General features: G+C 40.0%; 1 protein-coding gene and 1 long non-coding RNA gene across 3 annotated transcripts; one reads left to right on the top strand and one right to left on the bottom strand.

Moving 5' to 3' along the window:
• The first annotated feature begins 14,574 nt into the window (after positions 1-14,574).
• Positions 14,575-50,434, top strand: INO80C (INO80 complex subunit C). 2 transcript variants are annotated; one of them, XM_067569950.1, is made up of 5 exons: positions 14,575-15,093; positions 37,192-37,302; positions 40,925-41,036; positions 42,886-42,953; positions 47,532-50,434. In XM_067569950.1, exons 1-5 carry the CDS (start codon positions 14,884-14,886, stop codon positions 47,661-47,663), a joined length of 633 nt encoding a protein of 210 aa, XP_067426051.1. In that variant the 5' UTR covers positions 14,575-14,883; the 3' UTR covers positions 47,664-50,434. The 2 variants fall into 2 exon arrangements, with proteins under 2 accessions (XP_067426051.1, XP_067426052.1); XM_067569951.1 differs by lacking the exon at positions 47,532-50,434 and adding an exon at positions 43,114-43,246.
• LOC137167700 (uncharacterized) lies at positions 28,075-32,659 on the bottom strand. Its single transcript, XR_010924170.1, has 2 exons — positions 32,516-32,659; positions 28,075-29,254 (listed from the first exon to the last, which is right to left on the bottom strand). It is a non-coding gene; the product is annotated as an uncharacterized lncRNA (long non-coding RNA).
• Positions 50,435-72,089: the final 21,655 nt, after the last annotated feature.

The following is a 72,089-nucleotide window of genomic DNA, read 5'->3' as shown; positions in this document are numbered from 1 at the left end:
ACACTCACCATGCTTATTTCTACTTTCAAAGCAGTGTACTGTGGGTTCCTATCCCACAGTGCAACTAGCCATGGAGGCTGTTGGGACGAGTGTCATCGTCCCATGATGCAACGCTGCTTCCCTCTCCCTTCTTCCCCTAAACAAACAGGAAAAATGTTTTCATGCCATTTTTTTACTCCGCGCACTTGCCATTGCTGCGGAGACATGGAACCAGCTCAACTCTGCACTATTATTGTGAGCGTCACAAATACATCGCGGCTTTTCATTGAGTATTTTCGAAGTAGAGCAAAAAGCCGAAGCACAGGCAACAGCGATGCCACCGAGACTGCACTTCTACAAGCCATTGAGCAGAACAAGTCACGATTGCTGCAGGCTGTAACATATCATTTGCAGTCCATGGACTGCAGGTTCTTGTGCAGGGAAACAAGCACAGACTGGTGGAACTGCATCGTTATGCAGCTGTGGGATGATGATCAGTGGGTGCAAAACTTTCGTATGCGAAAGGCAACTTTCCTCGAACTGTACTCAAAGCTGGCCCCGTCCCTGAAGCACGTGAATACTTGCTTGAGACAAGCTGTGATGGTGGAAAAGAGAGTCGCTATTGCTCTGTGGAAGCTGGCAACCCCCGACTGTTACCGCTCGGTTGGGAATCAATTCGGAGTTGGTAAATCTACAGTGGACACTGCCGTGATTCAAGTATGCAGGGCCATCAATAGACTTCTGCTACGAAGGATAGTGACTGTTAAATGTGCAGGACACAGTGGACGAGTTTGCCACAATGGGGTTCCCGAACTGCGGGGGGGGGGGGGGGGGGGGGGGGGGAGGGCAACTGATGGGACACACTTCCTTAACTTAGCGCCTGCCCACCTAGCAACCGAGTACATAAACTGCAAGGGGTACGTTTCCATGGTCCTGCAGGGCCTTGTGGATCACAGGGGTCGTTTCACCGACATCTATGTGGGGTGGTCTGGGAAGGTGCATGATGTGCGTGTATTTCGTAATTCGGGGCTGTTCTCTAGTATGCAGGTGGGCACTTTTTTCCCCCGACCAAAAAATTCACATCGGGGGTGTGGAAATGCCCATAGTGATCCTGGGGGATCCTCCTTACCCCTTGGTTAATGAAGCCGTACACTGGGCACCTTGACAGCAACAAGGAGTGTTTTAATAACAGGTTAAGCAGTTGCAGAATGGTTGTAGAATGTGCCTTTGGAGGCGTCTCCTCACTAGGCTGGACATGAGTGAAAAGAACCTCCCTTCGGTAACATCTGCGTGCTGTGTTCTTCATGTGTGTAAAGCAAAGGGTGAAAGGTTCCCCCAGGGTTGGGCTGTGGAGGCAGAAAGACTGGCCGCCAATTATGAGCAGCCAGATGCCAGCACTACGCTGAGAGCTAACCACGGAGCGCTTTGCATTAGGGAAGCTTTGAAAACCAGGTTCTGCAATGAGATGCAGGACTGATTTCTGTTCCTGTATGTTGTTTGCCTTTGATCAACAACCTCCCCTCCCCCATCGACATCTGTACCCTCCAAATCCCTCCAGAACAAGATATGATTTAATAAAAAAACGTGTTGAAATGATGCAAACTTTTATTTATGAACATTCAAGTCATGAGGGAAGGGGGGGAGTGTTCATTCACTGTCTCAAGGGGTAGAGTGGTAGCTTGCTGGCAAGCTGTCAGCATGCCTGCCGCTGCTCTCTGCTCGCCTCCACCGGGGTGGAAGAGAGCACATGCTGCAGCCTGGCCAATCTCCTCCGAGACCTCTTGGGGGAGGGGGAGGGCAGCAAAGCCCTCGGTTGTGGAGCATTATGGAGGGGCTGCAGCTGGACTCTGTCCTGCCTCCGCTCCTCCTGAAGTTCCACAAGCCATTGCAGCATGTCTGCCTCCCGCATGATTCGCAGTATCTCCTGCATGGTACTGCCATCGTGCTCCTGCATTTCTCTGCGAATCTCCCTGTCCATGTCCATATTCTGGGACAAGGTCAGCTGCCACTCACTGAGCTCGGTCTCTGCGGCCGCTGAGGCATTCGTGAGCTCGCCAAACATGTCATCTCTTGGGGTTTTTTTTCCTCTTTCTAATCTGCGATAGTCTTTCCGCAGCATTTCTTGAGGATGGGGCCATGGCCAAAGTGTCTACAGAATGAAAAAAAATTCACAAGGTAGCCATTGTTAGCAGAGTGAAGAAAATGATACAACTGCTACAATGTAGACAATACTCCCCATGCAGTTCACAGGGCAAACACAGACTTTCATTCCATTCCTGACGTCCCAGAGGGGTCTGCTCACTGTGCCCTTACACAGGGGATCTGCGGACAGCGGGAGGATGGTGGGGGTATATATAGTCTCTGCTTAAACCAAATAAAAGTAATCAATGTGACTTGGTAGGACACTACAATGGGGAATACAAAGGTACAGGGCATCTGCTGTATACTATAGTATAGCTCTGGTATTTTAAACATGCGCCGTCTTTCCATGAGCAATATCAGTCTCCTGAGGGTCACGCATGAGGAAAGAGAAGATTATGCTGCACGCAGAGGGGTACCAGCTGTGTTCCGCCATCATGCAGGCTCCCTTGATTGCAGCGTGGTACAGCAAAGTATCCTACCGTGGAAGGAGGAATAGGCAGCCCTCCCCAGAAATCTTTTGCAAAGATTACCTACATGAAATGTTCCGTGAGATATCAACTGATGATTATCGGAGCATATCTCATCACAGAAATAAATGTTCCCTGGGTAACCCCCCAATACAGTCACCAAAACGCCTGAAATCCCCTTCCTGCCCCCCACCAACGTAAAAGGACAGAACTGCTAAGAAAAAAAAAACCTCACCAGATGTGCCTGCCCCGGGATCATTAGTGCTGTCCTGTGTGCTGCTGGACTGCTCTGTGGTCAGGAATATGTCCTGACTTTCAGGGTGAACGGACACCCCGCTCTCATGCACCCTGCTCTCCTCCGCTTCCTCCTCGTCCACGGAGTCCTCATCATTGTCCATGGACTGTGACCTAGCGGAGGTATTGATGCTGCGGGGCACCACCGAGAATTGCATTCACCTCATCGTAGAAGCAGCATGTTTTGGGCGAGGAGCCAGAACGGCTGTTAGCTTCCCTGGCTTTCTGATATGACTGACGCAGCTCCTTGATCTTCACGCGGAACTGCTGCGCATCCCTCGTGTCCCTTCTCCAGCATGTCCTGCGATATCTTCCCATAAATGTCCCGATTCCTTTTGCTGGTTCTGAGCTGATCCAGAACAGACTCCTCACCCCACAGACCAATGAGATCTAAGACCTCTGGTCGACTCCATGCTGGAGCACGTTTGGGCTTTGCAGTAGCCATGAGGAGTACTCTCTCCACACTGGCAGCACAGGAAATGAACATTCAAATTTTCCCAGGGCTTGAGGAGAGGGGACATTTCCTGGTAGCGTGACCACAGTACAGCACAGCGCGAATGCCCAGAGCGGTCACAAGGGGGCATTGTGGGATACCTCCTGGAGGCCAATAAAGTGGATTTAAGTGAAGTTATGTCTACACTGACACTAAATCGAATTAATAAATTCAAATTAGGCGCTACGCCACTTGCAGAGGTGGTCTTATTAAGTCGACTTTTGCCGTGACTTAAGCTGACTTAACAATAGTGCCAGTAGAGACGCAGGTGTTCAGAGATCGACATAAGTGACTTTACGTCAACGTCCGTCACCAGTGTAGACCAGGCCAAAGATTCTAGAGACCATACTCGCAATGGCAGAAGTGAAGTGGAACAAGATAACTCGGATACTTGAGTAGTAACCCAAAGACTAATCAGAAGGGACTTCTTGGGAATCACCCACCGGAAATGAATAACTAAACAGTAACTATGTTTTTATACAGACAAGAGTATGACATTTACTGCAATGGGGTGATCATTAATAACTGTGTTCTGTATCTTAAAACCTACAGGAAATCAAGGATGGTAAGAGGGGTGTGGGGGAAGGATTTCAAGATTGGAGGAGATTGGAGAAAACAGACAGGAGAAGGGAAGGAGCATTTAGGGTTTCTGTGTAAGACCTCCCCATAACTCAAATGACGAGATGACAATCTAGCCCTTAGGGCAAGAGTTAAGATCCCATAGATGGAGAAGCAGTTGAAATGCTTATGGGCAGAGCGCAGAGGTTTAGAGTTCAGCAAAGCACGGTTGTTTGGAACCGATTTTACATGTTATGATGGTACTTCATATGTGAACTTAGGGTAAGGAGAATACAGAAGAGGGGAGGAAACTGGGGAAGTAGGGGTGAATTAACACAAGAAGTAGGTAGGGAAGTTTACAAACAGAAACCAAGCCAAATTCAGGCACATATAGTGAATGCAACATAATTAGAAACAAGAAAGACATTGGTAACAGAAGAGTTCATGTCATCATACAGCTAAAGAATCACAATAATCTGAGGTTTCTCAATAAGCTAAATAGTTATTGTCAATGTATCTTCCTTTTAAAATAATATATTTGAATGTCAAAGGGCTAAATAATGTCATCAAAAGGAAAAAAAGCCCTGGTAGAATTTTAAAAAACCCAACCACTCCCAGACTATTATACTTCAAGAAACTCATTTTCAGGAGGGGCAAATTATGGGCACGAAAGGTAACTGGTTTCAAAAGACATATTTTGCCTCAGCTAAAGGAAAGAGACGTGGGCATGTACATTTTCAGATTAAAGATCGATTTCAGGATAAGGAGGGACGATTTAAATTGCATGTACATTTTCAGATTAAAGATCGATTTCAGGATAAGGAGGGACGATTTAAATTGCTGAAAGGCACATTTCTGGTTTATTAATAAAAGTAAGCTCAGTGTATTCTTGCAACCCAAAGCAAAGAAAAACTTTAAGGACTTTTTTAAAACACTGCACCATTTTGGGGAAAGGGAAATTATACATGGAGGAGACTTCAGCACACCAGCTCCTTACTGGAACAGATCTGATTAAAAAACAAAAACATGGGGGATAAGAAAGCTGGCACAGCATTGACTTCCTGTACCAACAATTCAATCTTTCAGATTGTTGGAGAACTGCACGCGGGGAAAGAGATTACACATTTTAGTCACACCCTCATCAGTTATATACTAGAATAAATTTAATGTTAATCTCTAAATCTTTAATGAAGCAGACAAGATCTGCTGAAATTGGCAACATCAGATCATGCACCAGTGGAAATAATATTTGAAGACTGGGTTGGGTCCCAAAAATCATTTTATTGGAAAATGAACTGCTTGATTCTCCAAGACAAAGATCCAGTCATAGCAGTTAAAGAGGACACTGTTCAATACCTCCAAATAAATTATATTGACAATATAAAAAGAGGCCTTCTCTGGGAGGCAGGAAGAGCAGTAGTTAGAGGTCAGTTGATAATTAAAGCCTCTCAATTGAAAAAAGAAAGCGCTCAATAAATAACAGGACTAGAACAGGAGACAAAAGACTAACAAGACATTCATAAAAACACAGGTTCAGAAAAAACATATCAACAATTAACTAATATTAGAGGGAAGTTGAACATGTTGATGACAGATGCCACTGGAAAAAGCCCTTAGGTATACATAGCAAAAGTTTTATGAAAAAGGAAATAAAAGTGATAAGCTGCTGGCTCAAAAGCTTAAAGGGATTCAAGAGCAACATATTATTCCAACAATTAAGAACAATGAGCAAAAGATAGTTACTAACTCTAATGAAATATGTGCTACTTTTGCTGCTTTTTATAAAAAATCTCTATACCACACATATACTGTGAGCTCTGAAGTTATTCAAAAATATCTAGAAACAGATAAGCAAACCAAAGATAAGCAAAACTAAAAGAAACTTTAGAGAAAAATCACAGAAGTAGAAATCATAGAGGCAATAGCAAGTATGAAAAGTGGTTTTACAAGTTATTCAAGAAGGTATTAGTAGGTCCCTTGAGAGGTACCTTCAGTGCCATTCTGTTACGGGAGGTACTTTCACAATCTATGAAAGAAGCTACTACCATGGTTGTTCTCCCTAAAGATGGAAAAGACCTTACCTTATTCAGTTCCTGTAGGCCCATATACCTGTTGAATTATGACAAAAATTTTAGCAAAATTACTAGCTAGCCGATTATAGTCTGTGCTCTCAGCTTCTATAAATCCAGATCAAACTGGATCCATAAAGGACAGACAAATGTCAAACAATATTCAGAGTGTACTTGGACTCATCCATAATGCCAGATCAAAAAAAGATCCATTTCTGATGTTATCACTAGAGACAGGGAAATCCTTTGACACTATAGAGTAGATCTTTCTCTTTCAAGTCCCGTTCCACATGGACTTAGCTGCTAGTTCCTTAAATGGATAAATGCTCTTTACACCAGCCCAAAAGCAGCTATGCAAGTTAATGGGGTTAAATGTACCCTTTTTGAATTACACAGAGGGACGGACCAGGCCGGAATGTCTATTTAATTCCTTTACACTGGCTATGGAGCCTTTTGCACAGAGGATAAGAAACAATGGATCCATCCCAGGACTACAACTTGCATGAACACATCTGAAAATAGCATTATATGCAGATGGTGTAATATTATTTTTAGCTATACCAAATATTTCTCTAAAATTAGATTCTAAAGAAATCCAGGGCTCTGGGAAAGCATTTGGACTTACAGTAAATTATAACAAACCTGAAATGTTAGCTATAAATTTGCCAGACGCCAAAAAGTCACTCTTCCAGAAAACATCTGAGTCCAAATGGGCAACAAATTCTGTAAGATACCTGGGAATTCAAACCTCAAACAACCTAGCAGAGCTCTCTCACTTAAATCTCAAACCACCACTTCAGCAAATGAAAAAAAGACCTGGAGTGCTGTGGAAGTGTGCATTTCTTGGTTGGGCAGAATAGCCACAGACAAAATGAATATCCTGCCAAGCATATCTTTCTTATTTCAAAATCTTTCTGTTATTATCCCAGATAAAACCCTAGCAGGAATAGAGGATGTTGATAGAATTTATATGGAGTAAGAAAAGACCAAGAATGAGAGCGCCCATTGACCAGGGGGGACTAGCTGTTCCAAATAGTCTATGGTACTCTCAAGACAGCCAATTCAAAGCAGTAGTGGGTTGAGAGTGCTCTAACCCAGCCAAACACTGGGTCTTTATTGAACAAGAAAATTGCAGCACTGTAAAACATCACTAGGCTGCTATGGATTAATAAAAAATCATGCCCGCCAGAAATTTTCACACATACTTTAGCAAAGCCTACTCTTTGGGTTTGGGATAGAACCGGAGATCAGATAAGTTCTTTTCCCTCACCAATGACACCCATTATACCCAAAACATGAACCCAAAGAGAGCATCAAAGATTGGGAGAGCCATGGAATACACACGGTTGGCCAACTATTTAATAAAGAATCTTTTCTAACTTATTTAGAGATAAAAACTAATTTTACTGGTACCACTCTTCCCTGGTACTAGTACTTTCAATTCAAACGTTATGTTTCTCAACTTTCTAGAAAATCTGTTTTATACAGAAAACTAACTTTAATAGAAGTGTTGGCTTCTGGTCAATTAGAAAACAAAAAAATTACTAATTTATATCAATCTTTTCAGACAACTTTCCTAAACAAAAAGTGTACATAAATGACGTGCTGGGAAAATGATATGGATAGACAAATTACCCCAAAAGAATGGGGTTTAATCTGGAAAAAAGGACCAGCAACCTCAAGCGTGTAGCACAATAAAAGAAAATTTCTTTAAGATACTGTTTCTATGATACCTCACACCAATCAGGTTAAAAAATAGAGACAGGATGGGGATGTTGGAGAAATTGTGGTGAAAGAGTTTATGCACACATGGTTGACATATTCAGTCAGTAGATAGTTCTGTGATGCATTCCATAACCAAATATCACCGATTTTGGATATTTATTACCAAATAATCTTGTGGTAATCCTCCTAGGGCTTCCTAGTGGAAAGGGTCACACAAAAGGAAATGAAGACTTAATGTCCCATCAGCTAGTAGCAGCTTGGCTATTGGTAGCCTCTCACTGAAAAAAAGAAAAAAAGCCCACCCATTGAGGAATGGATCAAAAAATTATGGAAAGTTGTGGTTGGCAGAGGACAGATAGATACTTAGATGTTTGATTACCTTTTATTCAGTACTTTGTCTAAGTGCATTTACATGCAAAAAAAAAAAAAAAAAAAAAAAAAAAAAAAAAAAAGCACACTTTTTTTTTTTTTTTTTAAACTTTTTTTAAATAACATTTGATAGACATACCTGGCCTGTTGAACGTGTATACAGAGATTCCACTCAATTTAATAAAATCACTAGAAATTACACAGATATTGAATGCTCACTCTGTAATACAATAACACCCTCTTAAATAGAAAGATCTGATGACTATATTCCTGTATAATATTTCTTTACACAAAAGCTAACTGTTGTGATGATTGTTTTGTTTCTAATATTTACATGGCAAGGATTTGTAAACTTGTTGAAACTTCCCAAATAAAGTTAAAGATAAAATGAAATAAAAATAAAAAGTTCCTACTCTTCCATGAGACAAAGTTAAGGTAGTTATGTTGTGATGAGATTAGCTTTTCTTTAAATTTAATGAGAATAGTGTTTATATTGTGAAAGAATTGTGTTCTTTGCTATTCACTTCCTTGTGTTAAAGTGCTTGGTTTTTTTTATGGTTTTACTTTGCTCTCACTTTGCAAATTTAGTTCGTGTTTTAAACAAAGTTTATAATTCTGTCATTGTGAAATAAAGGCAAGAGGACTATATATATATATAACTGACTCATTGTATGGATCACTAAACCTTAAAGAGATTTTTGGCAACATTAACTTGTTTAAAATTCTACACTAATTGCAATAGAGACACCACAATCATAATGTGGAACCAATTGGGAAAGTTGTGTAATGATAGCAGAACCTGTGTAACAAATAAAGCTGGGTGAACTACACACAATGAACAATTTATTCAGTAAATATTCTTAGTTCATTACTTTCTTCCTTATTCAGATTTATTTAGAAACTGGTTTATATGAACATATTTCAGTGTATGGATTGCTTGCAAAGTATTCATGATCACTTCAAGAATTTGATGTTCATAATTCGCACAGTGCAATGGGTTAGCTACTTCCCCCCCCTTTTTTTTTTTTGCTCACAAACCCACAAAGTTTTCACGATGGCTATGTAAATATGTCCAACAGGAAGATTCTGGCAAATTAATAGCACAACACTTCTATTTTTCTACAAAAACTTTTCCAACTAAATATTTCTTCGTATGAATGTTTGCACAAACAAGTTCATGGTTATGAAGATGCAGATAAAAAGTCTAGATGGGGGAAAACAGAAAATCTTAGCAACTCTCAGCTTATGAGGAAAGTTAAAATGATCATATAGACTTTCCATATTAAATCAACTAGTAAATAATTAAAATAGGGTTCCACTATGGCAATGGCAGGTAGTAGCTGCATCCTACATGGTATGTATTTGACACACATGACGTTTAAGATGACATTTTATTCTTCACTTTGTTTTAAAGCAAGTGTGAAACTCAATTTCTTTTTAACAGATTTTAATTTTGTAAATGTATTTTTAAATGTACTTTTTGTTTACATGGTATTTTGGTGAAACTTGCTGGGCATACCGTCCATATGATTTCTACAATCAGAAGGCAACTGTTACAGAACATTTTCAGTAACGGTATCGATATAGAGGAAATATGGCTAAACAATCCTAGTTGGAAAAGTAAAGTTACAATTTTAGTAGATTACTAAAAGTAATTCAACTAACTACTACAGAATATCTACACGGAACAAGCTTTTTAAATTCCCTTAGTCAATTTTGATGTGCCAAAGTTATCAAATTTCAAATACATTCAAAATAGGACAGACTACCATGAAAATGGTACAAAAAGCATTTCTAGAGAACTTATTTTCTATGCTATTTATTCTAAGAGTCTAAAGATGGAGTTTTCAAAGCTTACAACATGAAGGTTGTATTGAAGAGTAGATATTATGTGGATGTACTTTTGTAATATTAAAGGCATTTCAGTAGTCTATAATCCAAAGTTCAAATACCTATTTTAAAAGTACTTGTCACTATATTTAAACAAAGGTACTATAGTGACTGCAGCCTGCAGCAAACAAATTGCAGGAGTTTGCACTGCAGGCTCTGCAAAGTAATCAGAGCCACTAAGTATTTTTAAGGAAAGAGGTACAAAATACCACCAGATCTCACAAGCTGCCCTGCAGGAATCCAATGCTTTTTAGCTGAGAATGCTGTAAAGCTAAGAACTCAAATCTTTTCTCTTCTTGCAGAGCCCATATAAAAATGTGGTGAATACTGTAGTCTAACCAGACACATATCTTAAAAAGAGAATGTTTAGAGCTTTATGTCTTGCACCTTCCTCTTAAGAAACACAACAGTATAGCCTATGTCAACATGTTATCAGGGATTGACAAATTAATAACAATTAGTTGTCTGATGCCAGCTCCAGCAAACTGTAGATGTAAAATAACTATACATATATATATATATATATATATATATATATATATATATATACACACACACACACACACAGTTACGATTTATAGGCATTCCTATGGTATTCATCACTTTATATTTTGAGCACTTCATCAAGTGAATTAGTCCAACAAAATCCCCTCTGAGATAGGGAAGTGTTATCCCCGTTTAACAGATATGAAAACAAAAACGGAAAGCCTTCCAGTTCAAGCACCCCCTCTTGGCCACTCACCAGACTGCTGTGGGGGGATCCAGCTTCTGGATCCAGTCTGTTTTACCCGCCAGTCTGAACAAAGCCCATACACTATTTCTACCTTACAACCTATATAGGCATACTCTTGAGGTGCAGACTCTCTGTCTAGCACCCTTTGCTGAGAGCTGCAACCATACAGCCCACTGGTCAACCCTAGAACCAGTGGTGACCCCTCAAACTCTCCCCAGAGTTTAAATACCCCCCTCTGCCAGAACTCCAGCCAAGTGAGTATTCTGGGCTCAGTTTACCTCTGCGGCACATAATAGTTGTAATAAATGGAATGCACGGACACTTTTGCACAGGATTCTAGCACTGTTGCTCTTAACTTAATCACACAAGAAATACACCATATAAAATAATAAACCAAACATGCACTTTCCACAACTCAGTTTCCTCATCACTCTAGAGCCATTCAGGGACCTTCTGCTGAAGTGCATGAATTGCGTTCTGAAACATGGATCCTTCTCTGAGGTTGGCCAGTCCATCCCCATCCCCTCTTCTGCCCACAACTTCCTGCATGGCTCTCTGTCTTCCCCAGAAGTCTTTTTTTAACTCCCATTTTGTCATTGCCCTTGTCCAGTTTGAGAATTTTCCACTCTTTTCACTTCCCCCCTCCCTGCAGAAGACTTGAAGGACATTTCTTCTCCAAGCTCCAGCCAATCCATTGTCTTCAGGTATTTCCACCTGAATAGGTGGTCACTGTGTTCTAACACCCCACCATTGTGCCTGGTCTGCAGGGATGTGACTTGCCAGAAACGGTAGGATACAGACCTGGAAGCAGTCCATGACACAGCAATTTTCAGAGTTGCAACATCATAATATTAACTAGAGTTCATAAGCTGTACAGACACGTTCCTCAAATCATCACAGTTATAAAGCCAGAAACAGAACTAGATCTCCTGAATACCTGTCCATTACCTTAACTACAAAACTTTTGTGGCAAATTTGAAAAGACAGAACAGTAATAAATATGTTGAAAGATTGTAACTGAGGTCTTGTCTAAAGACAAAACTCGCACCAATTTAACTAAAATCATTTAAAAAAATTAACTTAAATTGGTACAAATTCCTCTGTGGTCACATTACATCAGTTTACACCTGATTTATCAATTTAACTTAAGTCAGTAATTGATACCAAAAAGCTTCCTAACTGCTCAAAAGCACCACTGAATGTTGCAACACCAGCCCATCAGGAAGAGTGTGCTCTGAATTTTAAATACCAGCTCCTAAACAAATTGCCTTCTACTGGACAGAGATGATCTGCCATTGCCAAAACAGCAGCTAAGGCAGTGTTTCCCAACCAGTGTGCCGCCAGGCCTGAGTAGGTGTGCCATGGAATTTTTTGAAGAACTACTTGAAGAGTTCTCAATTGGCTCATAAATATTCATGAGTTCATATGGAGACTATATGGTATTGTGCCTCAAAATAATGAACGGTATCCAGGTGTGCCATGGCAGAGAAAAGGTTGGACACAACTGAGCTAAGGCACTGCCTCCTCTCTTGATGGTGGCACAAATAAAGATCCAACAGAAGACTTCCTCCAGCAGAGGAGCAACAGCCCATGGGATACAGAATTATGTGGGGCTATTTCTTTTCTGCCCTAAAGAGAGGTTGCATATAGAACTGTCTTCACATGCTCCTTGTAGCCTTCATCCCCTGAAGTTCATGCAACAAGCATATGGAGATTGTACAGAGCAGGGACTACAGGCTTCTGTGGGTTTATTGCAGATCACATGCACCCACTGACCCTGCTTTCCATCTAGCAAGAAGTATGTGAAGAGCACCTCTGAGCCTGGTGGTAGTAGACATCAGATAGGAGGAGAAAGAGTTTTGAGCCTGGAAATTGATTGTCTGAGCCTGAGTGCAAGAAGGTTCACAGCTGTGTGTGTGCGGGTGGGATGGAGTGGTTCTGAACCTTGGAGAGATTAGGTAGCAAGGGAGCAGGTCTCAGCTTACAAGAAGACATGTGTGAGAGATGGGGCTTCTGAGCAGGAGGTTGGTCTGAGCTCAGGGGGTCTGAAGAATTTCTAAGCTGGGAGAGGGTTTTTTTGAATTTTCAGGGTTGAGTAACAGGGAGGAAAGGAATTGAATGGACTGATGAATGAGAGTGACTGAGACAACAGGGAGATATGGTAGGATAAAGCTGGATTGGACAGGGAGAGGTTGTGCCTAGCACTGTACAATGAAGAGGTGACAAAGAAATATTGTTTTCCCTCCTCCTGCCTTTTATTCTAAACTGTCCCATTTTTCTTAATTCTGAAGAAGCAGCAGTCCTATTTTTCATGGCAGAGCTAGAATTTGAATGTAGGTAGTTTTAGTGTCTTAATGACAAAACCATCCAGCCTTTCAAATTAAATCATCATCAGGGGGCTCCTGAGGTCTTGTTGAGGTTAGGGAAATTTGCACCAGTGTAATTGCACTGATATGCAAATTAATAATCTAGACAAGCCCTTAATTAACCACCTATGGAGCTGAATGGGCCAACTCAAACCTCCTAGAGCTATTACTTTTAGTGTCCCTGCAAATAAGAGCAGATATTGCTGTATCAATTATACCTGGGTCAGATTTTGAAAGCTTTCTTTACAATCATAACAGGCTTTTCTTTAAAAGAAAGAGAGAGAGAAATTATGGAGACCAAGATGGCAGTACCTGGTAGCCTACAGCATGGCTTTACTCAAATTAAGTCCTGACTAGCCCATTCTGCTTCCTCAAGTTTGCAAACAAGATTTTCAACCTAACCTTCATGTTCCTTTCATTTAAAGATTTGCCAAGGAACAAATTTCCTGTACAGCCATTTCATACTAGATTCTTTAGGATGAATTTCTAGTTAAATTCAGGTTTTTTAAATGAGACAAGTGGGTGATGAGGTAATAGCTGTTAATGGACCAACTTCTGTGTTGAAAGAGACAAGCTTTCAAGTTTACATAAAGCTGAAGAAGAGAGACTGTCTCGTCCACCGACAGAAGTTAGTCCAATAAATATTACCTCATCCACCTTTTCATTCTAATACCCTATGACCAACATGGTTAGAATTCCACTACAAATAAGGTTTTAAATCACAACTGGAGCCAGATTTTCTTTCATTTACTCCCACTGCAATTCCACTGAAATACACAGGGTTATGCAGCTGTGGCTATGTTTATAGGGACGGCAGCAAAACCGCCGCTGCCAGATCGATCTTTCAGGATCGATTGAGTGCTCAGTGAGACCCGCTCCATCGATCAGGAAGTCGACTGAGTAAGTCCACCCCCTCAAGTACTGTAGCGCTGCATAGTGTAAACAGCATGCAGAAGGGAAGCAGAGCAGTCGACATCAGTTACGCAAACTACTCTGCATAGTTTGCGTAACTCCCGCCGACTGCCGCTGAATCGCACAGTCAGTGTGAACCAGCCCCTGTGTCCGGAGAATCTGGCCCCTTGATATACCAACAATTCAGTATTTGCTTAAATAGAGGAACACTGGGCTGGGCACATTATGTGCCTACAACCCACCCTCAAAACAGTCCCCCGAAGTAAAAGCAACATACTGCGGCCACGTCTACACTGCAAGCTTACTTCGGCGTACATCACTCAGCGGGCAGCCCCTGCTTGTAGACAGTGCTACGTTGACAGAAGGGCTTCTCCCATCGACCTAGCTACCACCACTGGCAGAGGTGGAGTAACTGCGCAGACAGGAGCTGGTGTCCGAGCCTCTTCACTGCGGCTCTCCGCGGGCACGGCTGCGCCAGGGCAGCATTTGAAGTAGAGACCCGCCCTCAGGCCAGGGGCTGCCCGCACTGCCTGGCACAGACCAGAGTCTGCTCCTGCCCTGCCCCACGTGGCCGCCCAAAATCTGGGCTTAAGCCTGAAGGCGGGAGCGAGGGAGACTCGCCAAACGCCAGCCGGGCGCGCTACGGCCGCCGGCCGGCACCGAGCAGGCCCCGGCTACAGACCGGGCAGTTGGACGCAGAGTGACGTAGCCTGAGGCAGCGGGCGCCGGGCAGCTTCCCCTTCTCAACGCTCGGGGAGCGCGCAGGAGCGCTACCCCCGCCGGCCGAGTCACGCATGCGCAGCAGGCTGAACCGGCCCTTGAGTCTCTCGCAAAGAGGCCGGGGAGCGAAGTCGCCACGGAAAGCAAGCAGCCGGCCGCACTGCGCATGCGCGCGCCGAGGCCCAACGGCGCGTGCGCAGCCGGATCCGGCCCGCCGCTCGCTGTAGAGGGTGGGGTGGATGAGATGGCCACCACGGCCAACAGCCTGGGGGCGGCGGCCCGCAGTAAGAAGCGTCCCGCGAGCCCGGGCAACGGCAGCGGCCTCGGCCCCAGCAAGAAGAAGAAGGTGCCGGCAGCGCCGAACGCCCCCCAGCAGGTAGCGGCCCGACGCCGTGTGCGCCCGCGGGGAGGGAGTGATAGTAGTGAGTGGGAGGGGCGTGCGCATGTGCAGGGGAGGAGTGGGCGGGGGCAGTGACGGCACGTAGGAAGAGTACACGAAAGCGGGGGGGGGGGGGAGGAAGGGAGTTGTAGCTCCCCCACGTTAGTCAGGCTTGAGCGTGCCCCGGTCCCCTCCCCCCGCCTTGGGAGACGTCTCCCAACTTCCGGCCACGCCCCCGCCCGCCTCCTCGTGCCAAGCAGCGCTCGTTTGTGCTGCCTTCCGCCCCATCAAGCTGGGCGAGGCAGCCTGGCCTGGCCGGCAGAGCACGAGGTGGGGACTCCAGTGCTAGGGCCTGTTCTTGTCTCGGCCGCCACCAGCCTCTTGGGTAACCGTTGCGAAATGGCAGCCAAGATACTGCCCTCCTGTGTAAAGTACTGGGCGCGCTGCAGACGAAAAGTGCCACATAAGAGCGAGATAGCAGGAGTGTCATTCCTTCCTTCCTTCCTTCCTCCACATTTTCCTCTACTGCAGCCGTCTCTTGCCTACAGCCTCTATTTCCTGGACCTCCATGCACCTTGATTCTTCTTCACCACACATTCCTGTGCTTGCCTTCCGTCCACTTCTGTTCCTCACGTTCCCTTCTCTACCCATAGTTTCCCTGACCCCACTGTGGCAGCCATCTTCCCTGAAGGCAGTTTGTGAGAGTTGGTAACTGACGTGCGTCTCACATATACACATAAATCCTCTCTTAGTGGATTTTTGGAATTGTTCTGCTTGATCTGGAGTTTCCCTTCAAGGCGTCTGGTCATCCTGTGTCAGTCCCCTTCTCATTTACCCTTTCCTACCAAAACTGTATATAATGCTAGAATGATAAAGCCTTCATCCTCCACCCTCATCTGTATTTGCAGGTATATCTACACTGCACACTTAACTATGGCTCAGCCTTAATCGTGTTCTTTATACTGAAAAATCTCTCAGTTGGGTTTGGAGGTACTTTGAACCAGGGCTAGTTTACCTCCCTGGGGAGCATGAGTAAGAGCCTTGGTTTCACTTTAACTCAGGTTGAAGCCTGCAGGGAGAGGTAGGCCAAAGAAATTATTTAGTCTTCCAGTGCCTTTCCACAGTCTGCCTGAAGGATAGATGAGTTTTCCTTCAATTGACTGGGAAAGAATCCTAGAGTATTTCAGCACAAAATAGCAAGGGATATATCCCCAGATAAACACAGGTGAGTGCAGAAATAGTGAGGACACAATAATGCAAATAGGGCTTTGGAGCGGAACTGCACCCCTGAGCGAGGCTAAGTTGGGTGCCAATCACCTGGGTTAACTGCATGCTGTAGCCATAGCCTAAGGGATGTAATCTCACGTAGATGCAATAAAGGCATGTTTAAAACCAATGTATGTGTATCTCGGTCATTAGAAGTTGTAATCATCATGCATCTCTTCAGCTACACCTACTAAATGGGGAGTAGGTCAATAGAACATGCACAAACAGATACCTTTACATGTGAATGCTGAAGAGTTGAGTCACTGTAGGCTTTGTGAATGGAATATATCTTCTAAGATTTCTACCCCCTTTTCAAGAGGCATAATAGTAGCTAGAGCTAGTCAAAAAACAGGAAACTTATCCATGAAAAGTTTGTCCTTATTTTTCATAGAAAAGTGTCTACTTTCACATTTTTTGACTAGCTCTAGTGATAGCACAGCTTCTAAGTGAGCAATGCTGCCAGTAGGGTTGCTTATTTTCACAAAAGCCATGAGATCAATAGGGACATCTTTGGAATTCCCAGCAGATTCTCTAACTGCAACTTGAAGACCACCATCCCTGTTCCCCTCTGTATGATAGTAAAGCCTCCCTCAGCTAAACAGCGTCCCTGCAACTCCTATAAGTTCAGCTTGTGGCATTTACAGAGTTTCCTTTCCCCTTCTGTGGTATTATCTATAAGCAGAGAGAACATGGCCCACAGTTATTTGTAACACTGGCTATTAACTACAATAATGTTAAAAATGATTGCCAACCATTATCACATTTGACAACCATTTTTAAGGGCTGTTGTGGCTAGTGATCTGGAGCACTCTGGATGTTCCAGGATGGTAAGACCTAAGAGTATATTTTATATGTTGATATTTTCTACAAACTATCTGTTTTTGTTTGAGATTTATTGTGTGCCAATAGGCAGCTGCTAGTAAAATGAAACAGACCTTCATTTCCTCTCCTAGATTGGGTTGTCGTATTGTGTGCTTAACAGTTTTTGCATTCCTCCCTTGAGGTAGCTGTATTGCCTTGGTAGATGAAGTAATTTCTCTACACAGTGTATGAAGCACCATATATAAAAGTGTGCTGTTGACTTCTGTGGTGCGGGGTCAGTCACATTATGAACAAAAAGTCACAATGGCGCTCAGGGGCTTAAGTTCCACCAACAGCATGCTTAACACTTGGGATGAAAAAAATCTACTGTCAGTCTAACTGACCATCGCACACAGTAGTGCTGACTAATTGTGCAGTGTGCCACATTCTTTGTATCTCACACAGAGGAAGAGAAACCATGTTGCAGGGCTTTTAAAACAGAAATCTAGAAATGAAGTTTGTAAATTTTTAGAGTTAGAAATACTCATCATTTGGCATGTTCTTCAGCAATAACATTTTCTACCCATGCCCCATAAAAACCCTACAATTTTTAGTTACACAGCTACAAAAGTATTCATGCATAAGCTGGTCTCAGACAAGATGAAACACTTAATAAATCTGTTCTCTAAGCTAATCATAATGCAACCAGTCATCAACCAGTTCTCTACTTCATGAGTATCCATCTGATTAAGTAGCTCAGCCAGTAAGCAATCAATGTATCCACAAACATTGTAAACTTTTCTGTTCTTTTTATGAGTAAGTTGCTTGCTGACTAGCTGATCACTCTGGGACTTTTTTAAAAAACTTAACTGAATGAGACTCACCTGTCCAACGGTCTGGTAAGTAGATACATCTTTTATACAATCCAATTTTAAAACAAGTTTTATGACAATGCTTAGTACTCTTCAGACCATTCACTTTCCAAGTTGAAAACTTGGTTAAAAACTTCACAAGCCAAGTTTATAATTAGTCACATTTCTATATAGAATGGTTTTCTTGTAAAGAAATCAACACTATGAAACAGCTGGAGAAAAAGTAGAATTTACATTCCCCAGTTTAAATCAGCAAATTATAGTCAATACTACATATAATAGTACATATGTTATGCACTTGTGTAAATGTCTGCACTAGATTACAAGCTCTTAGGGTATGGAACTGACTTCATATATGCTTTTAAAGCACTCAGCACAGTTTTGGGAATCATGGAAATAATTATTGAGGTGCAGGGCCTTGTGCTTGGCCCTTGTCACTATAGATGTGTTTCACATTTAGTGCTTTGCACTTTTTTCAACATCTGTGACTCAGTCTCCATGAAATTAAACAAAAACAATTTTTCTATTGTCCCCAAGCCACAATGTCTTATTTTCCCTTTTGCACGCTGTAGAGTAGTAGCTACTACAATTTTTGATCTGGGAAGAATGTTGGTATGGTTGAACTATAGTTTGCAAACAAATTAAAAAATGGCGTAAAGAAAGTAATGAGAGCAAATACAGTTTTGTTTATAAAAGAAAAGGATCAACTTTGTCTGGTACAATAATTGGTTAATGAGAAAGTAGATTTGTATGCTCTTGTGCATCCTGGAAGGAGGACCAGGTTTAGTGCTACATATCCGTGCAGTTCTGCACTGGACTTGAACTATATTTACCTAATACATGACCTAGAGTACAAATTGAGAATTTACCTTAATTCATCTATGTCTCACAAACATGAAAAGCAAAATATTGTTCACTGTTTGTATGAGTTACTGACTCAAAGGTATTGAGTCATGTTTGTTTTGGAAGGCCACAGCACATAATGCTCGTCAGTCATGTCTGCAATAAAAGAGACGGCCCTTATGGAAATAATGCCCTGTATTTACCAAATGCAGAATTAAAAATGAATTTACAGGAAAGCATGATTGCAGTTTGATTACATCACTTTTATTAGCCTTACAAAATTATTCCTCCCACACTGTTCTGTCATTGAAAAATACTTAAATTTTGCTGCAGTTCAGTATTTTCAGTATTGAGGATTAATGTGCTTGTGAAGTAGTGATGGAAACCAATAGGAAATCATTGTGCTTATATTATTGATTGATATAGCACCATTCATTTAGGTGTTGTTTACATGAGATGTTTGGTGGTGGGGGTTTTTTTGTTTTGTTTTTGTTTTTTGCTAAATAAAAAACAACTGTTGCTGCTGCTGTTTCAGCTCCATCAGTTGCAGAACTGATGGGAATCCTAATGTACATTGGGCTCCAGGCAGCTGGTGTCTTTTTAAGCACAATGACCTGGATCCATAAAGGTACTTAAGTGTTGCAACATCTAAGTTTTAGGCATCTGGAAAATTGCAGATAAGCAACTTAGAATGGGATCCACAAAAATCACCATACTAGGCATGGAGCAACCAAAGCTAACCAAGGGGAGATGCTGATGAGAGAGGTGTATCCTAAGCACCACGCTTTCACACAGTTTGGCACTTAAGTCTGGACTGCAGATAGGTATCTAGCTCTAGACATTTAGCTCTGCTTGTAATCTGCAGTGAGCAACAGTTCTCCTTTATAGTTGGAAATTTAAAATGAAAAACAACAAATCATGTTTCTCAACAACCCATTGCCACAGTAGATATCAGGGCACCAGATATAATACGTGGGTAAATGGTTATGTAGTTGTTGATTTTTAAAAAGCTGTCATATCATTCTGCTCTGGAGCCTAAACTTTCATTTTTAAAAAAAATTTTCTTTAGTCCTTAAGGCTGTTAAGATAACTGTAAAAATATGAACTTAATGTAACTGATAAAGCAATGTCTATCTCAGGCCTGGTCTACCCTATAAAGTTAGGTTGACTCAGCTACGTTGCTCAGAATGGTGAAAAATCCACACCCCATGTAGACACTACTGTCCCTCGGGAAAGTGGATTATCTATGCCAACGAGATTACCCTCCCATCAGTGTAGGCAGTGTTTACAATGAAGCACTACAATAGCTACTGTGCCACTGTATTGTTTCAAGTGTAGACAAGCCCTAAGTCCGCAGGCAGCCTGAAGGAACATCTACCTTTTGGAAGATATGAAGTGTTCCCATGGGATGTTAATTTATATTGACTTAGTTAGAATTGTGTGAAGTCAATATAAATGTCTACATTGTTGGATGTAGTGGCAGATTTTGGGGAAAGGTGCATTGCTTAGCTAGGGACTGCTGGGATGAGGAATTCAACTTCCTTCTCTCAAATTCAGTCACATCCACATCTGTCCAGAAGGAAGGATGGAGGAGATGCATCATCTCATTAATACCAAAAGCCTCAAATGCCTTCTGAAGAAAAGCCTAGGCTTTCACGAGTCAACTCAATCAGTTTAGCCCAGATTATCTTGTCTTGGCTAGAGTTTTAGACAATGTTAGTTAGATTGAGCTAGCTAACATACTCTAACATCGTACCTTTAAATCCAAGTCAAAGCAAAGCCCTGGAACGCCTTGCAAAGTTAGGTGTTGCAACAAAGCAGACAGTGAAGAGCCAAATATTAAACATGAGTATTAAATACCAGCAGGTTCCTTTTTTGCTCTCCCAAGGACCAGCTTCTTTTCTAGTGGGCCACAAATGAGAACCAGGACTGTTCTTAGATATTGTTTGTTGATGGTTGTGTAATTCATCCGAACTCTTAAAGAACCAGCATCCCTCCACATCCTTGGTGAAAGGAAGATTATGTTTATAACATATAATTAATAAACACTTATCAATAATGTTTGTAATATCATCTGGCCAAGATTATAATGTTTTAATTTAGCTTTATAGAAAAGGAGAATAATTTTTAAAACTAGTCCATTTAAAAGGGGGACTATCAAGGCTGGGAGGCCTATGAATTGACTTTGCTTGACATTTGTCACATATTGAAGGATTTAGAGTATCTGTAATCACAAAAGTATGTGAATTTCCAAATCAACCCATGCCAACTCCACAGAAATGCTATTCCTCTCCCCCTGCCCTCCCACCTAAATGAGATTTGATTTGAGATTGAGAATAAACACAGATGTGCTCTCACCCTTCTCACTATATCATAGCACATGTGTATTAATTTTACTGTGGATCTCAGTAAATTGGTGTCAGATTTTTCACCCTCTTTCTTCTCCGCTTCTCCCAGCATAAGGTTTAATTTACTTTAGCTAATGGACATGAAATATCTTTTAAAATCTATGCAGGATTTTGCTACTGCTGCACTTCATTTCGTGATGCATAACAAAAATACACAAGACTCAGAAAAAGACTAGGAGAATGATTAGATGTTTCTATCAGAAGGAGATAATACTGTACTAGGATTATCTGATTTTGAAAGAGAAGAGTAAGAGGAGATATGATAGTGATATGGTATAGAAAATTTGATTCAAAACACTTCACACATTAGAAAGACAGTTCACTTAAGATGTGACACTCATAAAAATGGCCATGTTAGAATCAGCTTAGTTGTTTAAAACGGTCAAGTTTAACAAGACAATTGGGAATAGTGTGGCTATTTATCTAGATACTGTAGCTTTATATAGCTGAACTGCTCTTTTACACATTTCAGTACATGTTACAGGCTTGCACTGGGTAACATTTCAGTTTTTGCTTCAGAAAAGTGATAGACATTATGTAAACATGTTAATGTTGGAGTAGGGAAGTTAATAGAAATTTTAATATTGTAGTTAAATAGGGTTTTGAACTTAATTGTTTTGTATTAAGAAGCAAACAAAGCAGGGACTTTATCCATTGGGTAATTCATATTGTGATTACATTCCACATATATATTTATTGGTGCTAAATTATCTGCAGAAGGGGGTGGGGAGCCTCTCTCTGTTCTCTGGAGACAATAGAAATTTATTGAGAATTGTAAGGAAAAACTAACGGTCAACTAAATAAAGGACAAAGTTGTTTTTAATGGTGACAAAATTATAAGCTAATGATATAGTGGAGGCCATTTATGTTGCCCCATAATAAAAATACTCTGTTAAATAAAAACACAAATTGAGAACAGATAAAATTAAATCATTTTTTTGACTAATGGATAAGTAAGATGTGGCAGAAAGTTCCACATATTCTATCATTTTAGGAAGACCAAATATCTGTAGTTACATTGCTATGAAAATTTTTACAAAGGCTTTCTGTCCTCATGCTTCAGGACATAAACTGTCAGCTGCATTCAAGAAGAAATTTTCTCTCCACTTGACATATTACTGTACAATGAACGGGAAACATTTTTTGGAATTTTTTTTTTAAATCTGCCTCTGAAGCTTTATAGGCCAGAGACAGGATTCCAAACTAGCTGAATCATTGGTTTCTTTCAATATGGCAAATACTATGTCTTTATACGCTTATATTAATAGAGGGAGAAACACTTTGGTGTCTCATGTGCATTATGTTTCATCAATTTTCATCAGAGAGAGAAAATATTATGGGGAGAATTCCCCAGGCTCCATGTGGACACCTTCCTGATGTGTGAACTATGTAAAAATCTAAGTTTTGTTTAAATACCATCACTTTAAAAATATCTGCAGTCCTGAGGGGTAAATCCTTCAATGTGGGATAACTTTAAGTTAGATCAATTTTTTTAGGCTTCCTGCCTTGATAATGACTGTCTATTTATTGGACTGCTAAACATGGACCCATCTGGGCGCTAATCACATATCTTATGATAGGCTATTGCGCATATGGAAAACAGCTTACTCAAAGTTTGTCTGTCTTTTAGGAAGTGAAACCTGGGGGGAAAGGTAAACATAGTTTTGGAAGGGGGAGAAGGGATAGACGAGGGACCAGAGGATTGAGACAGCTCTCTGAAAGTCCTTGCAGAGACTAGCACAGTAATTGATAGACTGCATGGTAATCATACAGTTTATATCATTGCTCATGCAGAATAGTAATATCCTCAATTTTAAGACATGCTAGTTTCTAACAATATATAAGAACTTCAATATATATTACCGTAGCTGCTTCTAACTGTAGTGTCTTCACAGCACAATGAACTAAAACTTAAACTGGGATGGGGTGAAAACAATTAGATATCTAGATACACTCAGGAAGTTCAGGGCCCAAATTTAGCTCATTTTTTAAAATGAGAGTTAGAAATGTTTTTAGTCTGCCATGGTGTCATTTCAGTTGATGGTTCTGGACTGAATAAATGAAGATAAACTGTTAGTTTAGGTCTCAGCTGTACATTAGTTGCCCTCAGGTAAATTCAACATCCTGATGGGGAATCTGGGTTGAAGTGGGAAGAAAAAAAAGTGATATTGTCCTGTGAAACTTCATTTGTTGCACCCACAACTGTCAGCCCTTCTGTCCTATTTACCCTCACTCCTCCTTTCTACTCTTTTTTTTTTTTTTTAAGGGGGATTGATTTGCACTTTGTAGTGAGTCATGACGCAAATCCCCCCTCCTCCAGGTAAGTCTGGGCAGCATGGATCCAGGTTACACGTCAAGTGGTTACAGTGTCCTTTATCACAAAACGAGTTGGCTCATTCATATCCTTACCATATCAAATCAACGTGGGATTTACCTATTCTGGTTTTTTTAAAACTCAAAATTGCTCTCAATTCCCAAAACAGTGTATTATATAGAAAAGAACAGAATTTGGAATAGTCACTATTTTTATATAGTATAGTACAGCCAGGAACTACAGCCTTTTTTTAAAAGGTCCCAGTTTGGGGGCCATCTAGCTCCATAATCTTTATAGTTCTAAATGTTCTGATTCACAATTTGAGCATATCCTCTCTTTTTTTAATTGCCAGGCTAAATATTTTATTGTGGGAGCTTTTTTACAAAATCCCATAAAACCTCCACAAAATCAAAATCCCTTGCTTCTTTCTCACCTGCATTCTTGAAATGAGTGCAAATACTTCACTAATTCTGATGCAATGGAACAATCAGTCTTTTCACAGCTCTCTCTTATTATGTCCTGCAAAAGAGGCGATCAGGATGCAAGACATATTCAAAATCCAGGACTGTCTAGCTGTTTTCAGGATATGTGGCAATTCTTCAAACTCAGTCAAAAATATTGAGGTGCATTTTATTGCTACTCAATCCTTACATTTTATTAAAGCAGCATATCTTGGAAATATTATCAGATAACATGGCATTTTATTGTATAAAGAAAGCAAAGTAGTTCACAACAGATGCTGTGTGACACTATTCTCTTCTAAACTAGACTCTGCTTGGTGTTTATCTCTGTTCACTTAGCAACTTTCTCATTATCCAGGAAAATTTAAGTCTCCCAAAGGTACTACCCCCACAGTTTTGCTGAGTACAGGAGCACATTTTCCATGATACTCAGAGAAGAGAAGCCTGGTTTAAGGCCTACTTTACTTTTTGGGTTTGTGAGTTTAGAAGGTAAAGGAGGGGAGTTACAATATTCAGTGAATGTACAAAAAGACTTCCCTGCCCCCAATATCAGTAGCTTTCATTATATACTGTCTAGCCCCAAGATTAGAAATTATAAAAATGGACATGTAGTTCCTTTTATTGACCTCTTACAAGTATCTTATTCATCCATGATGTGGCACACATTTGGCAAGCTCTTTTGAAGTTTGTATCACTCGTCAGTCAGAAGAATTAGTATATGACATGAAATTCAAGGGCAGTGTGGTGGGTTTTTGTTTTTTACTGTAAATTGCTTTAAGAATGAAATGCTTCATATGTGACGATAGATTGAAGGTGGGGGGGATGCACAGGATGTTTTGGGCATATTAGTGTGTTGCTGGGTTTGTGCCTGTGCAGGAATGAAGGAATCTTCTGCTTAGGGTAAATCTAAACTGCAAAAAATCCCCGAGTATTGAGTCTTAGAGCCCAAATCAACTGACTGAGGCCATGGGGCTCATGATGAAAGCTAAAAATAGCAGTGTAGGTGTCCCTGCTTTGGCTGGAGCTCGGACTCTGAGACACACCCCCTTACCAGGTTTTGGAGTCTGAACTCCAGCCTGAGTGGGGATGTCTACACTGCTGTTTTTAGCTTCATAGCACAAGCTTAAGTCAGTTTATCGGGGTTCTGAGACTCACTGCCATGTTTTTGGGGTTTTTTGCAATGTAGAAGTATCCTAAATTACCATAGGCTCTAATGCTAAAACTCTGCATTAAGACTCACTGCAATTACTGCTGAGTCATACTGGCAGAGTGTGCAGTTTGCTCCAAAGAGGATAAGAAAGTGGTGGGAGTGTCTGTCTCCTGTCCACGCTGCCTTCCGCCTTTTGGGGATGTAGACTAATTCAGTTGACAGAAGAACGTTCTCCCAGTAGAGCTGCTCAGTTGATGCCACTGCATCAATGCCTGCCGTGGTGGCAGTGTAGATGTGCCCAGGGAGTGAAAAAAGAGCTAGGACCGAAGGAAAAGCCTAAACAACAACTAAGGTGGGAAAGGGCCTGAAGATTATGTTGTTTTATTGTACAAGTGAACCTCAGAGTTACGAACACCAGAGTTACGAACTGATCAGTCAACCATACAGCACATTTGGAACTGGAAATATGCAACCACGAAGCATTGTGGGGGAGGAGGAGCAAATACAGTACTGTTTTAAATGTAAACTACTAAAAAAAAAAGAGGGGGAAGCAGCATTTTTCTTTTGCATAGTAAGGTTTTGAAAGCTGTATTAAGTCAATGGTCAGTTGTAAACTTTTGAAAGAACAACCATAATATTTTGTTCAGAGTTTCAAACATTTCAGAGTTACAAAATACCGCTATTCCCAGGGTGTACTTAACTCTGAGGTTCTACTGTAATTGAATTACCAGTTAAGATAAAACCCTGGGAGAGGTTCGGTTTGGTCACTAGTTGAAGGTCCATGTGCTCTGACAGGAACTTGGTAAGATGTATGTAGCAGTTTTTACTGGAGACTAGTTGGTTGCTAATTTCAGGAATATAATCAATAGAGCTGGTTGAAAAATTTAACAGGAACTTTTTTCTGTCAAAAAATACAATTTAATAGAAACACAAATGTTTTGTGAAAACATATCAATTTTGACAAAAAAATTGTTGGGAAATTTCTTGGGTCCAGGAGGGAGAAGGTGCTGGGGAGGAGAGAAAGAGAATGAGCAACACCCAAGAATAGCCAGTAGTTAGGTAATTAGGGGTCTTTGCCTAATTTGGAGTAGGGACTCCCACATCCAGGTAAGTGTCCTAGCCACCAGCCAAAGCTATTCTGGGGTGGCTCACTCTCTTGATGAAAAATTTCGACAGGTCTTATTTACATTCTGCATTGGAACTAAACATATGTCAAAGCCTCAAAAAATTTTCATAATATTGATTTTTTTTGTTTGTTTTCTAGCCAGCCCTAATAATCAATACTCTTCGGCTTTCTTTTTCCTTATTTCTCTATTGTTTTCTTACATAACACTTTTTAGGGCAGATGGGTTATGATATTAGAGTCAGTGTTCTCTCTCATCTCCTTCCTTGGTTGCAATCCATTATTTGTTGGTGGGATTTTGATATCCTCTCTAAGAAGTGTTATGACATTGAGGGCACATCAACAAATGGTGATGTATCCTTTTTCCTTAACAGAACTGCAATATGTAAAATGATAGATTTAAAGAGTTTTATTATGGAATTTAGCTTCTTTAAATCCTAGATTAGACTAGAACAATGAGAGGTTTTTTTTCTGTTCATAGAAACATACAGACAGATAAGTGTGTTAAAAATTCAGTTCAAATTTATTAATTGAATAATCTTTAATCATTTGTATGATTGCTTTTATTTTTAAAATGTAACAATTCAGGAGAATTATTTTTTCTTCAAAGAACCTTAACTATTCTGATTACTGGGCTCTGTCTTACTCTTGGTAATTTAAGTAGTATCCTATACTTTACTTTTTCATTCTATATATCCCAAGTTTCTTAGCTCCAGAGCTTCTTTAGTATGTTATTCAGCTCCTGAATTTGTAATACGATACAATTTTCTTAATAAAGAAAACTGTCAAATGTTATATACGAGAAATAGTCCCAACCCACCAAATGAAATCTAAAAGTGAGAGATTTTTTTGTAGTCATTTAAGCTGAAGGGAGATTTGTGGCAAATGCAAATTGAATCAAGCTTTCCTGGGATTGTGGGAAGCTACCCACGGTTGTTTCCCAATTACATTTTATTGAGGCTCTTCCCTCCTAGAAAATGGTGTTTTCTTAAAATATCTGCAAATTTTAAGAACTTTGTCCATCATAGTGTTTGAAAGTTTTTAAATGGAAAAATATGTTTGACATCTGAAATCTATTGAGAAGAAACCAAAGCTTTTATTAAAGCTTGTCAGTCTGTTTCTGTGTTTGAAAGTTTAATAATTTTTAAAAGAACAAAGTAAATTCAAGGTTTTTTTTTTCTTTTTTCCTTTTTTTTTTTTTTTTTTTTTTTTTTAAAAGTAAGCTGTACCAGTGAAAAGGGATTTCTTGTCTCATGAAATTACTGGCTCTTTTTCCTCTAGGTTTTGAGAGACTGAGGACTAGAAATGTAATTAAAATCTTATCCTCTATTTGACTGCTTTTTAATTTTAAATTCAAACCCTCATGCAGTGTAATAGAGCTTTGCTTTAGGGTATTCTAAACCTCCATCTAAGTGACTAAAGTAATTAGTATTTTGTACATTTTGGTAAGGTATTTTGTCACTGAAAGCACCAGTGTAGGTGAATGATAGTGATTTGAAGCTCAGACAGTGACAGGACACTAAATGAGTATGTCACCCTTTAATCAAGAGCACTTGAAGTCTATGATATTGAAATGCTCTACAGAGAATATAGAAAAGCTATCCATCACTTTGTGACAGTTCAATCTTTTAGTGGATGAGTAAAATTTTAGTCAGCCTTTCTCAGGCAGATGGAATATGAGATGTTTCAAGACATCTCAAAACAGTAGTATAAAAGTTTGAAGGAATACGGTACAGATCATTTTCTCTAAAGTGTGCAAACCTTTTTTCATTTTATTTATTTAGATTTCAATTTAACTATTTTTTTCATGCCATAGTCCAAACAAGAAAATACTTTTTACAGCAAACTAAATTACTTCTAAGCTCCAGTCACCTGTTTTGAGTTAATTTGCATAGCAGTAACACTTCATATTCAGCTGAACCATTCAGCTGTTAGGCGGTAGGGGTAGGACAGATTTTTTTTCCCCATTCTTTTTCAAGGCTTTTATAAATATATTCAGGCATCAGCAATGAAAAATGTGTTAAGCTTTTTTCCTCCATAATTGAAGCATCCACTTCAATAGACTCTTATTGGAATACTAAAATTAAAGGGAAGAGTGGGAGGGACAGTTACCTCTCCACAGCCAAGGCAGCAGTCAGCTTCCAGTATAAAGCCTATTTTAGCCTCCTGGTAACTTTGGCTTGGAAAAATGGTTTGGCTTGAATATTGCCGTATTTTCTCTGAAAGCAAAGGGGATTGTTTATAGAAAGTCTGGAGGAAATTGGTCATACTGCTTTTCAGTTACAGGTCACTTTAAAAAACAAAACAAAACTAGTCTGATTTGTCATCTTGTTAATACCCCTTCACCTTTCCTTGCTAACTAGTACACCAGCTGTATTTGAAGAAAATAGGTTGTACTTAAGCAGGAGTATTATTTTTTGTTGTGGGTTTTTTGGGCACAGTTCTACTCCCAAGGGAATTTTTGCCTTTGATGTCAATGGGAGCAGGAGCTGGCAATATGAGCCCTGATTCTCCTCTTATTTACGCTGAGGTGCCAACAATGACACTCCATTGACTTAAATGGATTTACTGCTAATTTATACTGTTTGCATAAGCATACTACCTATACTACTAGCTGGTTGTGGCTTAGAAGATTATTGTTCTGTGTTGTACTTAGGACCCATTGCCAGTCTCGTTACTGCCTCCCACTTCAGAGGTGGCTACATTTCTGAGGTTCTTTATGTATTTAGTATACGATGTTCTTCGGTATTCTTCGGAACAAAACTTGCTGTATAAATGCAGTATTTTCTCCTGGTATGTGAACAGTCTCAAGCTGAGCTCTCTAGTTCTCAGTTCTTTCCCTCACTCAAAATAAGCACATGAAATCCTTTGATCCTCTTGAAAGAAGAGTGTTCTTAAAAAGCCAATATATGCCAGAAGTCTGAAAAAGAAAAGGCAGGGGAATCACATCAGATTTCCTTTTCCAATAGGGAAGAAGAAGAAACATTTTCCCCTGAACCCAAGAACCAGTACAGTTCAACCAGATGGAGAAGACTTGTTCTGTCTGTGCATTATTATTTATTTGTTGTATTACTGTAGTGCCTAAGAGCCCTAGTCATGGACCTGGACCCCATACTACTGAATACATCTTTAGAGTTATCCCCTTTTCTGTCACAGAAATGGATAGTTGGTGTTAATTTTGACCCTCAGGATGGAGTGCTACTATTCCATCCTGATGCTTCTACTGAGACTTTAGTGCATTTCCTTTGGGGAATCCAATATTCTAAATTTTCCCACCACCAACATTGCAAAGCTATCATTTTATCTAAGAATAAAGCTCATCTAATTGTGACAGACTCCCCCACACATCGTCTCCAATGATATATAGTGATAATTTTCCTCTTCTGGAGTATTGGTCCTCAACTTTTCAGTCACTGAAGTCACTTCATCACTCAGAGTTAAAGGAATTAAATATTCAGAATGCAAGAAAGTCTGTAGCAAGCTTGTTATAAAGTGAGAGCTAATATATTAAAACAGCTTAATAAATGTTACAGTATGATTAGTATTAGTTGGGACTTAGTGAAATATCTGGCATTCAAAGTCTATTCCCTGTTTTGAGAAGTCTGCTCCTATCATTGTTGCTATCAGCCAGTGACACTTTGGTGTGTTTTAATATGCATTTTTCAGTTACAGTAGAACCTCAAAGATACGAACACCTTGGGAATGAAGGTTGTTCATAACTCTGAAATGTTCGTAACTCTAAACAAAACGTTATGGTACAGTACCCTGCAGTCCCTGTCTTCCAACTGAGGCTGAGAGAGATCTCTGCAAAGATGGCAGCTGGCAGCACTGCCTGGTTTGCAAGCAGCTCCCTGCCCTATTTCTGTTTCTTGCTTTTGGGTTGAACTAGGGGAGGCCTGCCCTGCACCCTTGGCATTACAAGCCCTATCCCTCAGCTGCCTCTCCCCAGGGCTCACCTGCTTGGTGCGCTGCTCGCCGCGCTCCAGAGGCAGCACGTGAGAGGGGGTTGGTGCCAGCCAGATGCCAGCACCCCTCCCTCCCCTGCCCTTTGCACATGTAGAGGTGCTGGCAGGATCCAGGAATGCAGCCTGGATGCAAAGCTTGGGCCGCATCAGTGCACAGGCTGTGACCCTTTAAAACTCCAAAGCACAGCTGACTCCCACTCTAGCCCCAGGCCAGGCTTAGGATGCAACTTTCAGTTCCTTGCAGCATGAGCTGCACTGCTCAGCTGCTGCAGCTTTCTTTCCCAGGCTCGGAGTGGGGACGCGGGAAGGGGCGGTGAAACAGCGCCCCTGGCTTACAGCAGTGTTTCTCAGTTAAATTTGGCCACGGAACCCTTTTGAACTCGATAAATAATTGCGGAACCCCCCAAACTCTTAACAGTATTTTTACATATGGGGCCAAAAAAAATGTCGAAATAAGCAAATTATATACAAAAAACTAGGTCAGCGTTTCTCAATTAAATTTCCCCGCGGAACCTAAATTACACTCATACTCGATACCCTCCACCGAAAAATCTGGGACATCTTCCCTTTTTCGGTGGCACGGAGAACAGCTGCTCTTTGTGGCGCGATGTCACTTTCTCGCGGAACCCTAACAGTGTTCCCGCGGAACCCCAGGGTTACACGGAACACCAATTGAGAAACACTGGCTTATAGAACAGCGCAGACCCCGGACTGTTTCTGCTCTGCACAGTATTTGCTTTCTTTTTTTTCTCCCCCTCCCCTCCTCTGCTGCCTGATTGCTTACAGTACTTTTGGTTTCACAGGGTGTTCCATTGACCGGTCAGTTTGTAACTCTGGTGTTCGGATCTTTGAGGTTCTACTTTACCTTAATTGGCTACCAGTGAAAATACAGATTTAACCCATCCCTCAGTTTTTAATTACCAAGTTGTTCCCTGACCAGTTGCTACATCAATATTATCAGGGTCTTCACAGGATACTATGGAGTCCTGGAGAGAATGCGACAAGTTGAGTATCACAGCTCTGAAGTGTATCCTATACCCCAAAGACGCAATAGATAATCAAATGGCTCGCAGGAAATGGACAATATCAGTCAAGAATTGTTGAAAACAGGGAAGTCTATGAACTTCAGAATTCCAATGCAAAATTTCCTGATTGAAAGAGAAGTATTGGGAGTCAGCTATCTAAAAACTAATGTAATAACCAAAGAGACAATGGACCAACTTCTGTTGGTGAGAGAGACCAGCTTTTTGAACTACACAGTAGCTTGTCTCTCGCACCAACAGAAGTTGGTCCAATAAAAGATTTTATCTCACCCACCTTGTGTCTCTAATATCCTGGGACCAACATGACTATAGCGATACAGTAAGAACTTCATTATACAAAGGTCAGTGACAAATTTGCCCTCTACAGGCCAAATCATGTGCTTACTGGAGTCAATGGCAATTTTGCCATTGACTTCCAGGGCCTGATCCAGCATCAAAGCTTCTTTACTGTTCAGCATAGCCCTACAGCCACTGGCTGTTTACATGAAGCAAAACCATAATACTAAAAGAATTACTCAATAAGAATTATTATGAAAACAAAAATACTACATGGAAGATTATCTTTATTTATTGCTGAACTACTCAACATAACTATGGTAAAAAGTAATGTTTTATAATATTGTTTCTCCTTCATAAACAGTTCCCATCTTTCTATTTCTTAGAGTTTAATATTAGGTCAAAGTTTTACAACCAAAACTTTGATCTGATTTGGAATTTTTTTCCTGAAGTACTCCCATTTGGAATTACAATTATTGAGGTACTGTTTATAACATCCAACAAAAGGGGGCATAAGATCAAATAAATTACCTACAATAGGGTATACATTCAGTTTCTTTCCAAGCCATATCACCAGTTTCCCTGTGTTCAGCAACAGGACATTGTGTGTGCATGTATAGTTGTTTCTGTTAAAAAAATTATTTTAAATATTTTTTTCCACAAAATGCTACAATAATGTTGAAACCAAATTATAAAATACAAAACAAAAATGAAATGTGTCCAAATGAATTGAGAAATGAATTGTCACCATAAATCAGTTATTCCAATATGGAATTTTCATCCCTTTTTTAAAGTTAAAGAATTACGTAGCTTTGCTGAAGAAATACTTAAAATGCAGACAAGCAATTTCACAAAAAACTAATTAGACTTGGAACACAGTCCTCCCCAAAAACTCACATTGCTGATTCCACTTCAAAACAGCCAAAACAAAGAGTTCTGCTTCCATGTTCTAAAAGTTTCTGCTGTCCTATCCCAAAATTAAACCAGATGGATGAAGAAATCTTTGGGGATGAGATGTGACATATAATACATCAGAGGCAGGGAATCTGGAACAAAATATGTAGAAAAATGAATAAATCTATCAAAACCTATGACTGAAACTAATGTGCGAGTAGGCAGCTTTCCCAACCTGCTCTTCCAGTACAGTCCAGATGTTATCTAGAGTCCAAACTAGACTCATTCCTGGGGTTTGGCTTTATTAACAAAGAAACCAACATTAAGGTAACAAAGCTCAGCTCAGATCTGCTCCTCAAACTCGGCTGCTCCTGCGGCCATTTTTGTTAGGAGTGCTCTGCCTATGCCAGAGGCCCTCTTCCTCCAGCCTCTTACCTTTCTTTTATTCAAGAGGGACAGTAAGTCATCTCCTTCACTGGACAGCAGTCCATCCCTATTCATCAAAGCACTCAAACCATAATTAAGTCTCATAGAATAGGGATGGATTTAAGCATGTGCTTAAATCTCTGCTGAACTGGGGCCCAAGTCAGAAAAACCTATCTAATCCTTTCCCAGCAGAATCAACATCTGCTAATGTTAGGCTGTTTCCGGCAAACACTGTCAGCCAGTTACAATATATGACAAAGTACTTGGTATTTATTAGGTTATTATGGTCTAAATGCTGGGTGTATATTGAGGTAAACTGGGGAGGAGATGTGAATTTAGCTGGAAAGGGAAGTTAGCCACTGGGTGATACAGGGTTAGCAGCACACATTGAGCAGGATGTATCTCTTTGAGATACACACTTCCTCATTGTGCTGTTGAAAACCTGACTGCCTAATAAAATCGAGACAAAGGAGCTTTTTGAGAACAAAGCCCACTCTAAATTCTGGTTTTACTAAGGTAAGAAAGTGAGCAATTCTTTATTGCCCTAAACTCTAAATCCAAAGCAGAGCTACACCATTTGACTGAGAGACTTGTTCCACTAATGTTAGAATAGGAGAGGATACCTTTTTTTAGCACTAATTATCTTTAGAGGTCTTTCAGGTTCTAAGCAGTGGTTTGTACTTGTTTATCATTATATTATTCAATTTCAAGTAGCATAGAAAACAGGATCATATTAGTCAAACTTAATTTGAATGTTTATTTCACCTCTTGAAACCTAAAATAATAGTCTGAAACAAGTGCTGTTTGTGATTTTGATTATAGTTTTTGTGTTTTAAATCGCTGACATTTTTAAGCATGTTTTGGAACAATTTTTAGAATTGTTGAAAATATTTGACTGGTAGTTAAAATGTGAGGATGTTAATTCAGAATTTTGTATGATGTACTGGTATCTGAAAGGCTTTCCAGTTAGAGGAACTCAAGCGATAGTAGCATAGACAATCTTTCTAAGAATATAACCTATGTTGGAAACTGTGTTTCAGAGAAACTCCTTTACATCCTTCCAGAAAGACAGGAACATTACGTTAAATAGTCCTCTTTCATCCCAGTACTGCTGTAGGTTAAAGCTTTAATAGAATCAGTGATGATTGTTCATTGTATGAGATTGTCATGTCTTGTAATTATGTTTTTATCTCACAGTTACCAGGACTTTAGATTTTGATCATCATTTTCAGTTTGATCCTGAGAAGTATTGAGAACCTGTAATTCCTTAAGGGTTTGATCCTGCACCCCTGCTGGGAGTAGTATTTCCAACTGTGAGTGAAAATCCCGTTCAGGTCAAACACTAGACCCAATAGTGTTTATAAGATTGGGCCCAAATTCCCTGATTCTGCAGTTGAATTTAGACAGGTCCTGTGTCCATGCAGAGAACCGCTACTGAATCAAATGGGTATCTATCTGCACAGACCTGGTTGCAGATCAGGGCTTATATTTGTAATAATACCCTCTTTCCTCCATCTCATGTCCTCTGAATATTTTGAATTGCTTTGCCTTTAAATATTGGACCAGTGCTTAAGGCATTATTTGAAATGCCTACTCAAAAGTTAAGTTTTGTAGAAAATAGTTTGCAGGAGACCACTTAACAGTTATGTTGATTAACTGATTTATTAAAAACAGTTGGTGACTGAATTATAATTAGAGCTGAATGAAATTTTTCAGATATGCCAGCAAACCAAAAAATCAATTATTCATGCAGCTCTATAATCTAACAACAAATACATACAAAACTAAAAGAAAACAATTTTTTGTTTAAAAAAGGAAATCTGCAAGTACTGACTTTCAGATAAAGACTTTACAGTGACACAAAAAGGCAGAAAAGAGATGTTGCAGCAGGATAGAAGATTTTTTTAATCAAGAATCATTTTATATCTTCAACCCTAACTTTCTCAAGAATAACTTGAGAGTAATGATTGCTCCTGAAACCTGAAATACTAGCTTCTAAAATTATGTGCTGCAAGTATGAATATTTGTAAGAATATGGCATTGTTTTTGGTCAAGGTAAGAAAGAGAGGTTGAGACATAGCAACTCAGTATCATTAGCCATATAGGAGTGAGAGGAGTGGGACTCTCTCTTTGCTGCTCCATAAATACACACAAATGGTTATTCTTTTTTTTTCCCCTTTCTGTTTTTCTTTTTCTGTTTCTGGATTAATTCCTCTCCTATGAGTGGGTCTACTTGCCCTGTCCGTAATGGGAGCAGAATTGGGTTTAAGCCATGGACTTTAATGGAAGTAGGATTGACATCGTAATGATAGTATTCCCAGTTGTACAGGTTCATCAGCTGAGACCTCATGTAATTTTGAAAAACAAAATGTTCTTATAATTGTTGAATTTTTAATTTCATTAAAATATTTCACAGAATATTTAATTTCAGTGTTACTTATTGACTGCATCATTACTCAACATGCTCAAATTTTTCTTTCATGAATCTGTTTGATTAGTTAAAAAAAGACTAAAGATTTAAATTCCTAACTCTTAAAAACTTACGTTTGATCTGTGTCAAATTACCGCTGTGAAAATATAGACATTCAAACAATAATAAAGAAATTACAATCCTTTGATTTATGTTGTTATAGAAGAATTCTGAAAATATCCTGGATAGACCGAATAACCAACAAAAAAGTCCAGGACATGATTGAAACTCGGCAAACAATAGTCAGAAATTTTATGAACAGAATTATTTGAATTTCAGGGCACATTTTAATAGGTTCAATAGGCAATGCATATTTACAGGCAGTGGAAGGGCACGTTGATGGCAGAAAAAGATCTTGGACGAATTATGTGGTATACTGGGTGGATCTAAGGGATTATTTATCCACAAAGAGATTAGCAGATCATTGTACAAAATAGGCCACCATGGTTGCAAACCTCCAGTAATGGAAATGCCATATAAAAAGGAGGGGGAAGAAAACAAATCTGTCACTGAAACTGAGTGATATATTTCCCCAAATGAGTGTTTAACTTACTCAGCTAGGTCCTAAGCTTGTAACTGCTTATGCATGTGGTTATCTAAGCATGCAAATAAGCCCTTTATAATCACATGCATAAGGGTTTGCCAGATCACAGCCTTAGATATATATTCTCATCTTCTAGGTGCATTTGTGTAATTCACTATCATCAGTGAACCTTGCATACCATCTAAAAGAGCATGTATCAGCATGGAATGTCTTGCAATGCATGTCTTCTATGGAAAAAGAGTTTTTATAGTTTGAGCACAATCAGTGTATGGGCAGGATATAGAAATACTCATCAGCCTGTTCTATAAGTGCTCTTAGCTTTTTACCTAGTCCTTTTGGTCTTCAAGAAAATAGAGTCAGGGAGTGAAATCCTGGGACCATTAAAGCCAGTAGCAAAATTTCCATTGACTTCAATACAGCCAGGATTTCACCTGCAAATTTTTGTGTATTTAGTATTTGCTATATTTCTATCACTTGTGATACAGACTGAATGGAAACTTAACAGGCACTGTCGAGATTTAAAAAACAATGCATCAGCCTTGTAAAATTATCACAAAAATTGACTAGCCTAGACCCACATTTCCTTGTTCTTCCTTACAATCATGACTTTAAAAAAAACAAAGAACATACCCATTCCCCCCAAAAATCTAACCCAGAGCCAATGGGCATGTGGAATTTTGCAAGACTCATATTTTGGAACTAATACAAAGGTCTTTAATCAGTTTTTCCTCAGCCCTTGCTTAGACATTATTCTCACTGAAGTCAAGGATAGAGGGAAGATTGATTAAGAACTTCTAGAAAAAGCCCACTGTAAATTTTGAAGTTGTGTTCATATGGACACTTTATTAATACCACACATTTTTAAACAAATGTTACATACTTTTGTCCATTCATGTGCTCATGTGCTCTCTTTGAGTTTATTCAGGTTGGTTTTCAGTGGCATTAAAAGAAAACCTATGGCATTTCTATTCAATAGGCTTCGGTAACCCTCTCCCCTCTGCCTTTCTCCCAATTTTAATTTTTTTTTAGCTACCAGATTTTAAGTATTGGTCCTTAATTGCCTGACAGTGTCCCCTTTAATGCAACACCTACTAATGGCAGGTAACACTTTCAAAGTTTCAAAAAGGCTTACTCCACAACAAATGGATTGAAAAGTTAATATTTGCAAAGAATCTGTTCACTTTCTTTTAAATATCTTCAGATTAACAAATAAACAATGACGGTGTGTTTGTTCTGCAGAGTGTAGGAGCAGAGGCCATGAACGAGAATAAATTTATGACCGCAGATCCCAGTACTGGGCCAATGGAAGCCACCATCAAACCATTGCCATTTAAGGATCCAAACTTCATTGTAAGTATTTTAACAACTAGGAATTCTCAAACTTTATGAAATAGTAACCAAGATACTATATTACTGCATTGTTAATATTACTATTAAGAAAGTAAGATTAGGAGCCAAGTCAAGGGACCATATCATACCATAAATTTTAAAGAACTTCAGCTTCAAAATCCATGCCAGGATATGGCCAAAGAGTGCATAAAATTACAGAAGATGAAAATGACACTGGTCCAAAGGCAAGACTTATATTCAGTCCTGGACCTCTGCCAAAAAAGCACTGATGCTAGATCAAGGTATGTGTAATGGTTTTATGGCCTGGTATCTCACAAGCCACCAAGGCTAAAAATGAACAGTTTATACCATTGTAAATCTGGGAATCAAGTGCATGAGGCTTTTGTTCACCAGGTTGCAAAATAATGGAACTAAAAATCAATCATGTCATTAGTGATTGCATTTTGCTTCCCCTCAGTAATTTCATTTCCAAAATAATGTTAGTGGGCATTCTCTCAATCACTAGAACTCGAAACAAATACTCAATACTCTCTAAAATCTTGACATTCCAGCTTTCTAGCAATTTGTGAAGTACAGGCTGCTAAAATAATGTCAGAATTAAATTGCGGGTAGAGGTATGGCAAGATGAAAACAACTGCTAATGTGATTGTGCTGGGGTTTTTGTTTTTGTTTAATATGTGCTGTCTTGCTTTCTGACGGGGCTAGGACATCTTTGACAGACTGTACAAAAGTTCTTTGGACCAGTAACCTTCTCAGAGTGCTGGTCCTAAACCATTGCTCAGAAAGGAAGATTTGATCCCTGTAATTTAATTATGTATGAATAAAACACAACCATCCCTCAGAATAAAGCCTAAGTAATCAGGCTTTGTGTCGTTTACCAAGAAGGGTTGGGCAGGAGGTATGAAATTTGCCCCCCTGAGTCCACTACATCCTTTCCTCCTCTGACCTCTCCCCTAGGCACCAGCTCTTTGGGGTGCATGGTTTATGCAGAGGCCCCTTACATACCTAGAGCCTCTCTATATAGCCTGAGTTCAGGATTTGGGTAGTGGAGATGCATTGTGTTAGCCCTCCATGTCTCAGGTGAACTTCACCATATCTGAACTGAAAATGTGATGTTCACAGACAGGAAATAGAAGTATGTACAGAATCTATCACTACAGTTGCAGAATTACTGTAAAATTGTACTGAAAACTTCACAGAATTGTCTTACCATGGCACAAAAATTAATCAGAGGGAAACTCTAGGGGCTTATTCTGAACCCACATCTTCACAAGCTGTGAATAACAATTTTTCTGACTTTTAAAATAATTTTATCTTAATTTAATCTCATTGCAAATAAAAAAGTCAAATAATGCTTACCTTTTAAAAGTATGCCAAAAAAAGAGAAACTGTTAGTTCACTGCACAAGAGATTTTTTGGTTGCTAATTAAAAAATAAAAAAGCAGGAAGGAGGAAGTTGGCCTTTACCTGTGGATACCAAAATATCTGAATTTAAGTCCTGATGCTGCAAGGTGCTGTGCATCTTCTGGTAACTGAATGGATCAAGGGATTGATAATGGGATCTACAGCCTCTCTCCTATAAGTCACCAGTTCACATGCAGTTTAGTTCATTTGCACTTGACAATTGTTGCTGTTTGATTGCTATCGTGTAAGATGACACTCACTCCAGGTTCTAGCAGACATAAGTTCATATCAGTTTAGTTGTTGTCAGTCTCAGCAGGGAGGTCCAGGATAGAAAGTATTTTTCTGTATCACTCATTCAAACCCTTAGGGGTGATCCCCTCCAGAACGAATTTGAGGCATGTTCAGAAAACAGTATAGCGAACCTTGTACTATCTCTGCCTCTACTGTCCCGTTCCTGCCAATAAAGCTATCACAAATACGCAAGTGTTTTAGGCCCAGATCCTGCGGTTGTATCTCTGTTGGTAGGCCTAGGAAGAGAACCCGTTGACTTCTAAGGCACCCATGCACATGTAGGAATCCATCTGCATAGCCTAAATGCAGAATCTGGGCCTTTTCAAGTACTGAAATTGTGCTGATCTTGCTTATGTAAATCCAGTTTATAGCAATTTCCAACTATTTAAGTAAAATATAATCAACAAGAATCATTGTCACACCACCCACCCATAGGTGTTTTTAAATATTTGGAAAGGCTCTCAATCCCATTCTCAATTCCTTGATCCATTCAGTAGCCAGAAGGCGCAGAGCACCTTGCAGCATTGGGCCTTAAATCCAGATATTTAAATCTTGCTTTAATGGATTTAAAAGCAAAATATAGTATGAAAAAACGGTAGCTTCTTATTTTGCTTCCTTTTATTAAAACAAAAACAAATTCTTCATCATATAATAATTAGTACACTATTTCCAGTTTGTCTATGAATCTTCCCATTTGCTTTAGATCACACCATAAGTGCCAGCAATAGGGCAAATAGATAACTTTAAATGTGATGAGGTAGTGGGACAATCCCTGTAATGAATTTGAGTTAAAAATGGGTTTGGATGGAAATGGATGTGGTATCTGTCAATCATCTCTCTCTTTTAGTGTTATCTAGGTTACCAGGGGTGTTATTCATAGCTTAATGTTCCATCTACTTTCCATTTTGAATATTCACTGCCAAAAAGAAAAAAATGGATGTATCACTAGCTCATGAGCATCCTCCCTGAATACAGCATCTTACAGTCACCTCTATAGAAAATCTTTTCACAGTGAATCCCATTCATTTACTTTATCATTTCCACTTCCACCCATTCTCAAACACTTTACACACCAATTTTGCAGAACTTTGTGAGAGTTTTGATAAACGTGGTAGGTAGTAATTATTAACAGAGATAACACCTCTAGCTGTAAGAACGTGTTCTTTTTTTCAAGTAAAACTGAGAAGCTGAATCCTTTCATCATTTAGAAGTAGTACAGTATGTTGCATATCTTCTTTCTCTTGAGCCATAAATAAATTACGCCATAGCAATCACATTTGATATCTTAAATTACTATTATAATAACTATAGCAAAGCTTCCTTTAGTATAACTTTCAAAATGCAAAATTGTCTTTCCAGCACAACATTCTATTACTCCTTTTCTATTCTTCGGTCTTCTTGCATTTGAAAGAAAAATAAGATTTCCACAAGGCTTCTCATAGCATTGATTACATTTTACAGGATAAATTGTATTTTCCACAGTTACTGTTCACTTACCCAGAGATAGAGCTGCACCTGTAATTTTGTATATGCCATGCAAAGGAGAGATAATTTAGATATGTAATCATAAATTTAGATACCATAGTAAACAGTTTTAATGTGATGGGAAGCGCATACAAGTGCTGAATCCTGTAATCTCAGACTAACCCTAACCAGACTGATTTTCTTTTTCCATGTAAAAAAACAGATTTTAATTTCCTTCAGTTAATCCCAAACGTAGTAGTTTTGACAAAGTCCAAAAAAGCTTTGTTTTTCTTGCAACTGAAAATTGAAGTATACAGTGTGTTAGGATATTGATTAAATAAATGAGAGAGATATATGGTTCATGACGATGAGGCATATCACAAAGGCTGTGAAATAAAAATGTTGTGTTTTGAAATAGTCATCTTTATTAATTTTTTCTTTAAATACCGTGTTTTAATTCTAGCACTCTGGCATTGGTGGAGCAGCAGCTGGCAAGAAGAACAGAACTTGGAAGAACCTAAAACAAATTCTTGCTTCTGAAAGGGCATTGCCATGGCAACTAAATGATCCTAGTTGTAAGCTGCTTAGATGCTTTGCATGTGTTTATAAATAATAAAATCCACACAAATTACTTTCTTTAAAATGAACTTACATTTTATCTGTGCATGCAGTATCCTGGTTGAACAAATTCCAGTGATACATTTAAGAACAGCCTGACCCACAACCACATGGAGAGGAACATGAAGCGTGTAATTGAGAGTGGTGTTAGAAAGTTTGTGCGTGTTTCAGAGAGAGAAGTTCGTGAGTAAAATAAATCTATTAGAACCAAGTCCTGAGTTGCTTACTCAGGTCAAAATTCTGTCACCTTTATTCATGTTGAGTGGTACTCCACAAGTAGCCCCATGTCTGCCGTAGTCTGCTCATGGAGTAAAGAATTACACCACATGCATAAGATATGCAGAATCTAGCCCTCAGTTTTTACCTGGGCAATCTATAAGAAATAAAAAAGCACCTCAGGAATTCAGTGTGTTTGCAACTTTTTTTTTTTATTTGTCAGACTGTCAGAGTATATCAACACTGCAAAGAAACCCCTGTGGCAACAAGTCAGAGCCTGGACCAACTGACCCAGGCTCATGCCATGGGGCTAAAAAGAGTGTATATGTTTCCGCTCGGATTGGAGCCTGGACTCTGACACCCGATGAGAGGGGTGCGTCTCACAGCCTGGGCTTCATCCTGAAAAGGAATGTCTGCACTGCTATTTTTAGCTGGGTAGTGCAAGCTCAAGTTAGTTGACCCAGCCTCTGAGACTCACTACTGCAGGGTTTTTTAGTTTTTGTTTTGTAGTGTAAGCATACCCTCAAGTGTTTTATCCAAAAATAACTTGCCATTTTTAAAAGTGTTTTAGACACTACTATTATAGAAAAATGCAGACTACTGTGTGTTGCTGACTATAATAACTGACAACCTGCTTATGGTACTATTTCCACTACATTCTATTTGTAAAAAATTGACACCTTTTAAAAAAATGATAGAAAAACAAATATAATTGCATATTTTAAAACAGCTGCCTATGGCATTAATATCTTTTAAATTATTGCCTTATAGTGCACATGACGATTAAAGGATCTGATCTGCTAAATTGGAATCCTTCATCCATAAAATCTGAATCAGAAGCATGTGGGGGAAAAGAAGCTAGCCATGTACAAGATATTTTTATGCAGCTTAGTACTTTGTAGAGATAGGGATTTTTTTTTTAAACTATTGAAACATACCAAATTGTATCTGAATAAACATTTGCATATAAGAGCAATGCTATTACTGTCTAAAGGACAGCAAAAATAGAAATTTCCACATTTCATTTAAGTATTCAGACAATTTTCTAGGTCATTGGCCAGGCTTAAAGTGGCACATGCTTAAAGATTTATTTGATTTAAAAGATTACTTTGATTTTCTGGATTACAGTATTTCAGAGCTTCAGTCTTGAGCAATGTTTGGTGGTCTTAATGTGTAGCAGGCATAGTGGCTATTGTTGCAGATATAATATAATATCTCTGGCGGTAGAGGAAATACTGTCATTAAGACATACGTGAAACCAGTGTGTATGTAATGCAATACAAATAGCTCTCTTGCATTTTTCTGCATTTGGGTCCAATCCTGCTCATCTTACTCCTTTCAGTAAGGCAAGTAGGATGAGGGCCTTAGTGTACAAAGACAGCAAACTAAATACTTTCAATTAATTCTGCTTCATGTCTCTTTGCCTTACTGTTGCTAGTCAATAAAGATTTAATTTAGTAAAATTAGTGTTTTTAAAAAAATGTTTACCTTTTTAGTGTTTTTTTAAAAATAAATATAACACACGAGTGACACTGAAAAGATAGACTGCAGAAGTTAATGCTTTCCTTTCTCTCTTTAACATATTTTTAGACTTTAATATCGATGCTCCTCCTTCCTTTAGACCAGCCAAGAAATACTCTGATATTTCAGGACTTCCTGTAAGTATTTTTTTTTTTTAAACTTGTCTAAATTGGCATCTCATTTCTCACAACACAAAGTAAAAACTTATTCAAGTAGGTCCCACTTCAGTAATGTACTTAAATATGTCCCATTGATTTAGGGCCCAATCCTGATCTAAACTGCCTCTGTATCACATAGCTCCCAAGACCTACGTGGACTTCATGCAGATCCAGTGCAGATTAAGGAGCTTATCCCTTGACGTAGCTACACAAGTCTCCGTACCCTGGTCTCTGCCCCTTCACAGGGGTGGAGTCTGGTTTCCCTCATCCACTCACGTTAATGGAGCTGGTAGCCCACACATCCAATTACAAGAAAGACCCTGTTTTCAGTTGCTTATAATTTTTCCAGGCTTTAACTGTATAAGTTAAAACTTTCTGTACTGAATGTCTGCCTCTGGCTGCCTTTGTCTTATTTGGAAAAATGATTCAACAGTTGCAGAGAATAAAAATAGGGAAAAATATGTTGCCTGGCTCATTTTTTTAAAAAAAATTCTTACAATGGTTTCATTGAGAAGCTCTAGTGCCCCTGTGATTTGTAGTAGGAACTTGAAATTTGGCAGTGGGGTAGTCTTTGTGTCAGGGATGGACCTTTTGCTGCTGTTGTGAAAAAAACACCCAAATTGGCCAAATTACAAGCCTTTGAAAAATGTCAGTTCACACATGTTCAGTAGAAATTTGTTAAAATTTGGCTGCTAAATTATCCAAAGAGTCCATCTGCACTGAGCATACTTAATGCAGTTGAATGCTGCCCTGGAGAACTGGATTTTACTCTTGTCTCTGCTACAGCGTTCTTATGCGATAGTAGTCAGGTCACTTAAACTATACTTTTCATAGGTGCCCACTGACTGTGATATTCCTCAATTTCTGGGTGCCAACTTTAAACATCTATGGTCTGATTTGCAGAAATGCTGAACTAAATGCAGAAAAACGGCTACTCAAGTCAACAGAAGCTTTGCTTTGAACATGGAAAGTGCCATATAATGCTAAATACTCTGAAAAATCAGGCCCTAGGCATCTCAAACTGGGCACTCAAAATTGATGGACACTTTTGACCTTAATCTCTCTGTGCCTTAGTTCCCCATCCCTAAAGCTAGGATAATAATACTTCCCTTTCTCACAAGGCTGTTGTGAACGTAAGTTCATTGTTTGTGCATCACTCACATACCATAGTGATGAACATCACAGAAGACTGTATGGGGAAATTAATAATTCTGTCTTCAGAACAGAGTTAGAACAGTGTGCAGTAAATAAAGTGTAGGGCCACACACTGAACAATGAGGAGAAAACAAAGCATTGAATAGTTGCTCATTAAGTGAGCACCTGCAGGAGTTGTATGGAAAAACTAGAATGTGATCATGTAATTAAAGATTGTATCATAATACACACACACAGGGGGGCTGGAGTTAAGCTTGTATGAGCAACATTAATTCAGGCATTTCCTAACTTTTGAGAACTTTACTTTGCAACCTTAATTTTCTTTTAATATAGCTTTTTGATGTAATAAGTTATATAAAGGTAAGTGGTGAATGGCATCAGAGGAGACAGTATTTCTCCCATAGGATCCTTCATCTGTGAGTGGGAAATTGAATGGGCCACTTGGATCCCAGCTGGCAACTCCTAAATCTAGAGGGTCGATTAGACCACTGATTCAAACACATGCCTCACTTCCATGTCATTTGGGGGACAGCTCGCCACCCAATGAAATTACTCCCCTCCAGCCAAATAGACTTGCTTGTTTGTTTTTTTTAACTAGAGCATTATCTATATTATGGCAGCACCCAGGATCCCCAAAGAAGGATTAGGGTTCAGTTGTACAGGGTGCCATATAAACAAGTCATTCTATATGAAAGACAGGATGCAACAGGTGGAAGAAACAGACAAATGGGGTGAATTGGGAGGGTGAGGCAACAAAAAACATTTTAGCAAAAAAACAGAGGATGCAACTAGTGTCTTCATCCCTCTCTATATGCTTCCCATCCTCTCTCTTTACAGTTGCTTTGCAGGTGTTAAAAGCAGCCCTAATTGGGGTTACTTGGGTTGCAGTATCATCTCTGGCCTAGCACAGGGGAGGGCTTCTGACGGAGGTTAATCACCTTTTTGACTTCCACCTCCTAAAGCAATTCTATAATTCCCTTCCACACTGGCCTTGACCCTCTTCAGAATTGGTCAGATAGTGTGCACATGGATTAGAGAGGCTACTACTTCCCCCTCCTATATAAAGATGTGTCCAAGTTTGGCTCTTAATTAGCCAGAGGAGACCAAATTTAGCCTTAGGAAGCCTGTAGGTTTCCTACTGACTTCAGCAGGCTCTTCCCCTCTTTTTTGCCCACCCCTCACTGTCAATGAATTATGTAAATTTAACTACTCAAGCATGATCAAGATAATCTTTCTCTGATGATTGCATTCTGCACTGCTCCCACTCCCCCCCCCCCCCTTTTGGCTCCTTCAGTTTTTCTAATTTTCCATCTTCTGAATCCACCTTGAGACAAATTTCCTATTTTGCTTATGGCTGGAAGGTTTTTCCTGACTGTGATAAAAATATCTTGTTTAACAACCTTTCTTATTAAGATCGGAGATGATGTGTCTCTTAAATTGCTGAGCTGGAATTGGCTCATAAGCAGCACTACACTTATTCTTAAAATCACTTCCTAATGAGAAGATGCAGGGGGAATAGAAATATCTTAGAAGTCTAGGCCAAAAAATGTCCCCCTGTTCTGTGTGAGAAATCTGATAGCATTTGCGTGAGAACATTTCCTGAGTGAGGAGTGCAGGATTCCCCAAGAAATATTATGTACAATAAATTCTTTAGCATTACTCATGCAAGGAAGTATGAAATGGTCTGGCTTTTATAAAATGAGGAGTGCATTAAAACACTGTCATCAGTACATCAACAGTTATGTTAAATACCACAACTGAAATCTGTTGATTCTTGTCTCTTTCTGTGTGGTAACACAGATGAAACTATATATCACTTAATGGTCTAACATGGCAGCCAATTTATAGTTTTAATGTGGCATGCTCTAAAAGTTCAAAAAGAATTGTATTTATGGATTGTATTTGCATTTTTAGACAATTAAACTCTTCTGATGAAACTTAGATTAAATTACTTAGGTCTTCGGTCATATTAACATATAAACCAATCTTCTAACAGAAAAAATTACTCAAATGTTTGAACTTCTCTGCCTTTTTTGAAAATGTATCATCTTTGTTGCTGTAGGAACAGACCAAGATAATTACATACTTCAAATATGATAAAGTATCTGTGGCCTTTGACTTAGTTTACAAAATGTGGAGGACTTTTTCCTTGCAAAATTGCATTGCTTTGCTTTTTATCTTTAGAAATATTTAAAATAAATATATAAATATTTGGGAAAGTTTAATCTTCAGATTGCTTCTAGTATAATTCATCTGAAAATCACTAGAGGGTAATTACATCTAGTATATAGTAATGTCTTCACCTCCAGTGTTAAGTGTAAGACTGGTAGAGGATCCTCTAAGGTCATAATTTTTTAACAAAGGTTTTAGATGAAATACAATAAATAAGCAGATATGATTTAGCTAAAAAACTTACTGTTAATGTCCCTTAAGAATCAACCTGTTTGTTTAGACTTTTCTTACAGACCTTGGGCCAAACTCATAAAACTCCAGTGTAACTACAAATACATACCCAGTGTAACTCTGACTACACCAGGGAGGATATTGGCCTTTCATTAAGATCTACATTTGCCATTTTCTGAAAACTAAATGTAAAGGTTTATTTCTTTGACTCTTTTCCATGTTAAGTTAATGTTTTGTGGTGGTGTAAAATGGTATGCTCTAAAATATATGGTAATAAACTTTATGATAATAGTCCTCAATATATTCTGCTACATAACTCTCATCTGCCCTGGCAATTGACTAGATTGTCCCCGATAGTCATGTAGGATGCCTCAATCCAAATGTAACAGAAGTGGAGGATAAAACTAGACCAATGTTAGTTGTGTCACTCAGCTACATTATGATGCTGAAAGCAGAAATCTGGAGTAATGCAAAACACTGAGATCAAGTTTCTTATCAGTTCAGTGTCAGAGCCATAAGCTTTTTCTTTAATTGCCATTTTAAAGAAAACTAAAGCTACGAACAATCCAACATAAGCAGGGAAACCAAGCCAAAGCTATTGGACCACCCATAATTCAGCCTCTTGGTTGGTAAGTTATTGGCAACAACCCCATTCTTTGGAGAACTACCTTGTAAAGGACGGTATCAGACACATAGTTACTAGGGTGAAATTAAAGAGCTGTGGGAGGTTTTTTTCTGCTGGGTAGATTTGTATCTGAAGCTATTTTAGCCCTCTTATGTTTAATGAATTTTTGATGTAAAAGCTTTTTTAGGGAACTGTTCTCATAAAAGTTTTGACATGTGAGAGAAGAAAGATGAAATGACTTTTTGTCACATGCTAACACATTGTAAATTTCTCAGTTGTTACACACATTATTATGGACTCAGGAAATGTTCTGTTTTGACATTTTTACTGATATTTTTCTCTGAATTGTATCTCTGCCATTGTTTCTTTTCCAGGCAAATTATACAGATCCACAGAGCAAGATGAGATTCAGTACCATTGAAGAATTTGCCTATATTCGGATGCTTCCTTCAGACGTTGTAACAGGTTACCTGACATTAAGAAAAGCAACGAGTATAGTTTCCTAATACTTGAAAAATACCTTTGAATGACCAGCCATGATTTGGGATAACGTTCAGTGTTTTGAATAAAACTCTGACTGTGGGATTGAGGTTATGGAGGGTTTTTCACAAATGTATACTTGTATTTATGTTTGAAAGTGGCTAGTATTGAAATATGCATTTGAAAGAATATTTAGTTTTAATTTTGATAGCTCTGTATATTTGTTAGCTTGCTGACTCTTAAGAAGCCTGTTGTAATCAACAAAATAGCCTGACTGTTTAGGCTGTAATCCTGACCCTACTGAAAGCAATGTGACTTTTGCCATTGACTTCAGTGGGGCCAGGATGTCATCCTTGCTGTTATGTGTAGTAATATTTGGTTCAGAAAAGAAATGAGTGATCTGAGCATAGGAGTAAGGGACCAAGAACTGAGTTCTAAACCTGCCTTGCATATGGATTTCCACCTGTGACTATGGAGAAGTCACAGCCTTTTTGCTTCAGTTCGCCCCACCCCCACCCCTTTCCCCTGTAAAATACTTCTCTGAGTGCTGTTGTGTGGATTAGTTGGTTAAAGTCCATTAAGCATATTGAAAATGAAGAGGTCTATACAAGTGCTAATATTTATATTACAAACTTAATTATCCTAATACAGAGGCAGGGCACTGGGTGGGGAAAAAGATATAGAACAACTTGGGATATTTTAGCTTTTAGGTAAGCAAGACAACTGTCATAGTAATTAAATGTATATGCACAAACCATGATATAAGACTCAATCATAATGAATAAGGAAAAGATGGGTGAATTAAGGTTGCACAGGCAACCTAAGTTCTGGCATTTTCCTAACTTTTGAGTGCTTGACTTTGCAACGCTAATAATGTTCTTTTTAATGTAGCTTTTCTTATGAAATTTCCTAGGTTTTTGGAAAAGCAAACTGAAAGAACAGAATCATTAGCATCATAGAAACATCCACATGGTTCATCAGCAGGGTTGGAATCTTCAGATTCACTAACTACACCAACCTCTGTTGTGTCAGCTAGTGGAGGAGTAACTGTAGGTTGGCATCCACTCTCTGGAGCAGTCCTAGGGGGTATTAGGTGCTTTGCCAACAGGTTTTACAGATATTTGTTGACAGTAGAGGAATGATGAGACTTGCGAACCTTGGGTTCCAGTCTGGGTGCTGGAAGGAAGTGTGACGTAGGGGACAGAGTCTGTTTTGCCCAGTCCCTCCAACCTCTCTCCATTCCATCTCTTCCCCATGCCTGGCTCCCTGTTTGTCTCCTTGCCCCACAAGTCCTCCTCTCACCCTTACAGACACCCAGTGCCTGTCTCTCCCCGTACCCCAAGTCCCTTTGCTCAACTATTCCCAGTCCCCCACCTGACTCTCTCAGCTCCTTGTCCCCTGTCTGTGTGTCCCAGTTGCCTCCCTCCTGGCTCCTCCTCCGGTTATTCTCTCCCTAGCCATGGCTTCCAGTCCCCTTCTCCCTCCCCAGGCTACTCGGCCAGTCTGCATCTCCCCTGCCTCCAGCTCCTTGTCCCAGTCTCTTTGCCCAGCTAGTCTCAGTTTTCCCTCTGCGTCGAAGCTTCTGGTCAGATCTGTCTCCTCCCCTTCCCACCACACCACTGATTCTTAGTTCCATAGTTTTTTATTGAATTCTAATGGCCAGATTAAAGAGGAATGGACTCATTGTGGTCTTGTGGAATGAACCTGGGCTCGTAGCAGCAGGTCTGTTCTAATCACAGCTTTATGTTACCTTGAGCAAATCACTTCATTTCTGTCTGTTTCCCCATTTGTGTGGGGATAATGATACTAAGGAGTCTTACCTCACAGGAGCACTGTGTAGATTAGTGAATGTCTTTACTGTGTTTTGCACACATAGCCCTAAGAAGTGCTAATTATTATCATCAATTTTTCTCTATTGCAAGGATGAATACACAAAGTACTGTTAACACTGGTTTTCTTCCAACTCCTTAACAGGAAGGTCAGTTAATGGAAAATTTCAAATTTACTGGATGTATCTGAGATTTAAATGCCTATTTTTTAATGATCCAATACTTGCAAAACAAAGTCAGTTACAAAATCTTTTTGATATGCTTACGATAGGTTCCTCAAATCCCTGGATATTGGATAATGTTATAACTATATCCCAGAACAGAAAATAATAAGACAGTATATCTCGGTTGATGCCAGTAAAAGTGCAGGCCGCATTCCCTTTGTATATGTGTTTACAAAGGGATGTTTTCTCCTTACTTTATGTATTGAAGCTGTGTTTAAGGTAAGCTTAACTTTGATATGAAAATAAATCTTGAAGTACTACTGTAAGATCAGTATTGCCTTGAATACGCAGATAGCAGCTCAGAAAATTGGGTATCAGCACAGTTTATTGGCTCTCACACATCTACGTAATAGTGCTTTTAGAGTCCACTTTTTTCCCCCAATTTTGTTGTAGCTATGTTGGTCCGAGGAGATGAAAGACACAAGCTGGGTGAGGCAATATATTTTATTGGACCAACATCTGTTCAGGGAAGGGACACGCTTTTGAACTTCACAGTCCCTAGCAGGAATGCTGTTTGTGCATAACTGTATGGAATCATACAATATCAACATGAAACCAGATTTGTTTAAAAGTTTCTACTGTACAGCATATGTATTTATATATATTAAATATTTTGGAAAACCTGAGTCAGTGTCATATTGAATGTGTTCATAATTACTCGAGACATAAGGTTCAGAGGTCTGCAATTTTTAAAAACAATGTTTGGTGGCCCATCTTTTGGTGACTGTTAGGGTCCCTTTTTCTTCTCCCCTCTTTCTTGTTAGCTACTGCTTCCTTTGTTCTCATCCCAAGTGGCTCACTTATACTCATTAATCTGTAGAGTAGTCATGATAGGAAGTGATGGAAGCAACTTACGTGGGACATTGAACGAAGCTGAACAAAGTCAGTTTATTATATGGAATAATCAAAATATACTTGAATTGGCAGAAAGTTGAGCTATAGATCTTTTCTCTTTCAACATCTGATTGTCATTCACTCAATCTTTTTTTGTGTGTGTAGCATATGGACCTGCTACTTTTGTCATTCGCTCCTGTGAGAGCAGGATTATCTTTGTAATTACATACCAAGAGCTGATACATGCTGTTGAGAAGTAGTTTTTAAAATATATATTTTGGGGCAGCTTAAGACTGAAAAGAACGTATAACCTTATAAATAAAAAGTTGCATTTAAATGGTAATGAGAACATAGACAGGAAGAGGTTTTAAAATGGGAGCAATGGCAAACTTTTTTGGGCGGGTGGGGGGGAGGACACCTTATTCAGAGAATGGATTTTGACTGTTAATGCATCCCCATGTGCAGTACTGTCTGACCATGATCCTGAAATTGGTTAACTGTTTAATGTAAAGATATCACTGTCTGTAAGTTGTCACCCATGTATATTATTGACACAAAACAATTTATTTTAGTCTCAAATATGTTTGTATTAATGAGCTTTATTATAGTCATGAACAATTCATCAGCCAATTGTAGCATCCCATTTTCCCCTACATAGTTATTCCTCCATAAGGGGCTGATCCTGCCAACTGCTAACCACCTCAACTCCCATTGAATTTAGGGTGTCCAGCAGCTTGCAGGACTGGGCCCTGTGAGTGGGAATTTTGTTTCAACTTTCTAAGCTTCCTTCTTATTCTTTGAGGAGGGAGGATGTTTCCCGTAATTCAACACCTCAAAAAGAACTAGGATCTCTGCACCCTAAACTCAAAGATCTCAGATAATCCACTAGCAGCCTTGTCCCCATGCCACAATGCTGCTAAGTGTCCCACTGGCTGTTGTCCTGGAAACACCTTTTGGAGCGTGGTTCCACCCGCACAGTTTATTGTAATCTTTATAGTAACTTGAGCCATTTTACACCTTAAGACCATGTTGAAGTGTACCATGGAAAGCAGTCACCCTCACAGTCCAACAGTTTCATCCATCCCAGAAATCTGGACCCTCATGAAGCTCCCCCATAAGGGAATTCACAGAATCTAGAAGCAGCAGGGGAACATGCTGTGAAGCTGCCTTTTTCTCCAGGTCTACAAAGGGGAACATTGGGCCTTTTACAGTGAGGAAAAGCAAAGGAAAAGAAACAGTGGGCTTCAACTTTAAAACAGGTTTCCATAAATTATTTTGTTAAGATAAACGCTCAAAACCCATATGAAATCCCTTTCCTGAAAGAGCAATGAATTATTATTATTAATAAATTAAAGTGAAGACAGTTTATCACTTGAGAATTTATGAACTGGTTTCAAGGCTTCTTAGAATCTGTAACTCATTTTTTTTGTGGCTTACATATGCACAGACTAGCATTTAATTTTCCTTTCTGAGATATGGTGGGAAGGAGAAAAGTTCAGAGATTTGATCATCAGATTCTGAAAAGATCAGATGTACAGTTCTTTTTAAAGAGAACCAGCCAAGCATTATCTGTTCTACTGCAGAACTTCAAATCACACTGAGAAGATGATGATCCCATAAATACTAGAAGAATTCATAAAAATGCCTGCTTATTTTTCTCATTTTAGCCTGTGTGTTCTGATTACAAACCACTTTTCTTTGCCTGCTGAAAGGTGGGTGGAATGTAATACCGTAATATATTTTCATGTAAGAAAAAGCATTTTGTTTAAGTCCACTTGGCATCTCTATGTATTGCTTGACTTGGTTTTCTATTATCTGAGGAGCTTAACAAATCCAGTAGTTTCAGACGACGACACTATTGTAAATCACAGTCTACAGGATGCAATAGCAGTAATCTCTTGAGAGACCTAATAATAACAACTAATAAACTGTGTTTAAAGTACTGTACGGTAAGTATTGCTTGTGTAATTGAATAAGGTTTATGACCTATGAGATCACAGGTTTTAAGTATAGAACATCAGTTTCCCTGCTGCTGTAGTCTAAAAACAATAAGATCTACATATAAATTGTAATACTAGTGGACTAGATAATAAGATTTTTGTATTAGAATAAGCTTACTGGTCCAGCATCCTCTCCTCTGAGGTCGATTCTTCTCTCAGTTACTTGAATGCAGAGACTCAGTTATTTGACTCTGTTAAACTTGACATTAGTTTAACAGAGTAGGATCTGGCCCCTAGAATTTCAAGTCTTCCTCAGCATACTATACCTAAGACTCACTGGTAAACTTCACTTTGCACAACATTCCACCAAGTAAAAGGAATGAAAAAATTCTCACCGATGTAGGTGATGAACGTAGGCTATGAATATGAAACTTTTTATTAAACAACGGGGAACAATCGTCTAGTGCACATATTTGCGACCACGAATAAAGTATTACCAGATTACAGTGAAGAATGTTGTTTCATAGTAGAAATGTTGGGCCAAATTAGTCTGGCATACATGTGTCCAAAATCCCTGATTTCAGTGAAATCACAAACGCTTATGCAAGCAGTGGATTTGGTCATCTTTCTCCTCTAAATTCTCACGGTAACTGGGTAAGGTACATTGGAAGCCATATTCTCTGTAATCCCTGACAATTACTCCAAGAGATTAAATTCCTTTGGTAGTGCCGTTACTTTTGGTAGCATGCTAGTATTTTTTCCCTAATATTTCTTATTGTTGCAGCTCCATCAGAATAGCAATGACTAGCATAGAAAAGACTTCAGGTGTCACCTGCCATTTAAATGCCATTCACCTTATCTAAAGTCCATGGAAGAGTATGGAAAATCTTTCATTATCTACTGGGTTTTGGATCAGTACTCATGTCATCCAACCCTATTCAGAACAGGTCTACACAATAAGGGGCTGAAACAATGGTGGCCACGAACACCTTGTCTCCACAAGGACTCCCACTATTGTTACCAGTGTTGGAGCTAAACTGGTGGTAGCAACAGAGGGAAATTTTAAGGTAAATAAATGCTAGTGTAGACAAGGCCATAAAAGTTTTGTCTTTGGTGGAATGATGACATAATCTCTCTCTAGTTAAGGCTGTGTTTTGCTGATGTCATCTCTATTTTGATTATCTTGCCCATCAACTTTTCAAAAACTTGTGCTAGAAATGTCGCACAACTATTTTTTTTAAGTTTGAGATAAACCGGACAAGTTGTTAATCATCAAATGAGAGGGTTTAAAACTCCCAGATTTAAAATGCACTTCCCCAAGATTGTGTTTTTTGTTTTTGTCTCAGGAAGAACAGTAATAAGTGTCCTTAAAGACCCACACACACATTGGTCAAATATCATCTCAGGATAAGGGTTAGAGAAGCAGGTTTTTGACACCTTAAAAACGATTGCTGCAGGGGGAGCTAGTTTCAGAGCACACAAAAGGAGGGGAGAAAGGGATCTGAAGAAAGTTTTGCCACCTCTCAGGTGAGTGCTGTACTAGTGGGCTATGGGATATGCTGCTGTGGGGCTCCCTCAAACTCTCCTGCTGAAGCTGTTCCACGGTAGATACATGGTGACAGTCATTGAGACAGAGAGCAAGCATGAGAATGACGGTGTAACCTGGTGGTTAAAGCACTCGCCTGGGAGGTGGGAGACCCAGGCTGCAATCCTGCAGCTCCAGTGACTTCAATTATTTATCCACAATGGAACAGCTTCAACCGACACTGAGGGAACTGCACAACAGAATATTCTATAGCCCCATGGGTAAGGTATGCACTTAGGAGGTGGCAGATCCTTGTTCAAATCCCTTCTCCCCCTCAGGAGGAGGGGAACTTGAATCAGGGATTCCCCACATCTCAGGTGAGCACTTTAACCCACTAGGCTAAAGTCATGAGGGAAATCCTTCTCCTCCTCTCCCTCTGCCCAGCCATTTCATGTGAGCTTATGTGAGCAGTGGATACCAGTGGGATCTGATTCTGGGATTTAGGTGCCTGAAATTGCATTTAGGCACCTAAGTCCTTTTGTGATCTAGCCCTTTAAAATACCATATAAAAAAGCACAACTGCAGCTCTATATCTATAAATGCCTTATAAATAAATTACAATAGTTAGTTAAAATCTGACAGATAAATCATGATTAAACTTGCCAAAATGTAGAGTTTAACAAGACTGTGAACAAATAAGAGCTATTCTATAGGACCATCTATTAAAATAAAACTCTGCAGGTGATTTGCAGGATGCTGAATTGACGTACTGATCCGGATATTTGCATGGGGGGGAGATGGATCTGATATTTTTACAAGTTTCATGGGATTTTGAAAAATCCAGACAGCTGCATTTTAATCTTTGGAAATTCCTGAGATCAGCAAGACTATCGTCTGCAATATTTAACCACAAGTTAGACCCACCTCTTAGAAAGTATATAAGTCTTATGATTGCTAAAAAAGAACTCTTATACATAATGATGGGTTTGTGCTATAAAACATTTATCTTCAAATGAGAGGTTAAGGTCATGATAATTCATGGTTTTGCTAAAAGTGAGTTACTGTATGTGTCCTACTCTGACTAATTTAGATAAGTATGGCTTTCACCTTCTTTCATTGTCTGGTATATTTATATTGCAGCTGTGGGTGTGGATAAAACTAAGTGATAAAAACAGCACTGCTGCAATAAATTAATAAAAAAAAATCAAGCAATAAAAACAGCATAATTGAAATACCTTCACAAAATTATGACATCTGTTGCCAACGAGCGTCAAATCAGAGATAACTCCTGCAACCTGCAGGCCTGATTCCAAGTGGAGTTGAGTACGTGCAACTCCCACTGACTTCAAGATACAGCCCGAGCAGGCAGTACTTACTCAAGCAACATTTGCATTTAATTCAGTGGGAGGTTTGCCTGAGTAAGGCCTATGTGATTGCGCTCCAGTCAAACAAAAAGTTGCAAAGAGAAATCAGATTTTGTCCATCTGTGAGAAAAATTCTGAACTTGTTCATGACTTCATCTCAGCATTTATGTGGCTTTCTGCATGAAATGTGACTCCTAAGTAACCCTCAATGCCCATCTGTACAGTTCTAGGGAGGACTGGATCTTGGTAAACATCAAGAAAATATACATACCTCTGTGGTGTGTGTTTTGCCAGATATCCTTAGGTGAACAGTGAGTAGCATAGTGCAGTATATAGAACGCTGACTGGGGAGTCAGAAGACCTGAGTTCTGTTGACAACTCTGTCATTTACTTACTCAGTAACTTTGGGCTTGATTCTTAGGGAGTGATCCACTGGGGGGTTTGATCCTGCACCATTCAAGTCAAGGGGAGTTTTTCCCCCTCACCCCTTCTTTGTTTCAATTTTCCCCTGTAAAACAGGGATAATGATACTTATCCAGCATTGTAAACATTAAGAACCTCCTATGAAAAGTGCTAAGTATTATTTAAGGACTCCACCCATTCTCCAGCACTAGGCTCAGCTCCTAGAATCTCATTTTAAAAAGCCATTAAAATAGTTTGCCATTTAAAAAGGACTAAGAATAAAAAAAGAGACAGTTTTTGTAAAGAGTGGACTCTTCCAGTTTTCATCTGGAGATATTGCACTCCATATTATATTTAATTGTGCCTTATCACACCACATTCCACCCAGTCTCACATCTGACACCATAATAGCCGATCTAGGACTAAATCCTGTAAACTCACTTGCATTGTTCTTGATTTCATTTGAGCCACTCATGAATGCTAATGACTATTTACATGAATAAGACTCACTGGGCAGCATCAGAACCATGATAGGATCTGATCCTGCACCTGCAGTCAAAGGGAATTTTGCCAGTGATTCCAAAAAGGGCAGGGACAAGCCAACAGATTGCAACATACAGGAAATAACAGCTGTTATTCATACACAGTATGGGGACTAGAGATGGATTTATGTCAAAATCCCAGGTCTGAACACACCTGACCTTTGGGGGTATTTGAAATCCAAGTTTTGTAGCTATCACCTATCTTTATGCTGATCCTAACCAAAACCTTGTTTCCAAATGCACTCAAACCTTTGTAAAGTACAAAAATCTGATCTGAATATTTCAGCATGAGGCTGTAGTGATTTAACGGGGGGGTTTTTTTGCACAACTTTGTTTTGTTTATAGCTGGCGAGGGCGAGGCCCCGTTGGTCTGTCTGCTGTGCTCTTCTGGATTAATTTTTAGTCCACTTGAGGAGAGAAGCATTTCATTTTATTTCTCAATGATTGTTTAACATGGTGACCGAGTGGCTCAAATGTGGTTCTCCTGCTTTTCATCCAGTCCTTTTATTTTGACTACTATTGCATCCAGCTAGTGAGTGTGGATTTTAAAACTATTGGCATTTGGTCAATTGGTATTGCAATATTTTAACTATTTGTATATACACCTAGGGGGTTGCTGATGGAAGCATTTTAGTAAATTAAAATATTCCTCATTCTATTATTTATTACTACCATGTTTTCAAGTCACCAAGATCTAGAGAGAAGCTCTAGTATAAAATAGAGCAATTTCACTTTTGCTAAAAGGACAGCTAAATACACCATATTGTATGCTCAGACTCTCCTCACCCTGTTTTATCTACATTGTATTTTTTTCCAAGTTTATTCTGGCTTCTTAGGCTCCTACCAGAAGGGAACTGATCTGTAGTTTTTCTCTAGATGACCTGCTATTTTACATGTCTCAAGGAGCTCGTGTGACACACCCATTATTAGGAAAATGACAGCAAGGGTGATGTACACCCAATGGAAAAACTTCCTTAAGTCTCAGCTGGTACACTAATAAACAAAAACAGATGGATCATGATATAAAGTGTCGCAGAGCCGTGGTTGTAGGATTGTAGTGTTCGATAGATAATTTACTGCACTTGTTGCCAACTAAAGGATTAATTCCAGCTATTCTGAACAAAGAAATAATTGTATTTTATTGTATATCCCTCTTTCTGCTTCTTGAATGGGCAGATAATATTATTTTCTCACCTAAAACCTATGGAGTCTATCAGGAACGCAATTTTAAACCAGGAATTTTCAAGCTGAAGGAGTGGTCTCACAAACTGAGCTTTGTAGAAGCGAGACAAGCAGAGGCAACACTGAACATATATTCTGAAAAGAGCTTATCCCACAGTAAAATAGAATTGGGAGCAGAGGGGAGGGATGGGATTGTAAAATCCAGCCCCTCTATCCTAAGGCTAGCACAGTTCACAGCTGCTAAGTGCCTTCACGCTAGGAGGAATGATAGGATCACTGGATGCACGCAGGGTCACTTTATACACCCTGCCCTGTCCCATCACTGCCTTCCATCCTGGCTTGTGTTGGATCAAGTACAGAGACATCTCCCCTACAGCAGGGTGATTTGTAATTTATAGGGCCCCCCTCATGCATGGCTCTGTGTCAGCTGATCCCCAACACAGGATTTAAGTAATGCAGGCATTCTTGTGTTAGCCCCCTGCAGAAAGCTGAATTTCACCCTATAGGAAATGTGTGCTGCTGAAGACAAATGGTAGGAGAAATACAAAGAAGGGGAGAAAAAAAACAATCCCATTCAGGTTTTCAGTACACACATATTACTGTAGTAATTATAATATTTTCCTATTGGGGTGTATGTTTTACTAGCAAGATATTAATTAATGTCAATGAAACAATGAAACACCCTGGGGGAAACAGCTAAGAAAATAGATTTCTACATTTTGCAGTAGACTCTCTTTAATGGTGGTTTCCCTCTAAACCAGTTGGCAAGTTCAATGACAGAATCAGTAGTGGTGTGGACACAGCTGTACTTCCCAGGACATCCAGGTGCTTGGCTTTACATTTGTTAGATAGACAGATTTCCGGGGGAAAGCTCCCCCATGTTGTCACATACAGGAAAGACCAGTCTTCTGTCATTAGCTCACTCAACCAGCTTACTGCTTGAATCAGTCAGACGCACTATGTGCTCTCCTCAGCACCACCCTATTTCCCCTCCAAGCTCTGAGTCACTGTTACATTCTTCCCGAGAGGGAAATAGATTATATTAGTTGGAAATAGACAGACACAGGTGGTTCTACCTATTTCAAGTTAGTGTAGAATCTACAACAAATAGTCTTTGGCTTTTTCAATAGTTTTCTTAGTTGCAGAGAAGAAGGGAGGAACAGCGGGGCTATTGGTGGTGTTAAATGATATTAATGCTGTTTTTCCTAGCAGCTGTGATGGGTGCATTTCTCCTAAAAGTCACCCGGATGCTAATCTGCCCACATGGGCTCCAGGTAGGGAAGTGGCTAAATCTAAAATCTGAACACTTCAAAATGTGAGCAGCGTTCAAATCCACCATTAGATCCCAAATATGTAACTGACCCGTCTCTGTTACGGGCTAACCCAATATCCCAGTACTAAATGCTCCAAAGTTTTCCAAAAGTGTGGGTCTGGATCTGAATATGGCAATTATTTCACCTCAGAGAGCAGTGAGCAATTTCCAAGGCTGCTGGCTGAAAGATCTGTTTCTTAAAATTGGGGATCTCTCTCTAAGATTGTATATTTTTTACTTAGATTTTCATTCCATGATTCTCTTTTTCTCTTGTGTTGATTTGTGGGTTCCTCCCCAGTTTATTCTATCTGATCCAGGGGAGCCTTCCATCTTTTGTTTGGATGCTATTTTGCTCGATGGTGACTCCAGACTTGATCATTCCCTAAACTACAAGAGATCTTTCTTTTTTAGACCCTCTAATGTAAGTTTTAGCACAATAACTATATTAGACTGGAACCCGAGATCTAGAACTTTCCCTTTCCTTAGATTTTGAGTAAGATCAGATATGGATCCTAGCTCTGTAACAGGCCTGAACTGGAATCCTGAATCTAAATAACCACCAACTTGGGGATAGTTGGAATCCAAAACCAGCTCTGGACCTAAATGTAAAATAGCCCCTTACTTTTCAATGAATTAAATCAAGACCTGGGACCTGAACAACCTCCTGATACTGTAAAATTTTGCAAAGTTCAGATTTAGTCATCTGTGTAAAGGGCCAAAACCAGAATCCTGATCCCAAACTGAGTTTATGGCATGTGCCATCACTAATCTCATGTAAAGAGTTGTCCTTTATAGAACACAGAATCAAACTCTACTCTGCCCTACTCATGGTTCAGCAGTGTGAATGGACACAAAGTTCTGCGTTTTGCCTCTCACTCCTTTTCAATTAGTAGTGGAGTGTGCTCCAAGTGCTCTTCCTATGTCTGCTCTGCTTCCAAGCTATCACTCAGCCTGCCCACAACATCCCAGGATGCACTCCTGCAAACCCGTGTTAGGCAGAACCAAGGGCAAAAACGTGATTGCGATGTCAGAACAGCTACTATGTGGATGCAAACTGAACCACATCCCTTGCATCCATTTAAACTGAATATATCCTTAAAGTCATTTAAAACTGAGCTCTCTGCTGTTCACAATTTGCAGTTACAAAATCACAGTTCAAGCTGTTGTTTGCAAAGGGCCTAACTGACGTGATGGATGTCACAGATACTCCAGTGCTAGTGGGAGAACAAAAGCTCTTGCCCACATAAAATTATTCCCCCTTATTTATTACATTTCATTATATGAACTCTCGGGTTACTTACACTGACTACAGATACAAAATTATTTATTTCTACTATATTAGCACTTAGAGGCACCACTCAGAGTCCGGTCCTCGTGCTGTCTGAAGACAGTCCTCCTCCAAAGAGTTCACACGCCACTTAGAGAAATTCAGAATTCTCTTTTCTGTTTTGTCTGGTGTCAGGTATAACATTCACGACATACCCAAATGAAAAAAAAAATTAAAACCACTTTTCTTTTTCTGCTACTCCCCATTAACAGTGTTAGATGCAATCATGAGAGTCAGCCTCCAAGAGAAGAAAGCAGAGTCAAGTCCGAATGCTTTTGGCAGGAAAGTTCTTAGTAATAAACTGTGATGGTCTCCTCCCTTCTCTTCGTCTGAGGAACTTGAATGATTCCTGCTTTGGAGTGTATATTATGCTCCCTTCCCCCTCACCTCTGTTTCTCTGAGTCACCAGCCAAGCACTGGGCTTGCCTTCCACACAATCCAAAAGCCAAATCCTGCTCAGTGACACAGCACTTTCATTCTGAACATCTCCTCAGTTGCTGGGCTGGCTCCTGCACTTGGAGGCTGTTTGAATTTCCCATTAGTTTGGTGACATGAATTTCAGTTATATTGGAGACTCACACTTCATTTCAGGACCAATAGGCTAATCTTGCCATGGACAACGGAAGAAAGCTCAGCTTTGAATGACTTGTTTGAATCTTTAACAAGCATTGCAGTTCTAGTCTGAAGTCAGAACAACCATTCAGTACTAAATAGATAGAACTCATCAAGCTATTCATTATGAACAATTTGTGGTATTTGTCCCTTTTTCTGGTCACAAACCTGATTTTTAGTGTCTATTTGTAATTGTTCAGTAAATAGTTTTTATGAAAATAGTTAAATCGGTGGGCTGTTTCTGAACAATTCTATTATCTTAAATATTTGGTATTCAGAACTCAAAATTCATGATTGGTCTCCTGAATCACATGGTATGCTTTCTGTTTCCTTATTGTTTTGGTTTTATAAAGAGCCTGAAAGCCTGAAGAAATCATGAAGGCACTGACTGGACTTCTCTGGAAGTGGGTGAAGAAACACTAGGGTAAGAGAGAGACAGACCTAGGACATTTTTGAATCTCCTTGTCTCTTTCACAAGAACGTGTATACAGGGAACCCAGATTTTAAAACAGTTGGGTTCCTTCCTGAGGGAGAAGGAAAGATAACAGCCAGTTATCTTGGCTGTCTAGAAGACATTACATTACATTTTCTCTAGCCACAATCACATCAAGTTATTGTGAGTGCATGTCCATATATATTAGTTCCTTAGTCCTCATTGTAAGGTTTGGGCCAGATCTTAGTTTGTCTTGCTTAATTGCTTTAGCATAAGGAGTCTGACCAGACTGCTCAAGAAAAAAAAAAACCTGTCCATTCCCCCACCCACTATACAACATCATACACTATTTTCATATATCTGCCAGTTGAATGGATCAATCCACTCAATTTTCTGTCATGTTATTGCCAACCCTTTATTACAGTCATTCGTCATGTGCACAAGTGCAGTGTTATTTGCAAAGCTTGTGATCACCTCCTTTTGTTCATAGCATTTGATTGTCACAGTGCCAGACCAGCTCAACAGGAGTTTGAAAACTTCTTGGTTAGATGTCTCTCATAGCAATATTTCACATACCTACCAACTACATTTACTCACCCCCGCACCCATTTTTTGTCATCAGGAACAATCACTGTTAGAAAAAAAATAGAAACCTTTTGAGTTTGTGCCAACTGGTAAATCTCAGACCTGGCCATAGGACCAAACAGATAGCTCTTTACTGCGTGTAGAGGTGGTTCTCTAAGAAAGTGGTCTCTGGGACATTAATCCCCAGCCTCAGCATCTGGCCACCGAACAAAATTGTGTTCCGGTGAGGGAACGAGTGCCAAGTGTCTTCAGAAAAAGGAGCTTGCTCTCCTGCTCAGGCATCATACCTCCTATTCCCTTGTCTTCTGCTCTCCTGCTCTCTGTTGCTTATGCTGAGGTATTTTAAAAACACTCTCCCCTAGGATGTGTTTATATAAGCAAAATTAGAGCCTGTATTTCACTGAAGCTGCACTGATGCTAAGCCACCTACAGGGTCATGCACTTTTACCATGTCCTGAAAACTCATACTAGACCGCTGATGGTCTGCAGATTTCAGCTTGGGAAATACTTCATTATATTTTACACTGTACTAATTGACAAATAATTTACAATGATAAAGAGACTATGGTTGGTATTGCCAGTGCTGAGTAAGAGATTTAAACACACACCTTTCATTAATGTAAGCGGTGTTTCTAAATCCTCTAGTCAGCTTTAAAAATCTCAACCCATATTATCAGGGATAAGAACTTAAATCCACATTTCTTGAGAAGTGCTTGGTTTCTTAACTTAATGCTGCACTAATGCTTGGTTTTTGCATAGAATTAAAGTGAGTGAATATGAGAATTTAAAAAAATATAGCAAACTTTCAAACATACTAGGAGAACTTTCAAGTGCCAGTCATTACATGTCTGGTATTTTAATTGCTCTAGATCTAACTGTTGACTGACTACAGATAGTAATTTCCCAACCTGAAGTTTGCACTGACCCAATTCTACACGAAATTAAATATTTAATTAAAAAAATTAACAATGATTTAATTGTATTTTTTTCCATGTTTATATGAGCAATGAAAACATTTTTATATTTTGGATAGGAATTTTTCTCTAAAGACTGCCACGTTACAGTGCATCAATAATGAAAATATGATGCAACCTATCAGAATGAGACAAAAACAAATGTGAAAATATGCAGTGCAATGTGTCAATTACTGCAAAATGTAACCTCACCAAACCATTGCTTAGGTAACTAGTAGTCTGAGAGCATTTGATATTTTGAAAAGGGATTGTTAAACTAAAATTTAATCCTGATTGCCTATGCTACTGATTTAGATAGTCTTCTGAAGAGACAGAAGGGCAGGTAAAGGATATAGCCATCCTAACAGCCTGTATCAGGAAAACTGTAAATGAGAAACTGTTAAAAGAATGCCTTTTCTGGGTACCAGGCCATAGATTATATAATGAAACTCTTTAAAAACCAACCTCTGGAGGAAGGAAACGATTAAAAGAGTGCATTAGCTGCACAACAAATTCAATAGCAATTCAAAGTGTAAAATGAATAAAACTATTAGCAAAATACATTTATTAGGCACCAAACCAGAAAATATGTAATCATATACAGGAACCAACTTAAATAAATAACTGTAAAAGAATAAAACAACTTACGAGGAGACTTTTTTGTGTGTAATGAGGCTATGTATTTAACAATTTCTCTTTGTACTGGTATTTTAAATGGGTCACATTTATGCCTGTTAAGATGACATTTTACACCCTATTTATAGAATCTCATTATAATGTCTGCCTTGTCTTATTTCAATTAAATTTTGACTTTGAAATGGGATGGAAGGATGGAAGAGGACAGTCACTTCAGTGGGTAATAATGACAATCTATTAAAAGTTTATGTTGCATTCTGAACCGAGGGGAGGATCAGGAGGAAAATATGGGCACAGAAACATTTTCTTGAGAAACTGAACAGCTGTGCAATAAGACTGAAACAGTCACTGGCAGTGACTTCTCCTGGGGGTTCTTAACTTCTCTGTGCACTTGCTTTCTATACAGAATGATTCCTAACCTTGATTTACCTTGAACCCCCTTTGGATTGGGCTCTCTGTCCTGCAAGCTACCCAGTAAAGGGGACGTATCCCCCCAGTCATGTTGACAGACTTAGCTGTCTCCTCAGACTCTAACAAGCCCCTGCACTCATACTCAGTGCTGGACTGCACAAGGACATCACAATGAACTCTTCCCCCCATGGTCCAGTTGGGAACTGGGCCTCCCCATTTAACTTTCCATTCGAGCAAAACACTCCAATTAACATTATGCTTCTAGGATATGACAATCACTCTAAAACATATCCAACCCCATAAATACCAATACCACAGCCCTGCATTTACAATCAGATCAAAGGCCAACTCAGAACTGCTGCCCAGAGCTGTAAAAATGTGGAACTGACCCTGAAGCCCGTGTGACAAGGTGCAGATTAACATTACTGCCAACACCAAGCATTCAAAATCACAATTGAATTAAAAAAATCATCAGATACGTGAAGAAATAATGAATTGCCTCCCAGTCTCCAGCCCTCACCTAACCCTTATGTGTATCTGTCCCCCCAAGTTTTCCCTCACTATTGTATACCTCTCATATTCTCCCTTCTTTCCTCTGCACCCTCTACAGTCTCCCACCTCTACCTTTCCAATCTATAATATTCCCTAGATTTACCTACAACTCCCACAGTCTTGCTTCCCACACCCCAAGTTTCCCTACAACTCCCAGTCTGCCCCATTTAACACACATTGACTTGTTCCCTATTGTTTGGGTTCTGTCTCCCTATATTCCTCTGCACTGCAGTAGCTTTCTCTTCTGCTTCCAGCATGCTCTGATCTCTACAGCTGGTCAACATTTTTTTGTCAATAAACATGTTTAATGAAGAATGGACTTTAAAAAAAAGGTGTACGTGAATTTCCATTTCTCCAGGAATTCTCCAGCACAATCAAAGACTGAAAACTTGTTTTAAAATAAATAATATTGTTTCTTTTGAAAATTCTCAGAAAATACCATTTTCTGACCAGTTCTACCTGGGCTCCCCCCAGCTTCCCATCCAGATGCCCCAGCAGGCAGTCATGTTTCCTAAGAGCAACCTGGCTTCTGCCCACTTAAAAACAACGGGAGATGCTGATTATTTTTTACTAGGAGCAGTTTCAATTCTGCATACAAAGACTGTATTGAAAAGTTTTCTGTCTTGGCTGAGAGCAGCCTGTAATTCAGTTTGGTTGAAAAGAATGGGAAATGACAGCCATTTTGTAAAAGGGAAAAATTTGCCAGAAAGCTGCAGACAGTCACTCAAAGGTAAAACACACGGCAAAAAAATCACAAGGCTCATGACAAAATTGCAAGTTTGACAACTCTGAGTTATCTACTGTTGAAGCTTGTTACACATAGTGTATAACACTGTGGAATACAGTTACAGTTTTAAACATGTTTTTAATTAGGTAACTTGTTCTGGTAACCAAAAACAAAGTCACCCAGGTTTTGTATCTTCATCTATTTATTACTGTTTGTAAGAAAGCAATTACAAGCAGTTGCAACATCAACCAACCTGCACATGGACGAACTACTAAAAAGCGGCACCATATAAATCCAATTTGCTAAGCTTAAGTTAAATGAAATATAGTTCTTTCCCCACAGTTCATAAGCTACATTCCTCTCTTCAAAAAGGCTGTGTTATGGGTCCCTTCTCCTGAAGCACAGTGTAAAAAAGTTGTTATTGTTGGAGCTGAGCCTATTTTAAATAGGCCATGATACTTGGAGAGTGGCCTTTTAAAGCCAGCCCATCTGCAGGCCAGTGGAATCCCCCTTCCTGCTGTCTGATATTGGGATTTGAAGCACAGACTTTCCAAAGCCTATTGTCTGGCTCCCTTGTGTTACCACACCCTTGATTTTCTGTAGCTTTCTTATGCCCCCTTCACCCTGTAAAAAACTGGAGACAAATCACAGCATGTCCCACATTGGTGCAGACTGGGGACTAGTGATTTGAAAGGCAGTAGTTGGTAGCCAGCTTGACTGTGTGAATGATTCATGATCACATGGACTTTCTATTACCTTTTACGCCATTGTTTCTAATGGCTAGTGAACCTAGCATTTTCCCTTCTCTTCTCTTCCCCTGCACTTGGCCTCCCTTCTCTGCCATGCTCCCATTCCACAGACTTCTAAAAGAGATTCATTAAAAAATGTACTGTAAAGCAAGAAGTACACACAGTAACCTACATCTCCTAAACTGGGTCTTTTTTGGTGGCGCTCATGCATCTTATATCAAGTTTCGAAACACCATGCTGCACCTTAAATTCAAACATTGATTAGTAGAAATGAGATGGAAGGAAAACTACAGTAGAACCTGGCTTGCACCAGTTGTACCAATGACTAGAAGACTCACTGTGAGTTTGCAAGGAAGGCCAACGTCCAGTGTCTTCTGGGCAGAGATTCCCCAGAACTGGTTCTGCTGCATAAGACTTGGAAAGGGAGGACTGGATAGTGGGAGGCAGTGCACACCCTTTGCCCAGTGCAATGCTTAGCTATGCAAGGCCCCTCCCTTTTGTAATACATGTAAGACAGGAACAGATGAGGCAGAGGGAGGGCTGTGGGGATCCACTGCTGTGCAAATCCCCTCACGCTCCCGTTGAAGGACTGCATCAAGATTCCCACATCCTTTTCCTCACCCAAGGTTCTAATAGCAGATTCCTTTCTGCTGCTCTCCTGAACATCTATCAATTGCATGGGCTGGCATAGGGCTCCGGATTTTAGTTTATGATAACAAAGAATAAAAGAGCAAAGACAACGTATCACAAAGTATACCATCTCCTCAAGCATAGGAAAAAGGAAAGCTAAGAGTAATTAAAAAACAAGAATTAAGAGTACTCACCAGCAGATAAGAGGGAGATCCAGAAAGCAGCAGCAGGCAGTTAGTTACAAAATGGATGCTTTAGGGCTGCAACTCCGCCTCTCTTCCAAATTTAAAGGGCCAAACCCACAGTACTGCCAGGGAGGCAGCTGTAACTTAAGCAGGCCCCAAGAGTTATACCAGGAGTCCCAGAACAGCCCAGGATTGGGAAAGCATAAAGAAGACTTAAAGCCACCTTAGTCTACACTCTCCTGTGGCTGTGAATTCTCTACAGTGCCTTTTACAAACTCAGCGCAGAATCATCTGGCTTTTTAAGAGTTTCCTTCATTCCCTTTACAGCCACAGCCTGTTTGCTATAGAGAACCTTAAAGCTCTGAAGTTCAAGATCTTTATGAAATTGCTTCTGCAGATCCCCTCTTTAGAAGTCACGTGTCATGCTTCATGATTCAGATGGAAAATATAGCTTCTAATAGGGGAATCTGCAGAGACAATGTATTCAGTTTCAGTTTACTAGTAAATAAACCCTGTTTCTTTAATCTTAGAATATTAAGACTCTGCCCACATTAAGTTAAACAAGGGGAAAAAGAAAAGCAATAACTAAAATGCCTTGAGCTTACAAGGTTTGTATGATACTCTGTGTCCATGCACAACTGCCAAGCCACTGCAGGCATTTTTAAAGTGTTGTTCAGACCTAGATGAACCAGTGCAATGTACCAGCAAAGAATCTTTGAACCTGCACTAATTCTGTCAATCAGTGTAACTCCTGCCACAATACAGGGCTTTGTACCTGTAAGCTACTCAAAAGTTCTTTTCCCCAATAACAATCCTGAGCACTAAGGATTAAAGTTCTTAAGAAGTACCACAGTGCACTGGTATGGTTACCATTTTAAGATATGGATGTACCAAAACAACCTATCCTAGCAGATGATCCCTCACTCACTCAAGCTGTGGGAGGCAGTTATATCCTTGCTTACAGACAGCCCCCCAACCTGAAGCAAATATTCACCAGCAACCGTACACCATACCACAAGAACACTGACTTAGGTACATACCCCTGCAACAAACCCCGTTGCCAGCTCTGCCCACACATCGACTCTAGTGACACCATCACAGGTCCTAATCACATCAGCCATACCACAAGGAGCTCATTCACCTGCACATCTACAAATGGAATACATGCCATCATGTGCCAGCAATGCCCCTCTGCCATGTACATTGGCCAAACCGGACTGTCACTACGCAAAAGAATAAATGGACACAAATCAGACATAAAAAATGGTAACATCCATAAACCAGTAGGAGAGCACTTCAACCTCCCAGGGCACTGTGTAGCTGACTTGAAAGTTGCTATACTTCTACAAAAAAAACTTCAAAAACAGACTTCAAAGAGAAACTGCAGAGCTGGGAACTCATATGCAAACTCGACCCAATTAAACTGGGTCTAAATAGGAACTTGGAATGGTTATCTCATTACAAGAAGTAATTGTCACTGTTCACACATTCTCACCTCCTACTCAATGGTTGTGAATAGACTTCAACTACTCTAACTGAATGGACTTTGCTCACCCTAACTTCCCCATTGTTGTTCCTTACCCTTAGATGTATATAATATACCTCCTCTCTGATTTCTATTCCTTACCTCTGATGAAGTGGGTTACAGCCCAGGAAAGCTTATGCCTCCGGAAATTAAATTTGTTAGTCTTTAAAGTGCTACAGGACTCTCGTTATTTTTGCTGTATACAGACTAACATGGCTACCCCTCTGGAACATAAAACACAGTGATGCTGCATGAATATGCTAAATTGTTCCAAGCTCTGGCTCTGCAACAGACCATTTCATGTGGTCACAATGGTCTGGCTCAACAAAGGGACTTAAGCATTGAAAGGCTGAGCATTGCCTAAATATCTAGGTGCCTAGGAAATTGCCGGAACAACAATAGGATCTACAAAGCTGAGTTAAGTACCCAGAATCTCTATCAGTGCGTGGAGAGAGACAGGTGCCTAAGAATTTGATTCACAAACACCAATACAATAAGCGCAGAGGTGCTTAAGCCAGCTAATGGGAGTTGCAGATAAGAGGGCTGTGTCCTAAGCCCTGTCCCCTCATGGAGCTTGGTGCTTAAGTCTGGGCTGCAAGGAGATCCCTATCTCTGCTTGGGATCCACACCTGGGAACCTCTCCTGGAGTCAGGTGGCTTTAGGAGACTTAGGCTATGTCTACACTGATGGCGGCAAATTTGCGGCCATCAGATCGATTTTTCCAGTTCGACTGAGTGAAGACAGGCTCAATCGATCCGGAAGTCGATCTAATAAAACCACCTCCCCAAAAAGCATAGCACTGCGTCGATGGGTACGCATTTCCTGTTGGCGCAGTGCAGTGGAGATGGCGCACTAAATGGAAGTTACAAAGTCGGCAGGAGTTACGCCAGCTACTCTGTGTAGCATGCGCAACTCCCATCAGCTGCCACCGAATTTCGCGGGCAGTGTAGACCAAGCCTCAGACACTTCTTGGGAGAATGAGTTAGGTGCCTGCTTACCGCCACACCAAACAGCCAGAGGAGGAGGTGATGGTGCCACAGTGTGACGGGGCGTATCAGCCCTGCACTGGGATAGCAAGCTTAAGGACTCATTGCAGTCTGAAGAAGCCATGCACCCCAGGCATTCTTTGCTGGGCATGCTCAGCTGGGAAGGGAGGGGTATAAAAGCCAGTTACCCTGCTCAGTCAGGGTGGATGGCTGACCAGGGAGGAGACACTCTGCCAGTACTCTCCAGGTGAAAGCCAAAGCCCCAACTGGAGCCCAGGCTGCTAGGCAAGCTCTGAAGAGGGACTAAGCCATTGGGGCCCACATGGATGGGGGACCACACAGACCCTGAAGGATTGTGGAATACTGCCAGTGATGACAGGATAGGAAGCACTCCAGGGGAGTCTGAGGGAGTGTAAGAAGGGAAGCAACAGAGTCACTGTCAGCGTGTTTCTGGTTGGAGCCCTGCTGAGCTGGTGACCAACACCCCTGACACTGACAGAGCCCTGGGCTGGGGCTCAGAGGAGTAGGGTGGGCCTGAGCCCCCTACCCTGGGTGCTGCATCCTCAAAGGGGGTGTCCTACTATCCCAGTGGGCCATTAGGCTGTGCTATTGACTCTGGCTGTTAGGCCATGTTGCCCCCACGAAGGGGTTATGTTACTGACTCTGGCCATTAGGCTGTGCTGCTCTGATGAGGGGGGTCCTGTTACTGACTCTGGCTCTTGGGCCACACTGCCCTGTGAGGTGGCCTCTTTACTAACTCCAGCTATTAGGCCATGTGATCCTGATTAAGGGCCACCCTGCCAACTTGGACCGCCCTGCTGCCAGCCCGGAAGAGGACAGGATGGAGTAGGCATAAACCCATGGCCCTTTTCCCCTCCTCCCCTGGGTATGTGACCCGATGCTCACATCGAGGCATAGCAGCCCCACAACACACTACCACTCTTACAGCTTTTAGCTCAGTGCTTAGCACCCTCACCTTGGCTGTGGGAGACCCAGGTTCAATTCCCCCATCTGTCTGAGGAGAATAAAGGATTTAAAGAGGGGTCTCTTACTAATCAGGGGAGTGCTCTAACCACAGGCTATGGGCTATTTTGATATGTGGCACCTTCAATCTCTTCTATTGAAGCTGTTCCAGCTTTGTATAAATACTTAGTCATTGGGCCAAAGAAAGAGTCAATGTGACTTTATAACCTGGTGGTTAGGGCACCCACTTGGGAAGTGGAAGATGCAGCATCCAGTCCCCCTGTTCCAATGACTCTTTAGCTAGGTACTTAAACATGTACCTAACTTTGAGCATGTGAGTACAATATAGAGTATAACCAGCTCTCCAAGGTATGCATTGGGTAAAGGAAAGCTGGGGAGAAGAGTGAACTGAGTATGGGTGTCCCTGTAATCAGAGGTTTCAAACTTATGCTTGCTGGTGTGCTAAACTTTCTTGTTCTTAATTTAGAAGAAAAACAAACTGTGATATTGACCTTTCCATAGATTGGCGCGCCAGTCTTTCACACTGCACGGAGCAGCTTGCTCTTTTACTATTTAAAATGGATTTCACTGCATCTTTCCTACTGATTTAACAAAACATAAATACGCTGTTGATTTTTGGATTCTGAAGCCCAGTGTCAAGGTCAAATTAACCAGCGCAAAGCACTGTGAAATAACAGAACACATGTAAGTGCAGCTACAGGTAGGAAGTTACCTATTAATTAAATCTAGATAATGTACAAGAAGAGTCCAGTGCTACAGAGCACTGTCACAGCTTGATCAGCACAGTTTTACTGTAGGGCATGAATAATTTGAAAAGAATTGATCACTTCTAAAAAATGCATAGAGATCTACAACAGAAGGGAACGTAAAAGTGATAATCTCCATCACTGAAGGATTTTGACCTTAATCTCCCCATTACCAGCTATCACCATTCCAACAACTTTAGCTGGGGCTGTCTAGATTCTGTAAATAAATGGTTTGAAGTTACTGCAGTTTGGGGATAAGCTGCTTTAAGATAAAAGCTGGCGCTTGGGAATTTTCAAAAATCAAATCCAAGGACCAAGCAACAAAGACTTTAAAACTTGCCAGAATTGCAGATTTTTGTATAAAGAGGGGCTGACTTTTCCTCAAGCTGTAGCAATATCAGAAATGGCATTCTCCCCGCCCAGGGTGCAGAAAGCACCCACAGGCTAAACCTGTGATTTTTATAGTCAGTTTTAATAGGCTGAATATAATTGCAAAAGCTAATATAACAGTGTTTTGGATGACTAAAAGATTGATTGGCAATATTTTAGACTAATTACCATGAAATGTGGCAATGAGTCCCATACAACCTCCTATACTGAGTAATCTTAGTGTTGTACACTGTGTTGTAGCTGTATTGGTCCCAGGATATTAGAGAGGCAAGGTGCGTGAGAAACAGTAATATCTTTTATTGGTCCAACTTCTGTTGGTGAGAGACAAGCTTCTGAGCTACACAGAGCTCTTCAGGTCTGGGAAAGGTACTACGGCCTGGTCTACACTAGAGTTTTTTGTCAACAAAAGGTGTTGACAAGCCAGTGCTGGTGTACACACTGCAGTAACCTCCCTCTTCACAAAACTGACCCGTTTTTCGGACAAAAAGAACCATCTCTATGAGTGGCGTATGGCTTTTGTCGGCAAAGCTAAGAGAACACAGTGTCAGTGTAGACACTGTGTCCCTTTAGAGTGGTGGAGGAGCTGTCATACACTGCTCTGCAGTGAAATTGACAAGTAAGAGGGGGCAGGGCTGAAGCCCAACTCTGCAAGCCACTGGGCTCCTGACTACGAGCCAGGGCGCGGGCGGCTGCCATTGCGAGTCCACAGGACTCAGACAAGCCCCAGACAACTGCTGCCTGCCTGCGAGCCCAGGAGGCGGGCGGCTGCTGCTGGGCTCTGAGCTGGGGTGTGGGAGGCTGCCCCTGGCACTAGGACTGCAAGCCCAGGAGGTGGCTGCCTGCACCCCGGCTCCCAACTGGGACCGG

Source organism: Emydura macquarii, unplaced genomic scaffold, assembly GCF_026122565.2.
Source record: "Emydura macquarii macquarii isolate MOO-44397 ecotype Brisbane River unplaced genomic scaffold, CSIRO-AGI_Emac_v2 contig_2975, whole genome shotgun sequence".
Classification (NCBI taxonomy): Eukaryota; Metazoa; Chordata; order Testudines; family Chelidae; genus Emydura; species Emydura macquarii.
The sequence above is the reverse complement of the archived record's forward strand: the minus strand, read 5'-3'. Positions and strand labels throughout refer to the sequence as shown.

Coding starts and splice junctions, on each gene's coding strand:
- INO80C (XM_067569950.1), top strand. CDS start 14,884: ATGCGCGCGCCGAGGCCCAACGGCGCGTGCGCAGCCGGATCCGGCCCG. Junction 41,037..42,885: donor GCAACTAAATGATCCTAGTT/GTAAGCTGCTTA, acceptor ACATATTTTTAG/ACTTTAATATCGATGCTCCT. Junction 42,954..47,531: donor CTGATATTTCAGGACTTCCT/GTAAGTATTTTT, acceptor TTTCTTTTCCAG/GCAAATTATACAGATCCACA.